This window comes from Hibiscus syriacus, unplaced genomic scaffold (assembly GCF_006381635.1).
Source record: "Hibiscus syriacus cultivar Baekdansim isolate YM2019G1 unplaced genomic scaffold, ASM638163v2 tig00110020_pilon, whole genome shotgun sequence".
NCBI classification, from domain to species: Eukaryota; Viridiplantae; Streptophyta; class Magnoliopsida; order Malvales; family Malvaceae; genus Hibiscus; species Hibiscus syriacus.
In genome coordinates, this window is record NW_024062568.1 from 15,459 (window position 1) to 82,260 (window position 66,802).

The window sequence follows — 66,802 nt, forward strand, 5'->3', positions numbered from 1 at the left end:
GTATCACTAACTTAAGATTCCTAATAAAATGATCTAATACACGATCATTCCCTAAAATAAATAATTACAAAAATTAATTCTTAATCTAATAATCATGCATTAAATAAATCAACTAATTATTACTAATAATTTAAATTAAATTAAAACGTTAAAATGTTACCATATCAGCAAAGTGTCGAGATATATGATTTACATCCAAGCTAAGTAGATTGTCTTCCATTATATTTGCAAAAAATTATATTAGTAAAATATTAAATAAAGTAAAATACTTAACTAAATTAAATACATAATATTAAAAATATTATAAAATATACCTTAAACAGAGAGAGTATTTGAGAGAAATTAAGAAAATTTGAGAGAATTTGGTGTGATGAAAGTAATTGAGGATGAGCTATTTATAGGGAAGATGGAGGTGTGAACGAGTGGGTAATTAAAGATATAACGCGCCTCCTGATCCGCGTTATACCCCTACGTGGCGTATAACGTGGATCAGGGGCGCTATACCCCACGTGACGCCAAATTAACATATAGCGCAGGACAGGAGACGCGTTTTACTGCTACCAGTGTTAGATAAAAAAATATAATTTAATCAATATTAGATCGATAAATATACCGATCACTAGTAATTTTTCGGAAAAAAACGCCGGAAAATATTATTAAACCACTGTTCTTGTTGAAACTGAGTCGTCTTGCTCCCATCTTTTCATCGTCGCTAAGCCCACTCGCCAAAATAGAAAAAAAGAATTCAAAGGAAAGACCCAATTCAAATACTATTCTCTCGCTTTCTTCTCAAGTCTTCTTCATTCCATTATCATCTTTGATTCATCTGATCCAAAAGAAAGAAGAAGGAAATAAATAATTTGATCTTTAATTTACTGATCAATTTCATGGCGTCGGAGCAATTGATGTTGGGAGATGGGCCCCGCTACTACCAGATGCAATCGGATCCGCTAACCTCCAGGACCTCATCAGCCGTCTCCTCCACTGAGTCAACTCGGATTTTCGATGAGTTACCTAAAGCTACCATCGTCTCCGTCTCTAGACCCGATGCCGGCGATATCAGCCCCGTGCTCTTATCTTACACCATCGAATTCCGATACAAACAAGCAAGTTCCCTTTCTAAATTAACTTCGATAGTTTAAATTCAAATTATATGTTTTGATCTCTAACTTATTTCTTTCCTATTCGTACTAATTTCTTCATTTTTGATTCTTCAGTTTAAGTGGCGGTTAATAAAGAAGGCTTCACAGGTTTTCTACTTGCACTTTGCTTTGAAGAGGCGATTGTTTATTGAAGAAATTCACGAGAAGCAAGAGCAGGTGTGTACATAACAAAACGACTATGTTTGTTTGTGTTTTGCCAATTAATAGCTCTTTGCTTCGGAAAAGGTTTAGTATTTGGATATGGTTTTCACGCTGAATATTATTATATTAAAGGTTAAAGAATGGCTTCAAAATCTAGGGATAGGAGAACATTCGCCAGTTGTGCAAGATGATGATGAACAGGATGATGATGCTCTTCCTTTACATCAAGATGATAGTACTAAAAAAAGGTATTTGGTGTCACAAAATTTCCAAGAAAATAAAAGAAAATTTAACTCCCAACACTTACAAGTGCCTTTTCTTTTATATATACACTCAGGGATGTTCCATCAAGTGCTGCTCTTCCGGTTATTAGACCAGCCTTGGGAAGGCAGTCTTCTGTGTCTGACAGAGGAAAGGTTGCCATGCACGAATATTTGAATCATTTTCTTGGAAATATGGATATCGTGAACTCTCCAGAGGTACAAATTTCCAAACACGGTTATAAACTGATGCATTTGTGGAATCATTTATTCCTTCTACATTTATCTTCTTAATAGGGTTTAGAGATTCCTTTAATAGTTTCTATTATTCCTAGAAAATAGACCATGTATCTTGTGCTTGTGTTGATAATAGAACACCAAATTCAACGAAGCTTTTTTTTTCCGCATGCAACGATCATGAAGTAGATGAAGCCGGGGGGATATAAATATTAATAAAATGAGGGTTAATGTCTGATTATCAAGCCATCAATTAAAATTTGGAGGGTTAGGGTCTAATTTGCCTAATTTAAACCAAAAAATGGAGGTCAAGCATAATTTGCTTACTTTCAAAATAAACAGGGACCTAAGAAGTATTTAAACTGGAAAAAATGGGAGTTGGGGCTTTATTTTTCTAGTTTCAAAACTGAGAGGGACGTTAAAAGTAGTTGGACCCCCCTCTTTATTTATTATTTTTTGGGGGATATATTATAATAAAAAGAAGTTTATGTCTGATTCTTAAGTCATCAATTTAAAATTTAAAATTTGGAGTTCGAAAATGAAAAAGATCTAAGAAGTATTTAGACCAAAAAATGTAGGTCAAGCTTAATTTGCCTGATTTCAAAATAAATAGGGACCTAAGTAGTATTTAAACCAGAAAAATGAGGGTCAATGCTTAATTTTTCTAGTTTCAAAACTAAGAGGGACCTTAAAAGTATTTGGACCCAAAAAATTTGTTGTGGGTGCAGGGCTTGATTGTCTTAGTTTCAAAAGAGGGACCTAGAAAGTAATTTGAACAAAAATTTGGTACAGGTAGCTCCGTCCTTGAATGTGATTGATAAATATTGTGTGTTGAATTGAGTTTCATTGTTCTATTTATGTGTTGTTAAGGTCAAGGTGTGGTCTAGCCACTAGAACGATTATATTTCTTAAGACCCAGGGCACAAAAAATGTGCTTGCCTGAGTAAAATAAGATGCAATATGTGCATGCCTACATGTGTGTGTGCATATATCTAAAGATAAGCTTAAACATATATTTCTGGTATATACTTTAAAGAGCTGAACATACAAGATTTCTTTTTAATTTGTTGGATAATGCATGATTCCTATGGTATCATGTATGTTCTTGAATATTCAAACATTTAAAATGTAAGGAGTTCGTATTTTCCCTTTATATACTATTACAGGAACAACTAATGAACAATAAAAAAATTGAAGTTGTTTGAGATTTGAGAGAGCTTAAATCAGAGAACATTGTTTTGGCCTGTTGCCTTACAGAAAAGCATGCCTAGGTGTGTCATCTGTGTGCTGATCCAATGTATCTCTCCTGAAGGGCCTTAGGCACTTTTGTGTGCTAAGGCACAACACATAGGCACACTCTCTCTATACCCCTCTTTTATTGTTTGTTTTTGTATCTCTGTCAATTTTCTTGCAGGTTTGCAAGTTTTTGGAGGCTTCAAAGTTGTCATTTTCTTCTGAGTACGGCCCTAAGCTGAAGGAAGACTATGTAATGGTGAAACATCTACCCAAACTTGCAAAGAATGATGATGACTCTGATAGATGCTGTGCATGTCACTGGTTCAATTGCTGTAATGACAACTGGCAGAAGGTAATGCAGTCTCATTTTTCAGATCTTGGCTTATAAATGCACTTGTTTCAAAATGTGTTGCACGCAGCAGATATTAATTTCCTTTCCTCTGTCAAAATATTCCTTTGATAGGAGGTAAACTGGAATGTCAGTGTTAAAGTTTTGTGCTTCATCTAGAGATATCACTTGGTCCTCTGTGCTTACTGCTTATATGTATAGGGATATCCTACTATCGTTTAATGGGAGTGATGGGTTGAATGAAATAAGATAATAAGATTTGAGAAGAGGGTTTTCATATGGGTTAATTGTTGTCATATATTGATTCTATGCTTCTGAGCGTTGGCATTGTTGTATATTACCTTGCTAAAGTATTTCAGATTTGTACCTTAATCATGCCTTATAATAACTCTCAGGTTGGACCATAAAGTTGCACTCCTTTGCTATCATTTTGGCATTTTCAAATTTTACCTTATTCAATTGACCCATGTTTCCTCGGGCATTACGTCTGATAACTATTTACAGGTGTGGGCTGTGCTGAAACCTGGATTCTTGGCCTTGCTGGCTGATCCGCTGGATACCAAACCCTTAGATATAATTGTTTTTGATGTATTACCTGCCTTGGCTGGTAACACTGAGGGCCGGGCATCATTAGCAGTTGAAGTAAAGGAACATAATCCTTTACGCCATGCTTTTAAGGTCAGTAGAGTACTTTCTGTTCACCCTGGAGAATTTTTCCTGCTGATGGGCATTTCATTCGATTTAACATTTTAGTAGTTATGTTCACATTTAAGACATTGTTTTTCATAATCAATGACCATTTATTGTTACTTGCATTTTCTTGTGGTTTGGATAAGATCCCTAACAAAATTTTCTTCCATTAGAAAACCTATTGCGCTGTTCTGCCATCCAAAGCAATACTTAATCCTAGAAATGCTGATAATTAACCTTTACCGACATCACATTAGGGATCAAACATTTAGAATTGAGATAAATTTGTAGGTTTTTCCCATTGAAGAATTTTTTGAGGGTGCAAGTTTTCTCTCTACACATTAAAAGCAAACTATTTATCTCCATAATGGTGGGTTAAGGTGTATCTATGATGAATATATCTATAGAAATCACTTTCTAACAGATAATTGGGAACTTCAAAAGGTCACATGTGGAATTCGGAGCATAAGGTTAAGAACTAAAAGTAGTGCTAAAGCTAAAGATTGGGTTGCTGCAATTAATGATGCTGGGCTTCGGCCCCCTGAGGGATGGTGTCATCCTCATCGCTTTGGCTCTTTTGCTCCTCCACGGGGTTTGACAGAAGATGGTAGTCAGGCTCAATGGTTTGTGGATGGTAGGGCAGCTTTTGATGCAATAGCTTCATCAATTGAAAATGCTAAATCAGAGGTTTGTCCTTTTCACTCTTGCAGGTTGGCATGAGTTGTCAAATCGATTTCTTTAGTGTACAAAACCTATTGCATGATCCTAAAATTTATGCAGATATTTTATTTGTGGCTGGTGGCTTTGCCCAGAATTGTACCTACGCCGTCCTTTTCCTGAGCAGGCATCCTCCAGGCTTGATGCTTTGCTGGAAGCCAAAGCTAAGCAGGGGGTTCAGGTATTGTAATTTATCAAAAGGTCTTTTATTGCTAAGATGTCAATATATAAACCCATTTTTGTTTTATATTGGACATTATCTTGATGGCTGTATCTGAATTACAGCCACTTTATCTAGTTGTACATCTGTTAAACATGTATTACTTCTTTTCTTCCATTTACTTTTGTTTGTCAGTGAGCTCATTCACTGCTTGATGGTTGAAGAATTTTGGTTTGATTTAGAGCCCCTTAAAATTTTACAAAGCTGATTTAATTGTTAAATACGTGTTCAATTTGTTCTTTGAAAACAAAATTAGTATCTGCTTGTACTATATAGGTCTATGGACAATCCAAATATTAGAATCTTGAATTAGCTTATTGCTTATTTTAATTATAACTTAATAATAAAAATTAGCTGACCCTTATTCCCATATGTAATGGGGTAAGGGGGAGGTAGGATAGTAGGCTGCCCCCAACGCCAGGTTGAGAGCAGCTTCCGTAGGAGACCTCCGAATTATGAAATGCCTTCCGTGGGACTCGATCCCACGACCCCAAGGTTAAGAACCTTATGCTCTACCAACTGAGTTGGATGGTCATTTCAATTATAACTTAATAATGATGTGAATATTTCTATGGCTGCAGATATATATCCTTCTCTACAAAGAACTTGCTTTGGCTTTGAAAATCAATAGCGTCTATAGCAAGAGAAAGCTTCTTAGCATTCATGAGAATGTGAGGGTATTGCGTTATCCGGATCACTTCTCTACTGGTGTCTATCTGTGGTATGAATTACTTGGAAAACTGAGTGTGCACGTGCATTCAAGTTGTAGAACATATTAATATATTGAATCTCTTTAGACACTGATATTATTTCTTTTACCTACAGGTCTCACCATGAAAAACTTGTGATTGTTGATTACCAAATTTGTTTTATTGGTGGACTTGATTTATGCTTTGGTCGCTATGACACATTTGAACACAAGGTGGGTGATAATCCTCCCTCAGTATGGCCCGGAAAAGACTACTACAATCCAAGGTAAGCTTTTAGTTTAAGCAAAGATTCTCATTTGAATGTTTGATTTATTATTTTAAGAAAATTGTTGAAATTCCTTGGCCATTTGTTTTTCTCACTTTTGAGTATCAGTTATTATTAGTTATTTTATACTTTATTTATACACCATTCTGTTGTGCTGTTATACCATGAAAGACATCATTACAAAAATATGGTTGGATGTTTTTGGCTGATTTTTCACACTATCATAACTTTGACAGTGGCTACTTGCTTCTGCTTAAAGTTTCTACCACTTGCAAGGTTTTTAGCTTGTGCCTCCTCAATGGATGTTCCCCAATAGTGTGTTGCATTTTATTGGTTCCAATGGGGTTAAGTTCAAAGTTTGTTTAAATAGATCATGACTTCCAAAATCTCCACAATTTGCGACTGGCAGTTGTACCCCCTCCCCCTTTCCTGATAATATTCTTTGATAGGATAAAGGTTAAATATTAATGGTAATGAGTAACTATGGGCTGGTTTGTAGCTGTTTCAGTCTGACCAATTTTGGATTCCATTTTCTTCAGGGAATCTGAACCAAATTCATGGGAAGATATGGTAAAGGATGAGTTGGATCGAGAGAAATATCCTCGCATGCCTTGGCATGATGTACATTGTGCATTATGGGGACCACCTTGTCGAGATATAGCACGTCATTTTGTTCAGCGGTGGAACTATGCCAAGGTCCTGTTTATTTAGAATTAGTGCAGTGAACAATAAAAATTGCAATAACTTTGTTACTTAACAACAGTATGCTGAAATTTTTTACTTATGTACAGAGAAATAAAGCACCATATGAGGAAGCAATTCCACTACTTATGCCTCAACAACATATGGTGATTCCACATTATATGGGAAGAAGCAAGGAAAATGAGTTTGATAGCAAGAATGTTGAGGAAAATAAGATAGGTTCCAAAAGACGGGACTCCTTTTCTTCAGGATCATATTTTCAAGATATTCCTCTACTTTTGCATCAAGAAGCCAAGGAGTTGGATAATTGCAGTGTGTTTTCAAAATCAAATGGGTTGGATACTACTGCCAGTAAAAGTCTTTCTTTTGCTTTCAGAAAGTCTAAAATAGAACCAGCAGTTGCAGACACTCCTATGAAAGGCTTTGTTGATGACCTTGGCTCCTTGGATCTTTATAACGAAAGATCTTCAGATGTAAAAAAACAGCCTGAAGCTGAACTTCCAGACTCAGAGTGGTGGGAGATACAAGAACGGGCTGCTCAAGGTGTTTTTCTAGATGAGGCTGGACAGGTTGGACCACGAACATCATGCCAGTGTCAGGTTGGTTGTACTTTGATCAAGACTTATAAAAAGTTTAGCATCTGCCTCATAGTATTTGTTTATTTTCTACATATTGATATCTCAATTTCTTATTCTTATTTGCTAATGCACATAATATTTCACTGATTTTCTTGTCATATACTTTAACAAACAGCAGATTATCATTAATGAGAGGAAAAGAGTGATTCTTTTTTATTTGAAGAGGGGCTTTATGCTATGAATAGTATTTAATCAGTGTTGATCTATAATTTTCAGATTATAAGGAGTGTCAGTCAGTGGTCTGCTGGAACCAGCCAAATAGAAGAGAGTATTCACTGTGCTTACTGCTCCCTCATTGAGAAAGCAGAACACTTTGTTTATATAGAGGTATATCCTGATTTTTTAAATCTTTTAATGCATTAAGTTCACTAAGAATCAAAATTAGATGGCTTAATCTCTTCACTGTTTCATCCTTGCACAACCTTTCCCAGAACCAATTCTTCATATCAGGTCTCTCTGGAGATGAAATTATTCGGAATCGTGTGTTAGAAGCATTATATCGGCGTATAATGCGAGCATACAATGAAAATAAGTGTTTTAGGGTTATCATTGTCATACCACTGCTTCCTGGCTTTCAGGTTTTCATTTTTGGCCAAGACTCTTTTATTTGAAGATCAGATAACTGCATTTTGTTTTAACTCTTTTTTAAGCTTAACAGGGGGGTGTTGATGATGCTGGTGCTGCATCTGTGAGAGCCATAATGCATTGGCAGTATCGAACCATTTGCAGAGGACAAAGTTCAATCCTGCATAATCTTTATGATCTTATTGGTCCTAAAACTCATGATTACATTTCTTTCTATGGTCTTAGAGCACACGGTAAACTTTTTGATGGCGGTCCCGTGGCTACCAGTCCGGTATGTCTTTGCAACGGCATTTATCTTCATCTATCATTTGCTGGTTCTGCTTAATGTTCTTTACTGACATTAATGTCATGGCAACTTAACAATAAAAGTCTAGATGTAGCATACCATGTTTGACGATTTATTTGTCCCCTTCCTTTTCTTCAGGTCTATGTGCATAGTAAAGTCATGATTATTGATGATTGTGCAGCCTTAATTGGATCTGCTAATATTAACGATAGAAGTTTACTCGGCTCAAGAGATTCAGAGGTATCTTCAGTCCATTCTGGATTGCTTTCTAGATGTCTGAAAACTTAAAGATAGTCGGGGTGGTTAAAATGCTAATGGAGATAAATGAAAAAAATACACTGGCACTAAGATACAAATTGCTTGAAATTTGTTATAACATATTTAAAGGGGGGCTGTAATAGATTTGATTGGTAAGATACTGAGATTTAAAACCCACTATTAGGGTTTGACATTTCTCCATTTGGTATGAAGATGGAAAAACTTGAGGATGGAATTTTTGTTAATCTAATGATTAAGCTTCAGAGGTTATGAATTTAGCCATTTGATTAAGAAAACTCCCATCCTCCTCGTTTCCAATCCTTCATAACAAGCAGAGCTTTAATATGATCAAAAGAGTTTGTTGATGGTTTCAAGGAAATGGAACACTTAAACGTATCTTTGTCCCTCACTAGGATCCAACATATCTTTACCACTTCAACAAGATTAATGTGATGTTTAATATTTCAGATTGGTGTACTTCTTGAAGACAAAGAATTCGTTGATTCATGGATGGGAGGAAAGCATTGGAAGGCCGGGAAATTTGCTTTGAGTCTTCGCCTCTCATTGTGGTCTGAACATCTTGGTCTTCGTCGAGGAGAGGTTTGTGAGCCATCATCAATTGTTTAATTATTTTGCATTCAAGAGTATGCTCATTGAACTAGACTTTTGGATACCAGTTATAATATTTTACATTTCCTATATCATTCAGTTGATATACGTGTTTTTCCTTTTCATTTTCTTGCTCCTCAGATAAATCAAATAATGGACCCCATTACCGATTCGAGTTATAAAGATATATGGGTTGGTACTGCGAAGGTAGGAACTGGAATTACATTTTTGTTTAATATCTTCGCATTTTATATTCTGAAATGCTTCAATTAAAAGGAATGAGAGAATTTCGGGTGGTAATGAAGTTTAACGGGACTAGATGATTCGCATTGTTTAATACGGATTACAATCTGCAACTCTTTTAACTCTTGAGTAACAAATATCGAATGATTTATGTCACAGATGAACACGACGATCTACCAGGATGTGTTTTCCTGTGTCCCAAATGATCTTATACATTCCCGGTACGACTACATCCCTTTCTTGTAAAACCTTCATTCTTTTTTCCTTTTCGATTATCATATTATGATACGAACTCCATGTACGATAAAACGCAGGCTTGCACTCCGACAAAGCAGTGCATTTTGGAAAGAAAGACTCGGTCACACTACGATCGATTTAGGAATAGCCCCTGCGAAGTTAGAATCATACCAGAACGGAGAGATGAAACAGGTGGATCCGGTGGAAGGATTAAAATCGGTAAGAGGACATCTGGTTTCTTTCCCCTTGGATTTCATGAGCAAAGAAGATTTAAGACCCGTGTTCAATGAGAGTGAATATTATGCATCTCCCCAAGTTTTTCATTGAGGAAGGGAGATTGCTAAAGTCTCATTCATGTATCTCAATCATTCTTTGTATGAATATATCATAGATACTAAACAAACCCAAATTTAACCAAACTTACTATGGATCTCTCTTCAGCAACCAAACCAATGATATTTCAGTCCTTTTCGAACCTGCTTATGGCTGCTGTCAAGGAAATACATCACGTACGCAATTGTTTGACACAAAGATAAATGAATTAATTAAAAAATATCTAAATTATATCATTTGTTTATTTTAGATGTTTAAAAGTTTTTTTTTTATCAAATTAGATGTTAATGCCTCTTTCATTACCATTTAAGAGTTCCATTATGTTACCATTTTAGGTCATTTTGTCATTGACATAAAAAAGTTTGTCAACATATTATTTTTTCAAAAAAGAAAACATTGAACTTTTAAAAAAAAAACAAATTTTCTAATTTCTTAAAACTCTAAATTCCTAAATCTCCCTGAAGATAAAAAATCAGATTACAATAGTGGGTGACTATGTTTTGGTTCAGGCGTCGATGTAGTCTCACCAACAATGATAGATAATGATTGAGGAAAATTATTTTCTACGATGAGGTTTAGAGACTGTAATTTCGAATGACATGCGACGCTAAGAGGGGTGATCGATTGATGGGAATTCAACGATAGAAAAGGTGATGATCGATGATGTTCGATATGATGATGATATATGTGATTTAGAGATTTGAAGTTGAGAATTTTAGAAATTGGGGATTTTGAATAATAGGGATTTTATGGGGTTTTTTAAAATAAAATTTAAAAAGTTCAAATAATATGTTATGTGTCAGGTTTTGATTAAATAATGTATTTTTTAACAATTGTTAACGACCAAATACCTTTTGAAAACACTGTATTTACTTTGACCGAAAAAAATTGTAAACACCTAAAATAAACGAGAGTTATAATTTGAGCACTTGTTTTTCAGTTAAGTTAAAATGAGACTTCATCTTCAAGAACCCTTCGGGTTCTAATCCAACACTTGAGATTTCGGTTACGAAAGAACAAGAAGGTCACCGTCGTTAGCTAACGATAGGAAATGTTAATGTGGAGTCTTCTTTCACAAAAAAAATCTAATTTTCTAAATTGAGGAAAAATTTCATTTGACATAATATAGTTTAAGTTGATATAATGGTTAACAGTGGTGAATTAAAAAGTTTTAAATCTTAATTTCTATGGGAACATTGTCTCCTTTCGTTGTCATTTTTATTGATAGACTTTTCGATCGAAAAGATGACAAAATTACTCTTTCTTTCTCGTTAAAAAACATTTCAATCTCTTCAATTGCCAAGCAAATTCTAATAAAAAAATAAAAGTTATTTTTTATATCACTTTCAACCGTCGAACCGGGTTAAAATTAAACTATGTTGATTTTTAACAAAACAAATTCATAGTTGAGATCAATCAACTACCGCTTTATTCATCGAAATGGCAGAGCATATAAAAATTTGTAACCTTTGGATTGTTCTGGAAGAAGAAAAAAAGACTCAGTATTTTTATAATGGTAATTATCAGAAGAGACCATAACAGAAGTTCGGTGATTAAAACGTAAGCTTTAGAAGTTCGGTGATTAAAACGTAAGCTTTAGAAGTTCGGTGATTAAAACGTAAGCTTTAGAAGTTCGGTGATTAAAACGTAAGCTTTAGAAGTTCGGTGATTAAAACGTAAGCTTTAGAAGTTCGGTGATTAAAACGTAAGCTTTAGAAGTTCGGTGATTAAAACGTAAGCTTTAGAAGTTCGGTGATTAAAACGTAAGCTTTAGAAGTTCGGTGATTAAAACGTAAGCTTTAGAAGTTCGGTGACATACTCAAAACTTAATGCGGAGCATGAATGTTTTCTTTTGCTTTGAAGTTTAGTACTGTTTCAATGAAGAAAGGTAAGAATGACAGTATCAGATAACATTTGAAATTAGTTAGGTGAGCCCCAGCCTAGAGGGCTTGGGCTTCCAAAAATTGACGGGCAAGCTCAACCGAAGTAGGGAGGAACTCACTCGCCTTGTAAAGGTGTGTTCGATGTACCAGGTGTTGGCACGACCCGCCGTCTCTATTCGATCATTGACGAGCCATCCTCCACCCTGACAGGACGGGTTCATTTTCCATTTGCTAAATCCCATCCCCATTTTATACACTCGAATTTACCCTTTATTCCAAAAGAACCGATGTGGGATATCAACTTTTCACATGTCAAATTAAATTACAATGCATATCCTGCAACCATCTGTTATAAATGTAGGGTCATGATAGACGAAAATTGCATAAATATTATTTTATCAATAATTTATATAATATTTTTTTTAATTTTTTCCATCTAAATGTATTATTTTTCACATTAAATATATTAATATTTTTATTAATCTTCACATCGGTTGATTATTAGTTCTATATAATATTTTTAAATTCATTTTTATTAAGTCATTGAAAATAAAGATCATATGAAAATAATAGGGTAAAGTACATAAATAGTCTCATGGCTATTAAAAGTTATAAAAGAGTCCCACGATTATAGGATGTTAGTTGTTGAGTCCTTCAACTATTAAAAGTTACAAAATGATCACTCAACTATTCATATAATCCAAACTCGTCTTTTTTCATTAAAAAATTGGTGATTGTATGAGATTGATGTTAACCTGTTGACTAGGGTACGATAAAATATGATTCCATCGTTTTAGTTGTATTTGTACATCAAATCTCCGTTTATATTATATCGTCGAGTCAGTTCTTGAAATATTATGCTGGCGAGTCAATGCTTGAAAGCAATGACGGTGCCGAGAGTCATCATTAAGATATGATAAAATTATGTCTCAATCAGCAAGTTAACACCTAGCTCAGACGAACATCACTTTTTTAAATAAAAAAGGATGATTTTGGAACATATGAATAATTAAGTTACTACTTTGTAACTTTTAATAATAAATGACTAAATCAATGAAGTTCACATTGTAAAAATAAATGAGTATTGCATCACATGTCCCTAAACCATAAGCCTCATTTTAAATTAGTCCTTAAAATTTTAAATATTTCAAATTAATCCTTAAACTATGACTACTATTCTAAATTAGTCCTCAAAATTTTGAACATTTCAATTTCATCCCCAAACTATGACCTTCATTCTAAATTGGTACATAAACTTTTTTGAACATTCCAATTTTATCCCAAACTATACATAAATACTAATCACATCCCTTGTAAATAAAATAGTTAGGCCATGTTATATTATTATATGTTTGAAAAAAAAAACAAAATTTAGATTAAACTATGGTTGAAACTAATTACATATTTGGATGAATTTGAGGATGAAATTGGAAGATTCAAAAATTTAGGGACCAATTTAGAAAGAGGGTCATAATTTAGGGATGAAATTAGAATATTCACAAGTTTAAGGACTAATTTAAAATGAGAGACATAGTTTGGAGATGAAATTAGAATATTCAAAAGTTTAAGGAATAATTTAAAGTGAGGGTTATAGTTTGGGGCATATGATACAATTAACTCAAAATAAATTAAGTCAAAGTCATTTGAAATGAAAAAAGAAAAAGGGATTGTCTCCAGAAAGACAGACTAATATACGGCTAATATACGACGTTACCAGATACATTAAAAGATATTTGATAAATTCGGTTTAGCGCTACCGGAAATATCGAGTAATAATAATGTAATAGGTGGAAATCATGAAGAAATATTAAAAATTTTGGCAACCGACAAATTTAGCTTGTCGGTTTGTGTCGATACTTTATAAAAAAATCCATAACAATATAACAAGTAAAAAAAATGACAAAACCGGTCTATAAATGACAAAACAGGTAAAGCGCTACCGGATATATTGAAAGTGTCGATACTTTATAAAAATGTATCTATCCATAACAATATAACATGTAAAAAAATGACAAAACCGGTCTATAAATGACAAAACAGGTAAAGCATTACCGAATATATTGAAAGTGTCTATACTTTATAAAAATGTATCGATCCATAACAATATAACAGGTAAAAAAATGACAAAACCGGTCTATAAATGACAAAACAGGTAAAGCGCTACCGGATATGTTGATAGTGTCGATACTTTATAAAAATGTATCGATCCATAACAATAAAACAAGTAAAAAAAATGACAAAACCGGTCTATAAATGACAAAACAGGTAAAGTGTAACCGGATATGTTGATAGTGTCGATACTTTATTATAAGTATCGACACTTTTGGAATTTAAAAGAGAATACGTTATAGCGCTAATAAAGTGTCGATACTTTATAAAAATGTATCGATCCATAACAATATAACAGGTAAAAATATGACAAAACCGGTCTCGAAATGATAAAACCGGTAAAGAGCTACCGGATATGTTGATAGTGTCGATACTTTATTATAAGTATCGACACTTTTGAAATTTAAAAGAAAAGAATATATAGCGCCAATAAAGTGTCGATACTTTATAAAAATGTATCGATCCATAACAATATAATAAGTAAAAATATGAAAAAATCGATATCGAAATGACAAAACCGGTAGTAAAAAAGTGTGCTTGTATGATCATTTTTATTTCATAATTTTCATTTTTAATACAAAAAGTTGGATATTTTAAGTAAAACCGAGTAAGAAAATAACAAAAACTTTGCAGTAACAAAAGAATAACATTGGGAAACCCACCATGTTATCAGTTTCTCAAAAAACAAAAACCCAGAAACAAACATCTCTCAACGCAAACTTATGATATACTCTTATTATCTCTATAGGATAAAGTTTGGCCAGTTTTAGTTTCTTAAAGAATAAACTTATGATTGAAGAACTCAAACTGGTGCACGCATAAGTGTCGATGCATTTATGAAAAGTATCGATTCAAAAAACATCGAAATCGATAATTATTATGTAATAAGTAAATTTACAATGTAACCGGTAAAAATATACTGATTAATTAGCAAATAGGTTTACATTATGTATCGACACTCTTTAAATATGTGTCGATACTTTTTTCCCAAAATGAAAGCATAACGAGGTGCACGCATAAAGTGTCGATACATTTAAAATTGTATCAATCCCAAAAACATCAAAACCGATAATTATAATATAATAGGTAAATTTGTAATGTTACCGGTTTAAATATACCTGTTTAGTTAGAAAATAGGTCCATATAAGCGCTACCTATTATATTATATAAGCGCTACCTAATATATTATCGTACTTGATAATATTTCTAGTTAAATAATATAACATAATCGATCTAAATTTTAACCGATCACTTATTTAACATGTCACGTCAATTTTTAACTATTTTTTAGACGCCGCACATTGGAACACCCAAAGAAAAAGGGAAAAAAGAATCTCACACGTTTGAGAAACTCGAGCAGATGCAGTGTCAAAGTGAGACACGTGGTCACTAACCGACAAAATATGGGTCCGTCAGTACCTTTTATCATTATCCACTTAACATGCAAATCAAAAAGTTATAATCGTCTGCATCACAGTCCATTGAAGTTTGTTCATTGAATGTAGGCACATTAAATGCTAGGCTGCTGTAACTGACCGATGTACTTAGTAATAGGAAAATATAATTGGCATGTATTCAGGAAACTAGGTGGAAAGGGGCTTGTGCCAGAGAGTGTAATGGGTACAAGCTGTGGTATTCAGGCGTAGATAACGCTAGAAATGAGGTGGGTATCTTTGTATCCTCTAGGCTCAAGGAAAATGTAGTTGAAGTTTATAGATATCGGGATAGGATTATGATGATTAAGGTTATTATAGAAGCGGAAGTGGTGAATGTCCTTTCAGTGTACGCCCCACACGTTGGCCTAGGGGAGGGGGAGAAACATTGCTTATGGAATCAGTTAGATGATGTCCTTAGGAGCATTCCGGAGGACCAAAGAGTTTTCATAGGGGGAGACTTCAATGGCCATGTAGGTAGGGGAACCGACGGGTATGACGGTGTTCATGGGGGTTTCGGGTTTGGTAGTAGGAACGAGGAGGGGCGTACGTTGCTAGAATTTGCAACTGCACACGATATGGTGGTCACAAACTCCTTCTTTAACAAGAGAGATGTGAATTTGATTACGTTCCATAGTGGTGGACATTGTACCCAAATCGACTACATCCTGGTTCGAAATCGGGATCGATGGGCTTGCACTGACTGTAAGGTGTTCCCTGAAGAGGCATGCGCGTCACAACACAGATTGTTGGTTTTGGTGTTCCGCGTTCTCCACGGGCAGAGCACTCATAGGAGGGCTAAGCTTGGTAAACCTAGGATCTTTTGGAAGAACTTACATGGAGCCACAACTGATGACTTTAGGAGTAAGGTTTTGTCTAATACAAGTTTTGAAACTTCAAACTCAAAAAATGCAGATTTTTTATGGAAAAATATGGCAGATTCCATCAGAGAGGTAGGCAAAACACCCTTGGGTTGTCGACAGGGAAGGTCAAGGAACATAAAGAATCGTGGTGGTGGAACGACGAAGTCCAAACTAAGGTGAAGACAAAGCAAACTTGCTTCAAGGAGTTGTTACAATGCACTGACGACGAAGAAAGATCGAAAGCTAAACAAAGATACAAGGAGGCAAAGCGGGAAGCCAAGAAAATGGAGGCTAAAGCAAAGGATAAGGCATACGAGGAAATGTACAAGAGATTAGACACTAAGGAAGGTCAAAACGGCATCTTCAGGCTTGCAAAATCCAGGGAGAATAGGAAAAAGGATCTAGGTAGCATTAGGTTTATTAAGGACAACAATGGTGTCCTCTTAGTGAAAGATCATGATATTAAGAGGGTTTGGGGTAGTTACTTCTTTGGCTTATTTAATGACGGTGCCTCTCCCTGTAGAGATAGTACCGTTGATGGGTCAGCCGACCATCATATAACAGTCATTGACTGCCCTACAAGTAAGATTGGGTTTGAGGAAGTCAAAATGGCTCTTAGAAAGATGGGAAGGGACAAAGCTATCGGTCCAGATCAAATTCATATCACTGTGTGGTTGGCACTAGGAGAAGAGGGAGTTAAGTGGTTGACCAACATCTTTAATATTATTCTAGAGACTGCCAAGATGCCAGAGGAGTGGAGAGAGTCTACGGTGATACCAATCTATAAGAATAAAGGCGTTCCCCAACGTTGTGGCAACTACAGAGGTATTAAACTACTCAGCCATACCATGAAGCTATGGGAAATGGTGATAGAGGCTAGGTTGAGACAGATTACTAGGGTTTCAGAAAACCAATTTAGCTTTATGCCAGGCAGGTCTACTACGGAGGCGATTCATCTACTTCGACGGCTTATGGAGAAATATAGGGAAAAAAATAGAGATCTTCACATGGCGTTCATTGACCTTGAGAATGCGTATGATAGCGTTCCCCACTATACGATCTGGAAGACATTGGAAACGAGACGGATCCCAAATGCTTATATCCGCGCGATTCGTGATATGTACTATAGATCTACTACCTATGTCAGGACTACAGTTGATGACACCGAGGCATTCCTGGTGGAAATCGGACTCCACCAAGGGTCAGCTCTTAGCCCTTATATCTTCACTTTGATTATGGACGACATCTATTGTGCGACACCAGACGGTGTGCCATGGTGTATGCTTTTCACTGACGACATTGTCTTAGTGGTTGAAACTAAAACTGAGTTGAATAGTAGACTGTATACTTGGAAAACAGCTTTGGAAGAAAAAGGTCTAAGGATCAATATTGAAAAGACAGAGTATTTATGTTCAAACTTCAGTGGGAACCAAAACGATGAAGATGTAGAAATATGCATAGAAGGACACGTTCTCCCCTCAAAGGATTGTTTCAAGTACCTAGGGTCTATGATACGTAAAGATGGGGGTGTAGATGAAGACGTTTCTCACCGTATAAAGGCGGGATGGCTAAAGTGGAGGGCTGCTACTGGAGTTTTGTGTGACAAGAAGGTACCTCTAAAACATAAGGGAAAATTTTATAGAATGGCAATAAGACCAGCGCTGCTGTATGGATCAGAATGTTGGGCTATCAAGAAGGATCACGTAAGGAAGATGAAGGCTGCAGAAATGAGAATGCTTCGATGGGTATGTGGTAGAACACTGTGGGACATGACACCAAACTCTGCTATTAGGATGTCCTTGGGGGTGGTGCCTGTATCCGAAAAATTGAGGGAGGGAAGACTACGGTGGTTTGGGCATGTCCAAAGACGACAACCATCGGATGCGGTTAGGAGGGTAGAGTCGATTACAGTCGACGGTACCAGAAGGAGAGGTAGACCAAGGCGGAAATGGAAAGACTGCTTGAGATCTGATTTGAAGGATTTAGCCCTTACCGAGGACATGACCTCTGATAGGAAATTATGGCGACTAAAGACCAAGGTAACCGAGTAGGGTGAGTCACATCCGTGTATCATCTTTGTCTTCTTTTAATGTCTTTGTAGTAATTTCATTACTTATACTTTTTATACGTTTCTGTCATTGGAATTTATGAAGGCCTAGAACTAAGGTAGTAGAGTAGTGTTGCCTTAGTTTAGGTTCTAACCCATTTGACTTTATCCCTTCTCGAAGCCTGCTATCATTGAATTTTGTGTATACTGCTCAACATGTTTCCTCTTTATAATTTTAGCCGGGTCTTACGTTTCTGTCTATATGCAGATATTTTTATGCAGGGATTTATTTGCAGGGATTACTTACCATTACAGACGTACATATGAGGACTGCATATGAAGATTGTTCAACTACGTATTTTATTTATTTATTTAAGTATGCATTGTATTTTATCTTTATTTTTAATTTTTTGACTGCCGGAGGTCTTCCACGGAAGCTGCTCTCAACCTGGCGTTAGGAGACAGCCTACTATCCTACATCCCCTTATCCCATTAGATATAAGAATAAGGTTTTGTTGTTGTTGTCGTCGTCGTCTGCATCACAATCCATTCAACAACGTCCAGAAAACTTTTAATTTATACCCACGTGATCACCAAAATCCCATTCTCACTCAATTACAAACCGATTCTACGAAGACCCGTTTGTACACAGAAATGGCTCGAAAATCAGCATAACCTCACGTGCTTATTGATTCAGAAAATTCATAGGACAACGAGCTTATCAAGAATATTGATAAGTAAATTACTTATCGAGAGATAGGTTGTTAAACTTAGATACCCTCCAAAAACGCATTGAAGAAGGGAAAATAATTTCTCTTTCTTCTCTCAACTGTAGTTCGTTGAACGCCAAGCATGAAATGGAACCACCGTTAACCGTTCCAACCAGTCCCATTTCCCACCTTAAAAATTACCAGCCGCCAACTTCCTACACGCGCCGTCGTTTCAATCACCTATTTCCCTTTCAATTCGTCCTCTTTCCCTCTATTTTTCTTTTTCTTTAAATCAAAAGCCAAAACCCCTAGTTTCTTATACCTCAATTGATTAAGATTTTCTTTAAAGGAATTTAAGAAGAAAAGTCGACTCACAGTCTCATAGAGATATAGTGTTTTTGATTCTCCAGTTCCTTGAAGAAGAAAAATTTAAAGACACCGTCCACAGGTAAGCTGTTAAATTCACCTTCATTTTTGTTTTGTTTCTGTCGTCATTTTGAAGGGAGTTTGTTTCGTTTTGTGGTGGACCTCACAGGTTAGAGCAAGAATCGGGATTCTTCTTCAACATGAAATATTTCGAAGAGAAAACTCTCGCCGGAGACTGGGACGAAGTTGAGAAATACCTTTCTGGGTTCACTAAAGTTGATGATAACGGATATTCAACGAGGATTTTTTTTTTGAGATCAGAAAGCAGCAGTATCTAGAAGCTTTGTACCGGTAATCTTTGTTTTTTCCCCTTTTTTGCTTAGGTAAGGTCAAATATCTTGGATTTGTTGTTATTATATATAATTTTTTTGTTGGTTTTTGTTTTGTTTCAGTAATGAAAGAGCTAAAGCTGCAGAGATTTTAGTGAAGGATTTGAAAGTTTTTTCCACTTCTAATGAAGACCTTAACAACGAAATTTCCCAGCTTTCAATACTGGGAATTGGGAACTTTAAGTAATGAAGACTGTGGGATTTGAAGGTTGGTTTTGGATGTTGAATTATAGTTTAAGAGTTTTGACTTGTTTTATTTTTAATATAATGTAGGGAAAATGAGCAGTTATCAAATTATAGTGATACTAAATCATCCTGGAGCATAATGTCGGTTCAGGTCAAGAAACTAATAGAGGCAAATCCCTTGACCAATGAAAAGCTTTTCTTCCCTACGTTGATGCCAGCTCGATTGCGAACTTTGATTAATCAAAGCTGATTTTTGCATCTTGTTACATGACAATTTTTTGTCGTAATTACGGAGTGGACGTTGTTGAATCTGATTGATTGTCTATTTGCAGTTTGATTTGGCAACACCAGCAGTGTGAGAATCCAAGGCCTAATCCGGATGTAAAATCCATGTTCACTGATCATCGTTGTTCGTCCCCTTAACGCTTATGCTCCACTTGGAGTGCATGGTAGAGTATGATCCAAATCTTTACTTTAATGCTTTTTTTCCCCTTAACGTATGTTTCTCAGGCTGACCAATTTAATGATTTTTGTCTCCTGTTATGGTATGCAGTCTTTTCCGCCTAATCCTACTGCTTTAGCATGCTGGATGGTAAATGCCAATCCTTCCTCAGCAATCAAACCTTCTATTATTCCTGCTTTTGCTTCACCCTTGCCTGTTCCTCAAAATCAAGGTAAAATTAATGAACTTCCTTCAAGGATGGATACCTCTCAGTTCTATCTTTTTCCTTCATATATCTTATTCATGTGAGTAAATTTTTCTGGAACGTGTATTATATCTGTTCTTTGTGTTTTCTGCCATCTTTTTGTTTGTTCCCCTGTTAGTAAAAATGTGGGAATAATGACTCAAGGACATTGGTCTTATAATCCTTGAAATTGATTTAAGTTTAATTTGAGGAGAGTCATTTTTTATTAATTCCTTAGGTCATAATCTTCTTTGGTTATCAATTTTCCCTCAGTTCTACATTTGAAACGTCCGAGAACACAGTCAAATACACTGTCAAAGAAACGGTTGCGGTCTGCACAATCTGTTGGTGAGGTAAATTTGTTGTTGATGAGATGCTTCCTACATATTTAGCTATTGTGCTGTAACGTATGATATCAATTAATTGGATTCTTAATTGATGTTTCCAGGTCACATATCCTGCTCCTGCTCATCAAGCTTCATGGTCAATTGATGACCTACCCAAATCTGTTGCTTGTACCATTCACCAGGGATCCAACGCGACAAGCATGGATTTCCATCCTTCTCATCATTCGTTACTCACTGGTAAGATCGCATAGAACTTTACAAAACCATCTTACCTATATTTTTTTAGATCAACATTCATTCCTTTAGTTTTGTTGCAATAGGTTGTATTTTCTTATTTTTCTTTGCATCTTTCTTAATAGTTGGTTGTAGCAATGGTGAAATTTCCTTGTGGGAACTTGGCAAGCGCGAGAGGTAACTGACAGAACCATTCAAGATATGGGATATGGCTGCTTGTTCAGGTCTTTTTAAGGTTGATATTGCATCTTTGAACCCCAAAAAAAAATCTTGTTATTACTGAAAGCAGTAGGAATATTGCATTTGACTGAGATAAATATGTCTGAATATTTGACAAGTTAATCTCCTGTGTCCATAAATGCTTGTTACTTCACTAATTATAGCACTCGTATTGTTTCTGTTACTGAAGACTTGGCCCATCTCCTTTTTAAATTACTTCTCCTCTTCAAAACTCTACTTTAAGGACAAACCATGTCCTCGTAACTCAATCGACTGTGTGTGTGTGTCTCTTTTTTATCTCCTCATTCTCTTCCATCTTAAAATTTTCTTGCAACAGGATAAGGTTTATTCATTTGCTTGCTACTTCTTGAATGCTGGAATTTTGGTAATATACATCTCTTAGGATTATAATTGAGATCTTTTGCAGGCTAAAATTGATAAAGATTCATCCATATCTGTAAACCGTGTAGCATAGAGCTCACATGGAAATTTGATTGGTACGTGCAGTAAAAGTGATTTTCCTTTAATAAATCCAGTTTTGGGCTGCTTCATTGAAATTTTCTTGTTACAGGAATTGCATTTAAGGAACATCTTGTTCATTTGCATGCATATCAAGTGTCTAATGATCTTTGTCCACGTCTAGAGGTATTTATCTAATTCATTTTCTTATTTCTTTCTTAAGGAAGTATTACTCTTAACTGTAAACTGATACCTTTCTGATTTCTGATAGATTGATCCTCATGTGGGTGGTGTCAACGATATAGCTTTCTCTTTACCAAACAAAAAACTATGTGTTGTTACTTGTGGAGATGATAAGCTAATAAAGGTGAGGAAAGTGAATAGAATGAACTGTTTGTTCATTTTCTGTTTGAACTTCATTTGTTCTCAGTTTCAATAACAATCTGTAGGTGTGGGGTTTGAATGGAAGCAAACTTTGTAATTTTGAAGGCCATGAGGCACCTGTGTATTCTGTTTGTCCTCATCAGAAGGAAAATCTTCCGGTAAGAGGTTTCTTTTAATGAAGTGTGGAAGATATTTTATGCATTAAGGGAAGGTACTTTATTGTGGATAAGATGACATTTTGATGTAGAAGTACCTTGTGTCTGCTGCAATTGACTATTACATGTTGCCCGTGTAACCATGTGATGCAATTTTATTGTATTCTAATCTGTAAGATGAAACAAGACAGCTTTTTGTATCAGAAATACTTACAACTACTAAACCTGTGACATCACATATCAGTTATATGTATTACTACATAATAGATGATAAATTGTACTGTTCTTTTTACTTTGTATACTGGAACTTCATCTCTTCAGAAGGTCAGAAGGCAGTGGTGTCAGTGCATATTTTGTCATATCCCTTCTATAAGCCTTGGAAAATGTTTGCATCTGTATTATTGCCTTACATTTTATCAGTTTCATGTTTTATTAATCAGCTTTTACCAGATCAGGACTTGATAAACGTGTTCCTCAATTGTAATTGTTTGTGCATTAAGCTATTGCATGAACTTCTATCATATTGTTACAGTTTATATTTTTAACTTCCATTGATGGAAAAATCAAGGTTTGGCTATATGACAATCCGATCCCGAGTATTAACAATGATGCTCCTGGAAAATGGTGTGGCAGAATGCTCTATAGTGCTGATGGTAGTAGGTAAGTAGATGAAAATATAAGTAGTACCTGAAATGGTTGGTCTTTTCCTCTCAACTGATGCTATATGTCTCATTAGCTATACAAGAGAAGCAACTAATGAACTGTCCTCCCTCTAATTCAGGTTATTCTCTTGTGGGACAAGTAAAGATGGGGATTCATTTTTGGCTGAATGGGATGACAGTGAGGGAAAAATAAAGAGGAAATATTCTGGTTTTAGCAAGAACACTAGTGGTGTAGTACAATTTGACACAACAAAGAATCACTTTTTGGCAGTTGGTGGATATGGACTATACGGATATTCTCACCAGCACAGAAGCTTGGGGGGGGGGGGGAACTGCCGGTTAGCATCTCAATTTTCATTTGAGCTTCCTTTTTTTGCATCTATTTGAATGTAAATACTTTGATTTCAAATTGGTAATCTGGATTTGGATGTATAGAGTTGTTATAATATTGGAACGATAATTATCGGCAAACAAATAAACACGATCGAAAAGGAAAAACAAGAACACCAGGATTTATGTAAAAAACCCAAAGGGAAAAATCACGGGTAGAGGAGAATAATTTTACTAATATGAAGGAAGAAAATACAAGATGATTTTGATGAAAGGAAAAAACTTAATTTCTAACCATGACCTTTAGTATCTATTTATAGTGATAGATACTTAATTACGAAGTAAAATTAAATAAAGTAGAAATATACTTTAATAAAGTTTTATACTTTTAATCAAATTGGGTTTCCTATTTTTCTAATATTTATATTTTAATTAATTTGTGCCACTTTGAATTTGAGTCAAATTCTAACAAATCTCCACCTTGACACGAATTCTGAAAGTGCAAAGGTTTCGAGACAACACCAAAATTTGACGTGACAACCAAACTCAACAAAAATAATTTTTCACTTCAACGAACAGGTTCTCCACCTCTTCCACTCTTGTTATAATATGAAAGTGGAAAAATAATCAAAGCAATATCAACATAAAATAAGACATGCACAAGAGACGAGATTTAACGTGGTTCGACCTTGCCTACCTCCACGGGCGAGATGAACAAGAATTCACTACAAATGTAGAGAACACGAAGAGTACAAGTACATTATATCATATGTATCCCAAAACCCGATGTAACCCGAAATTCTCTCAATCTCTACAAAACTATCTCTGTAACATAAACCCCAAAAGTTACAGAAATCTCGGAAAGATTACATCTCTTCAAAAAAAATTATCTTTCACTAATTAAGCTAAGACATTCTCTATTTATAAAGTCAAATACTTTATCAACAATAATTCTTGCCTAAAACAATTACAATAAAATCCAACTTAATTACCAATTATAATTTGGGTAAAATATAACAAATTTGTTAGAGTTTGGCTCGAATTCAAAGTGACACAAATTAATTAATATATAAATATTGGGAAAGTAGTAAACTGAGTTTGATTAAAATTAGAAAACTGTATTAAAGTAGTTTTCTACTTTATTTAGTTTTTCTTTGTAATCAAGTATTTATTCCTATAAATAGATACTAAGGGTCATGGTTAGAAATCAAGTTCTTTTCTTTCATCAAAATCCTCTTGTATTTTTATTCCTTCATATTAGTAAAATTCTTCTCCTCTGCCTGTGGTTTTTCTCATTGGGTTTTCCACGTAAATCCTTGTGTTCTTTGTTTTTCCTTTTCAATTATGTTTATTTATTTGTCGATAATCATCGTTCCGATGTTATAGCAAACTGGTATAAGAGCTTCGGGTTCAAGATTATGGCAACAATGAAGTATGATATTCCGCTGTTGGATCGAAACACCTGGTTCTCGCTATGGCAGGTGAAAATTCGGGATATTCTTGTACAGTTAGATCTCGATGATGCAATAAAAAGATTTGATGAGAAGTCAGTAACACAATGGACGAATGAGGAAAAGCGTAAGGATCGTAAAACTCTTTCTCAGGTTCTTTTACACTTATCAAATCAAATTTTACAGGATGTGTTGAAAGAAAAAACAGTTGCATCTTTGTGGACAAAATTGGAGCAATTTTGCATGCAGAAATCATTAACCAACAAGTAGCACCTAAAGCAGCGTCTTTATTCGCTCAAGTTGGCGGAAGGTTCGTCTCTTGAATAGTACCTGACCGCATTCAATGTAATTGTCTCTGATCTAGAAAGTTTAGAAGTGAAAGTATGATCAAGAAGACTTAGGACTGATCCTCCTATGTTTGCTGTCTCCTTCTTACTCGTCTTTCAGAGATACAATCTTGTACAATCACTAAACACTCATTCTTGAAGAAGTTTACAATGGTCTGCACTCGTTTGACAGGATGAAATATCTTGTATATGGTTTCGAGCCCTAGGCAGATGGTCTCGTGATGCATGAATCGACTAGCTCAGACAGTGGGAGAAAAGGTGAGCGTTCTTCTAATAATATTGGAAGGGGTAGAACAAAATCTTCCAACCAAGGTAAAAATTGTCTTATTGTAAAAAGATATGTCATGTTAAATCGGAGTGTTACAAGTTACAAAATAAAATCAAAAGAGAAGCTGGAGAGCATAACTCTGAGAAATCTGGTGAGATCGGTATAGTAGAGGAGTACGATAACAGAAAACTCCTAGTTACGGCTGACGACAACTTTATAACAAGTAATGGTTGAATACTTGACTCTGGTAGTAGTTTTCATATGAGACCTAATCGTGACTGGTTTGCGACGTATGAAGTTGTTTATACAGGTGATGTATTTTTGGAAAATAATGTCCCTTGTAAATTCATAGGTATTGGCACAATCAAGATTAAGATGTTCGATGGGATTGTTCGAACAATGTGAGACATGTTCTAGATTTGAGTAGAAATCTAATTTTGTTAGGTACTATAGATTCAAAAGGGTACAAATTCTCTAGTGAAGGCGGAGCTATGAAAATTTGCAAGGACTCTCTTGTTGTGTCGAAAGGGCAGAGAAAGACTACCAAGTTTTATGTTCTACAAGGTTCAACAGTTTTAGATAATATAATTGGTGTTTCATCCACCGTGACAAATAACATTATTGAATAAAATAACCCTGGTCAGAACGGTTATGTGAAGCAGAAAAGAATTCAATTTCGTGAACATAATGAATTTGAAGATGAACTATCATTGATGATCGAGATCGTGCTATGCATGATATTGCTCAGGTGAAACATTTGTGAGCAAAGTTGGTACTTATGATAACCAAGTCGATGTGAAGACTAAATCCAAGCCTAGAAAAAGCTTGGATCCGTCAATGTCCATTACAGAAGATTACCCCTTTGAGGGGGAAACCACGTATGGTGTTCTTTATTTTTCCTTTTCGATCGTGTTTATTTGTTTGCCGACAATCATCGTTACGATATTATAACAAGAGTCTTCCCTGATTGAGATTCAACAAGGAAATTTGCTTGTTGTTACTACAGCAGACAATGGATTAAAGGTTCTTGCAAATGTCAATGGTCTTATGGCATTAAGGGCAATGGAGGCTCGATCTTATGAAGCATCTAGAATACCTCTTGAGATAAAGGTTTTATCTTGCATCACAATGCTAACTTGCTTTGCATTTGCTTGTACTGAGCTTCTTTTGACAACTTTTTCTTGGTAATGGATCATGTATCCGGCTCTGCAGTTTAGTTTTCTTGTCTTCAGATGCAATTCTACAATATTTTAAACTAGAATCTAATTCTAATCACAATTTCTTATAGGATGGAGTTGAGAGAATGAGTAGAGGCACTGAAAAGCCAAGAAATTTGGAGGATGCGTCTGATAAGACCAAACCTTGGGAACTAACAGAGATTGTTGACCCTACTGAATGTCCAACAGTCACCTTGCCACACAATTCGGATACTGCTAGCAAGGTTTCTTTTGTCCATTCTCTCTTTTTCTTCTTCCCACACAAATATATAATAAATATATGTAATTATTCAGGGGGTTGTCTTTTTCAGTTTATTGCTTCTGTGATTTTTAAATTGCCTGTATGTCAAGGTTGCTAGACTTCTTTACACAAATTCTGGCGTCGGGATTCTTGCTCTTTGCTCAAATGGAGTCCGAAATGGTGTCGAAGCGAACAAAATGCTAGCGGGAAGGTGGTTTATACTTTGAAGACATACAATTCTAAATGCAAAACTATATATGAAGGTTCATGTGATGTTTTCTACATATGATTGGTAGAAAACTGTGTAATTTTTTTTATGTGGTTTTGTAGGCCACTGCTAGCATTATTCCACAACTCTGGAACCAAACACTGGTCTTGTTATGAGTATTCATGTCCCATATTTTCCCCAATATGTAGTTCCATGCCTAGCGCTGTCAAAAAATGACTCCTATATAATGTCTGCGTCTGGTGGACTGATTTCATTGTTTAATACCATGACATTCAAGGTAACTAATATTTACTTTGATTTCTACATGTAATGCCTGCATTTGGTGGAAGGGTTTCATTGTTTAATATGATGACATTCGAGGTAACTAATATTTTTATGTTTAATATGATCCCATCAATAGTGTTTTTTTGCTTGATATGATATTGCCTTGATTTGTAGGTAATTACAATTTTAATCTTTGCCACTTCTTCGACCTTCATGGCTTTTCATCCTCAAGATAATAATATGATAGTAATTGGAATGGAAGACTTAGTCATCCATATATACTGTTGTGTCAAAGAGAAAAAGATAGATGATTTAAGTATATATTTGAATATTTTTACAGATTTTATATTCAATATGAAAAGAGGTACTTTTTCCCTTTAGGTCATAACAGGATTGAATGGTCACCAAAACCGGATCACTGGTTTAGCATTTTCAATCAGTCATAACTTCTTGGTTTCTTCGGGTGCTGACCCTCGGGTATTCTTAAACCATTGAATCACTCTGTCTGGTTGTGCATATATCTGCATATCGTTATTTCTAATGAAGACATGGGAAAGAGATCAAATATACTTGTTTCTGCATTTGCTTTGGTTTGGTTGCCTATATAATAAGAGTAATTTTACTACGTCGGATTCTGAAAATTAGGGGTGTATATGAATCAGATATAAGGTTGTATTCGTATTCGTTTATTTATTTTTTAATATGTTCATATTCGTTTATTTATTATTGTCAAAAATGTTTGTTTGGTGTTAGTAAACATGCTCGTTTATATATTCGGAAATGGTGAAATTACACCATTGGTCCTTTAACTCCTTAGATTTCATAGTTTGAACTCTAAAGTTTATTCTGTGTTCAATTTAGTCCATATCTTCATTAATATTTAAAATATAAAAAAATAAAATGAAAAGAAGAACCAGGTAAATAAGTTTATAAATGAGTTTATAAACGAGCTTGTTTATGAACATAAACGAACCGAACACACCTTTGTATTGTTCGGGTCCATTCGATTATTAAATGAACATAAAATTTTGTTCATACTTGTTTATTTAGCTTAACAAATGAACATTATACGAACAGTTCACCCTACTGAAAATGAGATCATTGTATCTAATACCTTACGAAATGTTTCCCATGCTTATTTTCTTGCTCAAAGACAAAAATTAATTTCTGTTGCCTGAAACAAACTTTTCTCATTCTCTTGCATTATGCCCTAATCTTTTCTAATGCTTTGTATTTTCTCTTCTAGTTGGTAGATATATATGACCAGTGATCCTTATTGTTCTTTATTACAATTAGTGTTATGTGCTTCCTTCTTTTGCAGCTTTTCTTTTGGAACACTGGCAACTGGAAGAAGATAAATTCAGTTTCCCTTCAACTGCCAGCTAGAGAGGCCCCTCAGGGTCCCACTGGTGTGGAATTTCACTCTGATCAGGTTCGCCTATTAGTGTGTCATGAAACAGTACTTGCAGTATATGATACTAACAAGATGGAATGCATTCGACAGGTAAAAGGCCTACAGCCTAGATAATGAATTTGAATATATGTGGTGAACAAATTTTAATGCTCTTTTATATTGCAGTGGATGCCCCAAGATGTACTTTCTTCACCTATATCAAGTGCAGCATATTCCTGCAACAGCCAGCTAGTTTATACTACTTTTACTGATGGCAACATTTGAGTGTTCGATGCCGATAGTCTAAAGCTCCAATGTCGTATTGCACCATCCGCCTATATCTATCCTTCATGTTGAGGTTAGCTAGTCGTATTTGAAAGATTGTATCTGAAGACAACACTGTTCTTTCACATTGAGGAAGTTTAATTGCCTGGAGATAATTTGATGTTGAAAACAACACTCCTCATTCACGTTGAAGAGATCTGGTCGCTTTAAATGATTTGCTCGATGTCAAACCTGACGATGACATTATTCTTTCGCGTCGAGGAGGTCTAATCAGTGGACGACATTGTTCCTTCGTGCTGAGGACGTATAGTCGTATATGGATGAGTGTATATGAAGAAACACTGTTCTGCTTTTTTAGTTAAATGTTCTACTGTTACAGTAAAACCATACACGCATTTGTAGTCGCGACACACCCAGAGGAAGTCAATCAGTTAGCTGTGGGACTGACAGATGGGTCCATTAAAGTCATAGAACCCTCAGAGACAGAGAGCTGGGGACTGCCTGTGCCTGTGGATAATGGAACGAGAATGGCGGGACAGCAGCAGCATCCACCCCTAACATTTCTGAGCAGTTGCAGAGATGAAACCTCCCTTCTGCTTTGTAATTTGAAAGTCATCCATGTATATCCTAGTCTTTTTTCCCCAATTATATGTCTGATATACGTGTTTGAACATGGGGAAAAATGTTAGATCACATGAACAAAGATATATACTAGTGTCTGTATATTGGATGCTAACCTCTTTGGTAAATGTGCCATTTAGTAGCTCTTGACTTCATTTTTTTCTAAAAGCAAATGTATGAGAAAAAAATTAATCATAGATTTATTCAGTTTGAGGTTAAAAAAAGTAAGGAAGTTGAGAAAGTTATGAATGCTAATGGCCCTTATGAAGATATGACAAAAAAATTATTGATCATTTTGTTAAAAAGTTCAATAACATGAAACACCAGGTTAGAGATATATTTTATCAATACAAATATTATTATTTTTCCTTTTTAAGGGACAAAAAGGATTAACCTTTTCTTAGTCAAATAGGCAATAATTGATAAGAAAAGCAAGATATGGTGATATGGGAATGGATAGGAACACGCTTTCATTTAATTAACATATGATATTACTGGTCCAAGATATCAATACTCTGCCAGATCATGCTCATCGGTAGCTTACATTTATTTCTTGCAGTTGACATTGTATTGGTAGCTTTTAACTTTCAAGACAGAATTCAATCATTTATCTAAATTTCAACACACCCCACATGCAAAACTAAATGAATGGTTAATGAACTTCAGATGAGAACCTGTCTTAGAAAAAAAGGCCAATGAACAATAAAGCATTGAGTGAACAAAGAATTAAATGGAAAAACAAAGGCCAATGAATATTGGAGTCCTGGATTGTATTTCTATTCAGTGTTAATGTTAAAACTGTGCAATGCCAGTTCCAATTCTACAGTGTTTCTATTACTTTCATTACTGATTCGTTGTATACAAAACAAGAAGACAGATGATGTCTTATACATTTTTCACTAGAAGATGCTTCTGTCTTGTAGGGTTAAAAACAATATCTTTGCTGCTTGAATTCCAATGTCGGATAGGAGTATGCGTTTTTTACAGATATATTCAATTTACATGTCCCCCCCCATATATTTAGGTCCACTGAGGATTGTATCTTAAACCCATTTTCAGATATGCGTTGAAAATGAGTATTAAACAAGAATGGTTAAAAAAAAATCTATATTTCCCCACCTGTTATGTATTCGTAAACAATTTTGACTGCGTCATGGTACAACATCCCATGAAATGAACAAATTGGTATTTTGAAATGATGTTGGGTTCACCTTCTTCATTATCGTGTTTTAATATGAAATGAAGTCCCAACATGTCATGTTCATCAGTGGGGACAAACAATTCATTCCACATCCAATCCATCAGTCATACAAAATCCAGTCAACAAATATACGTGCGCTTTCCTATGGATTTGAATTTGATACAATGTAAATCAGATTAGATCCTATGGTTTCCAGCTACTAACCCTGTAGCTTTTTTAAGATTTGAAGATCTCAAAGCATACGCTTTACCATATCACGTCTCTGATTTACTTTTCATATAGTTAGTTAAGAGGTTAGAGCCTAATTGTAAATTTTAGGATAGATTATACAAATGATATCTAATATTTGAATGACTTTTCGTTTTCTCTATTAAAATTTCAAAAGTAACAAATCAGTTCACCCACTAAAGTATTCAGATAGCATACCCTAAATTTTATTTTATTTCTTAAACTTGAAGTATTTAGTAAGAATATATTCAATTGTTTTTACTGGGTCAAATATAAATATTGAATAACAAATATTAGAAGAAAAACGAATAGTTAAGAAATCTTAGCCATAATTTGGTATCATCCTTGGATTTTGAGATTGCTGCTTCCAAACTCTCCCAAAGCTCGAGGGACTGTTTAGGCTATTTTCACATGGTTCCTTTTCCTTTTGAGCGTTCTACCGGTAGTCTAGCTGTTGAGTGCACCCTCTTTAATTGATGATGTATCATCTTTGATCGAGGGAGATGTGTTACATGATTTAGGGAGATGAATCATTCATATTCATATCTGTTAGTATCTTAAAGATTCATTAATTTATGGCAAATTTCATCTAGAAGCTTTGAATGAATTTTTGGTTATCCAATTACTCTACTATTGGGAATGTTAGTATATATAACAAGAAAGTAAGGGAAAACAAGAGATTGAATAGTAGAAAACACATTCACATGAAAATTCCACTAAGAGAGAGATTTTGCTTCTATAAATTTTTAAAAAAATAAAATTAAAAAGTGATGAAAGAAGTAAGAAAAGTTGTCTGCTAGATTTTATTATTCTGTAATAATGGGTTGGGGGATGAAACTTTAGGTGACAAACTGAGAAACAATTCAAAAGGTTTGTAATCAGAGTGAATAGTGAAGATTTATTCATGGGGTTTTGTAGCAGTCCAAATCAAGCTGAGAAAGTGGTCCCCAAAAAGGTGTTCATAACAGAAGTATCCTAAGGAACCGACAACCAATGACTCAATGCTTAATTTCCCTTTTTCGCATTATTACATGTATCAAAATTTTAGGCTTTTTTATTCTTATATCACCCTTCTCTAATATCCTATTAAAAATACTATTTGAAAGTTATTTATTAATATGATATTTATTTATACCATGTAAAATTATATGTATTGCATTATTTATATTTTTTTAAAAATAAACAATTAAGTAGACCCATTTTTATCATACGTAACATCAAATAAATAAAATAAGTGAAAAGCGCATTAGACAAAGTATGTCTTTCAGAAAATTGTTTACGTTCGATTTTTATTTTACGTTAATGATTTTTAGAGTTTTTTAGATAATAAACTTTTTAAGTTTTTTTCTTCTAGGATTTTGATTATTTCGAAATTGAAATTTTATGTTAGGGAATATTTAAGGGAAAAATTAGGGTAAACTACATAAACATCACCAACTTTCTTCTCACTCCTATTTTGATCATTCAAGTTTCAATTATTTCAATTTAATAATTAATCTTTATACATTAAACTTTTTTAACTACTTTGTCAATTTATCAACAAAGTGATAACATGGCATTTTAACTCAAAATTTTCCTAGTTATTTGACTTTCCAACGGAGGTTCATTGAACCAAAGCACTCACTACTCCAAACACCATCAAAGCAACGATATCCACCAAAAACCACCACTGCAATCCTCACCTTATGCTGCCTTATAAAAGTAGCAGCCAATAGTGGAATCATCGCACCAACGGAAAAAGCCAAAGTCGATGCCACCGCAGCTTGTATGAGATTCAGTTGTTTCTTATCATTGTGGATGTTGTTCGAGCGAGCCAACACCATGAAGTTTCGCTGCCATGGATACACGTGTCTTCACTTCAGAAAACTCTTTGTAAGGTCAGGATAAGATCCAACAACGCCTCCAAATGCAGCAAATGGGTGGTAAAGAGTGGCATAGAGTTAGGGAGAAAACGATAGTGTGATAAAAAGTTCAATGTTCAAAGCCGAGCAATTAAATTAAAATCTTTTAAAGTATAATGAATAAAATATGAGTGATAAGAAAGTTTAGTGATGATATACATAGTTTACCCTTAAAACTATTTGAAATTATTATATATAAATATATGTTAAGAACAATTTTATTTAAAAATAGTATTAAAAATATAAAATATAAATGATTAAAGTCAATGATTATTGTTCATTATTATGAGATGCTAAAATGTTGACTATCTTAAGATAAATTATATTGTTCACTCTAAATTTTAAAGTCAACACTAGATAATTGATTCGAGCTATAGATGGATTAATTAGTATATGTAACTTGAGTTTTTGAAGAAAATATAAGCCTAATCGAATTGGACTTGATCTTATTAAAGGGACCTTTGAAATTAGGATGAATGATGAGGGACTGAAAATATAATTAAAAACTCATAGCACCCGATCTCGAAACTTGTGAAGATGTTGAAAAGACAGTGGTTAGTGTTCCTTCTTATCCTCTGACCAGGTCAACTACCCCCCAAAGAAATAATGCAATTAATGAGGTTCATAAATTTTTATTCTGTTCTATGTGCCCCAATTGCACAAAAATCAAACTTTGATTCCTATATGAACTTCCCACTTTGTCCCTCCCATTCAATTTCCATGACATACATCAATGATGACCTGTAATTATTCCCATATAATATATACTCAAATGGCAGTATGAAAACTTCATAATAATATATGTACATTCTCGTTTTGACACAGCTCAGGCTGACCATCAAATTTTGCCAAAATCTTGATTCCTTTCTAATTTAATAAATTAGATATTAATAATTAAAAGATTAAAATTATTATTTATTTTTTAAAAATATTTTTCCATATGACGGACGCTCAAAAAATATTTTTATTCTATTGAATTTAAAAGGGTAAAGTATATAAATGATATTCGATTATAAGGTATTATTTTATTAAGTCTCTCAACTATTAATAATTATAATATAATTATTTGACTATATGGCTTTATTTTGTTGAGTTATCTGACAATTTATATGTTATAAACTCATATTTTTTCATTAAAATAATTGATGGTCGTCTGAATTGTACGTTAACCTATTGATTAAGATATGATAAAATCATATTTTAATATTACATGCTGGCACTGTGATTGCTTTCAAGCAATGTTCGAAGATATAATGTTTAAAATACTATCTCATTAACATAACATAAACATAGACTCAATATAAAATACAACTCAAATGGTTCTGATATCATATTTTATCATATCTCAATAAACATATTAATGTCAAACTCAAACAATCACTAAATTTTTAATAAAAAATCGAATTTAAAATATATTAATAATCAAAATACTTAGTAAAATATATACTGTACTTTATCAATTTAAAAAAAATGATCATTTATTCATTTGTTGAAGTGCTGTGTTGTGACTTCCCGTACTGTCAAGTGATTGAGTCCAGGCTTGCATTTCCTCAATGATTGAACAAGGGACCTACTTTACCCCTCTTCCCTGTCATCCCACATGCTCTCTCCTCTCCTACCCCGCGTTTCACCCCTTTTGCCTGCTACCCCCATACGTGTCACTCTGGGTCTTCTTCCCCCACAAAACCTACCTCTTAAACCTTCAAATTTTCTCAAAATTAAACCCACCAATCACTTACTCTCTCCCACTAATCTTCTCTTAACCGAGCCGTTTAAAAACAAATTTGTCGGCGACAGACGTTTTTCAATCATGTTATTAGTGGCCATTACTGCTAATTTATTACAATTATTATCTTTGATTACACTGCTCATATCGATGAATATTGAAACAAATAAAATAAATAAAAGCTGTCATTTCTTCCAAATAGAAGTAGGAAAAAAAGTGTTATTTTTGTGTCTTTTATATATGATTAATGCTCATAATCCACATGCCTACAGAAAGCACCCCTGTTTTTGCGGTTCTTATTTTCTTCTTCCTCTCCTCTTTTTTTATTTTATTTTTATTTCTACAGTTTGTTTCTTTGTTAAGTATTTGAAACTATATCAAATTTTCTTTTTTCACTGCTTTCTCTATCTCTCAGTTTTTCTGTGGCCGTTGACGTGTGAAAGATGCCAGTAAGTACGTTTCTTTTGGCTTGTATTTGATTCTTCTTCTCTCTTTTTTTCTTTGGATTTGCCAAATCAATAAGTACTGAAGCTTCGATCTTATGTATTTGCTGAATTGTTTCTGGGATTTTTTGCTAACTGGATTTGCCCATCATTGTACCCTGTTCTTGAGTTTGTGAAATTTCAGTTCATTATACAACCCTTTGTTATCACATTTTTAGTTTCATTAGATTTGAAAACTTCCAACTTGTTCATCTTCCTTGACTTTGGAGTTATCTTTGACATTGGAATTTATAACGGTTCAATAGTTGTTGTTTTTTTGCAGTTTATGTATTTGCTTTAATGTCTACTTAATTTCCTGGTAAATTCCCTTTGATTTTGACAATCACCCATCATGATTAATTCATCAGATTTGTATAATATGTCCAAAGTTTGTTTTCTTCTTTGTTTAGACAAATTTGTTAGCAGTTTTCTCTTTTGGCCTCACTACCTTAGGAGGCGAATCTACTTTTGCTGCTACCATTTGTGTTGTATTTTAGATGTTTTTACATAGTTTTGATACTGTCTACCACTTATCAGTTCGATATGTTTTCGAGCTTTTTTAAGGTGAATGTGGGTTTGATTCTCTTTTGTTATTGTCTTGTTTATTTGATGTGAAATTCTTGAACTTTTTTTAATTGCATATTATTGTTTTCTTTTCGAATCATCTATCTCCATTAGTGTCAGAATATCGACGGTTCGCCGTTTTTCCATTCAACTTGTGATGTAGGTGGCATTGCTGTTGCTGCTGGCATTGTGCAATGCTATCGGAGTTAATGGAGAAGTGAGAAACGGACAATGTGATCTTAAGTCGACATTGAACTCGAGACCGCATAGTGTATCAATTTTGGAATTTGGTGCTGTCGGCGATGGCAAAACGTTGAATACCATCGCCTTTCAGAATGCCATTTTCTATCTCAAGTCTTTTACAGACAAGGGTGGCGCCCAACTATATGTGCCGCCTGGAAGATGGCTTACGGGAAGTTTCAATCTTACGAGCCATCTCACTCTCTTCATGGAAAAGGGTGCAGTCATTCTTGGATCTCAGGTATTTGTTTTCCTATATTTTTAGGCATGAATTTCCAATACAAACATATTACTAGGAACCATTTTTGACCTTGATTTTGTTTCATACTTTGTTAAGGATCCATCTCACTGGGACATTGTTGAACCTTTACCCTCGTATGGTCGAGGAACCGAACTTCCCGGAAAAAGATACCGGAGTTTGATAAATGGGTACATGTTGCATGATGTTGTAATAACCGGTAAGATTGGTCTCCACCATGTTCATTAAAATCTTGATTGAATCTCAGATAAACTCACATGCTTTTTGCACTAGGTGATAATGGAACCATAGACGGACAGGGTTCGGTTTGGTGGGAATGGTTCACATCTCATTCTTTAAACTATACCCGCCCTCACCTCGTGGAATTTGTGTCTTCCGTATATGTGCTTGTTTCAAACATTACTTTTCTTAACGCCCCTGCATACAACATTCATCCAGTATATTGCAGGTTTGTTTGTATACCTTTCTGATTGCTTTTAAACTTCTATCCGATCCGTTGACCGTTCCAGAAAGTTAAATTATATCTACTTGGATGTTATGCAGCAATGTGCACATTCATGACATATCGGTCTATGCTCCACCAGGATCACCATATACTGTTGGCATAGTCCCAGGTTCGTGACGACTAATATCTATTTGTTTGTATTGAGAACCCAAACTAAAAAAAATTAGCTGACCTTATTCCCATATGTAATGGGGTAAGGGGAGGTAGGATAGTAGGCTGCCCCCAACGCCAGGTTGAGAGCAGCCCCCAACGCCAGGTTGAGAGCAGCTTCCGTAGGAGACCTTCAGCAGTTAGAATTATGAATTGCCCACTGTGAGACTCGATCCCACGACCACAAGGTTAAGAGCCTTGCGCTCTCTCTCTGAAAAAAAATGGTAACTAAAAGAGTTGTTTAGGTTAATTTTTCTGTCAAACCTTTCACGAAAAATTGAATGTTTAACTATTACTTGGTGCACGGAAAATTAGTACTTAGTGAGTGGTCATATTTCATATTAAAATTTACTAATGTTTTCTTATGTTTATTAGAGCTGAAGTCTTTGTTTTATACCTCAAGTGTTTGTCCAATCTTTATCTTTCATTGTGTTTTTAAGGATGGTTGTGCAGCAAAATGATTTCTGAATCGTTCTTAACATTCTGTGTTTAGATTCGTCGGATAAGGTTTGCATCGAGGACTGCAGCATTAGAATGGGTCACGATGCGATTGCTCTCAAAAGTGGCTGGGATGAGTATGGCATTGCTTTTGGAAGACCTACAACAAATGTCCACATCAGAAGGGTCCAACTTCAATCATCCTCAGGCTCTTCTCTTGCTTTCGGTAGTGAAATGTCTGGTGGCATTTCGGACGTCCAAGTGCAGCAGCTTCACCTCCATGGCTTGTTGACTGGTATCGAGTTTAGAACAACAAAGGGCAGGGGTGGTTATATTAAAGAGATTATCATATCAGATGCTGAAGTGCTAAATGTTGGAACAGCTTTTAGTGCCATCGGCAATTGCGGATCCCATCCAGATGACAAGTTCGATCCTGATGCTCTTCCAGTATTGGAGAAAATAACCTTACAGAATATCATTGGCACAAACATAAATATGGCTGGAAACTTCGTTGGGATCCAAGAATCTCCGTTTACTTCTACATGCCTTTCAAATATCTCCTTATCAATCGATTCTGCCTCGTCCTATTCTTGGCAATGCTCATACGTTTCAGGCTTTTCGGAGTCCGTCTCCCCCAAACCATGTCCGGAACTAGAGAACTTCAACGCATCTTCATCATGTTTTTCCCTCGTGAAGCCAAATGGAAAAGCTGCAATATTATGATGCCATCTTTCCGTACTAGAAAAACACAAAATTCTCGGAGATTCTTTCAAATAAAACAAATGCCTAGAATACCTATTTATTCGTGGATTCATGTTGTCATTTTGGGCATGTTGTGCAAGCCTGCAGATTGTTTGTACAGCTCAATTTCTTCATTCTTGTGTAAGCAAATTTTTGGTAGCACTGGTACAAAAAGCAAAAAAAAAAAAAAAAGTTATTGGGGGTACTTGATAGTATTGTTGATTGAATTATTTTCCATGTTTATAGCATTGTTCCAGGTAAAATTCGCATTGTAAAATCTTTATATCACTTGGTTTGAACTGTCGAAGGAAATGGTAGATAAACAGATGCCAAAAAGGGTTCATTTTGTTTGAATAAGTTGTTTTTAGTCATTACATTGAATGAATAAATTGTTTTTAGTCATTACATTGGAAATAGCTTTGATGTATTATTACCTCAAGATGTGCGGGCATTATTACTAATTAAACAAATATTATCTTATAATTATTCGAGAAAAAATAACAACACATGTGGAAGGTGTATTCCTCCAAGTAGACAACAAAGATAAATGCAAAAGGTTATGTGAGCTAATTTATCAGTTTTTCTCTTTTAATTCCATATAAGACGAGATAAAATTAAGAGAAACCAGCCATGATTTTCCTTAATACCATAATTATCTTTTTTAATATTTTCCTTTTTAATTTTAACTCAAAATCTCATTTCTATGGCCATTGGAAACAATTCTCTCCCGATTACTCATATCTTTTTAACGAATCTAATCATAGATATCTTAGGTTAGCTTTCATATGTTGACTCTAAAATTCGCGTCCTTACACATATAATTTCAGTTCGGGTCAATTTTTGAATTTGGCAATTTCATATTCATGTTATTAACTTTTCATGATCAAATCGAATCAATTTTGAATTCAAATTAATCTGATCTGGTTTGATTTAAAGTTGACATATCTATCATTTTTTATTTAATAGGGAGCGACCAAAATAGAATTAATAAAAGACATTAGCAACAAAATTAAAACTTTTATAGTTTGGCGACATAACAAAATATGCCGATAGTTGGGTGATTATCGTAATAGTTTACCTTGTATTTCACATTTTATTATTGTTTTTGAATAGTTCGAGAGTGATTATAAGGTAGTATCTGTTCAGAAATTTTTTAAGCCATTAATAACATACATTCACCTTGCAGACGCAACTACTCGAACTCAAATTCTCTAGAAATAAAAATATTTCCTTTCACCACGGATATCATTCCATGAATTTCACATATTAAAATATATGTAATGGACCATAAGCCCAATATGTTTTGGCACGCGGCAAACAGAATTGGGCCTTTGGATAACTTAAAAAGTAATGAACCCAAGAGATAAACTTTGTGTGGATTCTAAATAAATCAACTTGAAACTGGGGTCAAAAGTACTCTATAATATAAAACTTTAGTGTGCACATATATAATAATATAAAATCTAATAAGTTTTATATTTAAGCTTAATTCTTCTCCACATCTTAAATTTTAAGAAGACATGTTAATATAATTAGTTTGGTTTACATCTTAATATTGTGAACTTTTATTTTACTTTTAAATAATAATATATAGCACCATACACATATTGACTAAAAAAATGCATGGATTGATCTTCAAGTTGTATTTTCATAATTTCATGCAAAAAGAGAAGTTTTAGTAAGCTTGCTGTATGTAGGAGGAGCGTGGATGTGATGCTCGATTGCTGTATGTAGGAGAAGTTTTAATCTGAAGAAAACAAATATGAAAGTGATGAATTACATTTTCAATTTGTTTCTCCTTTTTCAAATAATTTCATTAGGCTCTGCAGATGTTATCGCTGTACAACCTTTTAAAACTAGGAAAGAGTCGATTTTGAAGTATTTGTCATTACATAACATTAACTTAGATCTTCCAGCTTAAATAAAAATTATCAATTTTGATTTGATAAGGACCATGATTGAAGCTTAAATATTAAATAATACCGACCGTATGATGTAGGCGATTTAAAAACATCTTCAAAAATCTTATATAGATCTACAAGAACAAACGGTAATCCTGAAAGTGTGGATTGCAAGTCTTTTTATAAAATTAAATAGCCTTTGGTTAAAGGACAATGCTTTTTTATTGGATATTTCGTAGCACTCATTACTTAAATTTAAATGCGGTTCACATCCTAATAGAAAAACATTATTCACCACAATTTTACGTGCACCAAGTTGATCTCTGCATGTATGTCAAAATAAAACATCTAGGCCTGTAAACGAACCGAACGCACACGAACGAATGTATGTTCATGTTCGTTCATTTAATAAATAAACGAACATAAACGAACACGAACATAAACGAACAAATTTTTTTTTTGTTCATGTTCGTTTATTAAGGAATATAACTTGTTCATGTTCGTTCATTTAATAAATAAACGAACATAAACGAACACGAACATAAACGAACACGAACATAAATGAACACGAACATAAACGTTGGAGACCCTACATTCCATTGTTCTTTCATGAAAAATAGTCGACAATGCAAATCAACCAAATCTACAGTGATAAATAGCTTAAGAGCTTATTAGCAGTGATGAATTGTTTGAAGATATCAAATATTTCGATCGATCTTTTAAAGATTGTAAGGTATGTCTCATAAATATACCGGTAAAGAGGACAGGGGATGGAGCAGAGTGAGCGAAGCGAACGCAGCGAACATCAACTATCCTTACAAAGAAAGTCTCGTAGAGGGGGTTACGATTATGTGGGTTGTGGGTGCGGGGGCTGCGCCCTTGCGGTACGGTACAGGGTTAATTTTGGAATTATGTACCAGGGTTTTCTATTATAAATAGAGATGTAACCTAAACCTATTATCATTGAATAAAAATTTTCTAGCGCCGCCTAGGCACCGAGGACGTAAGCACATTGCCGAACCTCGTTAAAATTCTTGTGTTCTTTCGTTTACTTTGCCCGATTTATAAACAAAGATATTAAATGATTCACATGACTTTAATTTAACGCTATAACATTTATCTTAGTGTTCCATGATTACAAATGAACAATCATTTTCCGCTATTACACTCTTTTTTCAGAAATTGCATAGAAACCTTTGTTTTGTTTTTTGGCAAATTCTATATATTTTTCTTTTTACTGATGCTCATATACTTCCGATTTTTACCTTTATCTTCCCATCTATTTCTAGAAAGAAGTATTATGTTTTCTTGAGTTTTAGATGTGAAGATACCCACAATAACTTTACATATCAACTATTAAGTCAAATAAAATAGAGAAAGAGATGAAAACAGACCTGTAAAACTTTATATTGCACTATAATATAACTTGTTTTTATAACTTGTTTTGAATCTTTCAGAGATCGTCTCCACTCTCCAGTGAACAATAAGGTTTGGTAAAAAAAAGGGGGGAAATGAATATAAGTGCGAGGTGCCTCACAGGTTAACATATTGGATTTAATCTTCAAATAAAATTGGGTTAATTATGGAGTTGGTCATCAGAATATCAGATTAATATTTTAAAGATACTTACAAATTGGTCACCAAAATTGATTTAAGAAGATTGTGTTAAACATAAAAGAATGAACATAAACGAACATAATCGAACGAACATAAACGAACATAACCGAACGTTCACGAACGTAAATGAACGAACGAGACCTATGTTCATGTTTGTTCATTTAATTAAACGAACAAAAAATCTTGTTCATGTTCGTTCATTTAATAAATAAACGCACATAAACGAACTTCCCGCCGCACGGTTCATGAACGGTTCGTTGAACGTTCAGTTCATTTACAAGCCTAAAAACATTTGTCGTACCTAATGAAACAGTTTGAAAAAGGAGAAACAATTAAAATCATCGTTTTCATATTTGTTTTCTTCAAATAAAAGAGTGTAAAATTGATTGTTATATTTATTTTGAACTAATATTTATATAGGTTATCGACTCTTTCGGTTTTGATTACTTAATAAGTTTATAATTAATTTTAAGTTAATTGCTTTCATTAAGTGTTAAATGTTTCAATATTCGGTTTTAACGTATAATCCTTCCAGGCGCTCGGGAAATACCGTCGCAGATCATCTTGCCAAACTTGCGTGGTTAGACAGTTTGGATATTGTGACTTATAGTCAGCCTCCTCAAGGAGTTCATGAGCTGCTGCAGTCGGACAATACGAATGGAGAAATTATTGGTTGAATCCTTGTGGTTCATGGGGTTTAGCTCGACTCTTTAAGCTTTGTTTTAGTCTTATTTTTGTTGTTGTTGCCGTTCTATTTTGGCATGTTTGTTTTCGCTGTAGAGGTATTCTCGTCTTTATTTTTGTAATGCTATCAAATGTACTCTTTTCCTTTGATTAAGTTTACAAGATTTTGAATGAAACCTTTGGCAGCATCCCCTCTTTAAACAAAAAAAAAATGGTATAATCCTTCCATATTTACTTAAGTTACTAGATAATGCAACTTAAAAACTCATTACTCAATAACGATAAATGACTTTAATTTCTTCTATTTACCGAGTTTGTCAATGCCATTATTCCATAATTTTAAACTCATGTATCTTCATTTATCCATAATAATTTTATAGTTGTCGTTTTAGTTTAAGAGGCCCTCTACCCAATCCCTATCACCACGCGATCCAATCAGCCTTATCGCCCAAAAAAAACGTAACCCTCTGAAGCTGCTTCACGTGATGGTTTGGTCCTCATGCCAACAATTTGGTCTGAACTAGAAGAATGTGAATGGAACCAAGTTTAATTTAGCATCGACTGAAATACTAATTTATATCGTTATATTTAGTTTGAGTATGAAAAAAATCAAATTAGAATATAAGCAAATTACACTCCACACTACAAAGTATTGAAAAGAAAAAGTTGTAAAAAATGATTTGAAAAAAAATTAAAATCAAATTTAAATATGTTGTCGCTTGGTCTATTATTTTAGAAATAAATCTATCTTGATTGATGTAAATCTTGAAACGAACATCGTCTTTCGAGATTAACATAGTATTTTAATATTCGTATCCCCGAATATCGAAATAAAAGTGAATTGATATTGCTTTTTTCGAAAAGATAGAATTGAGGCTGAAAATATTTTTGATTATAATATGTCGATCGAAAAGATATTCTAAAAGCAAAAAAAATGTGTAAGAAATAAGAGAAATTATCGCGATAAATGCATATTTTATAGGCTCAAATTGAAGGCAAAAATGATAAAAAAGAATGCATGCAATATTAATGGGTTGTTGAAAAATGTTTAAAATCCATATTATAAATACTCCAAAACAATCGAAATTAGGCCTTTTAAACGAGAAATTATAAAAAAAACGGGTCAGAAAATTAAGAGTCAGAATAGTTTTTGTTTGACTGTAATTGGTTTTTTGGAAAATAAATTACTGAAATTTAAATTCTGGAAAATGAATTACATTTCTGGAAAATAAATTACATTTCTGGAAAATAAATTACATTTTTTAAAAACATATGAAAAAAGTTTTATGATGTTTCGAAGATGTTATTTAAACATTTTTCCACTAGTTGAAGAGTTTTTTTAAAAATTATTTATTAAAATTATTAAATATAATAAATAATATTATTTATCATAAAACTTAATATTATTATTTTAAAATATTAAAATAATTTATTTATTATTAAATATTATTTTTATAATTTTATTAATAAAAATATTAATATTGGTATATTTTAGTGAAATAAAATATAATAAATTATATTAATTATTTATTAAAGTAATAGTGTTATATTATATTTTAAAAATATTAATTAGTATATTTTAAATATCTTTACTAAAATATTATTTAAATATATAAATAATATTATTCATTATTAAATATATAAAAAATTATTATATATTATTAAAATAAAAATATAATATCTTATATTATTATAATATAATTGATTATTTTATATAATATTAAAAATATAATATTATATTATTATAAATATTAATAAATATATTTTAAATATTTTAATAATTAATATTTTGACGAAAATGATATTAAAATATTTTATTAATATTAAATTCATAAAATAAAATTATTTTGAATATTTTTTGCTTTGAAGTTAAAAGTTCGGAAAATGACTTACGGAAAATGAATTCGTAAGTCATTTTACAAAAAACACAAAAGAAATTCTGTTACTAGAAAAATGAATTACATTCCGGAAAATGAATTACGTAAAACAAACACGAAAAACATTTTCCGGAAAACAAATTACGTGAAATAAACACGAGAAAACATTTTACAGAAAACGAATTACATGAAACAAACACGAGATTTCAAAAAAAATCAATTCCGTAATTGATTTTACGGCAAACAAACACACCCGTTTTAACAGTTTGAAATGGTCTAAAGATATTTAAATTTTGATAATAGCCCTTTCAAATTGTTTGAAAGGTCCAAAAAGCAAGGTTTTTTTTGTTGTTGTAAATATTAGATCTTTATGTGAGATCAATATTTCTCACATCTTTAAAATATGATATTATTAACTCCAACACACATGGATTAAGTCATGCAAGTATTTTCATATTAAAAAAAAAGTCATGCAAGTAACAACAATGTATATGTAAGAAACTTGTTTTCTACTTCTCAATAAAGTAAATAATAAAAGACTATTAAAAAGTATTTTCCTATCCAATGGGTTCGATATTCTTTACCTTACAAACAAACTTCCGTCGATCGTTGTTATGATGGAATTTTTATTTTCAAAAATAATTTATGATTTTCCTAAAAGATTGGAGTAAAACAAAATCAATATTGAGACTGTGCAAACATTAAGGAAGTGAATAAATTACACCCAAAATCGTTTCATGCAAGGAACTGCTTAGTAGGATTCTTGGTTGATGTAAGAATATGAAAGAATGCTACTATCAACGAATCAAGTTCATCTTGTAACCAAGAATATCTGATAAGGAAAATATGTTGGTGTAAGGTTTAGCTATGGCTAAGTAGAATTCTTTTCATATAGGCTTTGCTGCTCTGCTATGATTTATAACTGCTAATTGCGGGCAACTGTTGAGAATAATACGTATTACTCTCTACTATTACATATGCGTAAAATATATGGTTTACATTTGTTCTGTTATCGATCAAGAGCATGCTCAAGTAAATACAAAAGCCCACCAGAAAATAATTCTCTCAACTTTTTAACAAATTGAGTTTCATAAAAGTAAATTACGACTTCGGCTTTGTTTTGGGGTCCATTGAGGACTGTAGATTTGGTTGAGAAAGGCCACCATGCAAATGTGTGTTTGGAATCTACAGAGGTTGAAATTAATCAAAGGATATGAAACGGGAATAATGAAAAGTATTCGACTTTCTGCAGCTTTCTTTACGAAACGAATTGAAACACAAAACACATGGAGTATATAATAAAATCTAAAGCTGCATTAATTTCAACAAATTGTAGGGGGAGCAGAGGGAGTCCTCCAGCAAGAAGCGCCTGATCCACAGGAAATGAACCCTCTCAGTCGGGTGGAATGGGTCAAAGAAGACGATGGTTTGTCTATCCATGCAGGGAACTCCACCTTTAGCACATGCTCCTGTGCCATTCCCAGCTGAATCGGGACAGCAAATACCTCTGACATTCCTGAAACCTGCATTGCAAACAACATATTATTCACGTTATTTTGTTAAATTGAGAAAAGGGGAATTCATTTCTCACCATATGCAGCCGGCTGGGCATAAATATCTTCAAAAAAAACCACAAAAGTGGAGCCTTCAACTCGGCTTCCAAGTTTTTCAAAGTGTAGCGAAGGACTCCATTGTAAGAAGATACCCTTTGGTTGATATCTTCCACACGACAGGTTTTGGGCTTGTTAGTGTTGAGATTGAAAGGCCAGCACCCCAATGGAGAGACATTATTTACCAGGAACTTCCTTGCTCCCAGTTTATACATTCTCTGCGTTATAATCAAATATTTTTAAACCTGAATATCCAATTGTAACTGTAATGAAGAATATGAAACTGTAATTTACCTCCAATCCATCAGACAGCTTCTTTGATAACCTCAGAAGATATTTGGTTGCATTCTTATGTCGTTTTCCAAGCTTCCAATATGCGCCCAGGTCATTGCTCCCTATATGGATGAAGAACAATGACTTGGACATATAAAGATCAAAGCTCTCGATGCTGGAAAACCCTCTCTTTATGCTTCTGGCTGTCTCATTGAATAAATTTATTTGTTCCTTAAACCTCAGAACATGTCCCTGTGGATTGAAAGTAAAAAAAAAATAATTAAATTTAACTTGTAATCTCAAGCTCACATAGTAGAGTGGTAAAAGAAAGCACTGACGAAAACTCACAAATATGCGTGCAGCAGCATGAGGCGGAGCTTGGATCCCACTAGAACCAGATGTTGGGGAAAACGGGTTATTTCCCACACGAACGTAGTTTTAAAATTGACCTAAAATGTCAAGATTAAAACCACCAAAGGTTGCACAGCGGATAAACCTGTTGTAGACACCCATTTTTGTCCGGGTCTTTTTTAAATTATTATTATTAATTATTATTTTTATATTTATATTATTATTTTATTAATATTATATTTTTACATATTTTGGCAGGCCAAAGCCCATTACAACCGGCCCAAACAGTTGACCCAACATTGCTAGGGTTTCACCCTATCTCCCCAGCCGCCTCCAACATCTACCGTCAGATCTGGAGGATAATGAACGGCCCAGATCGCCCCAGGTTAGGGTTTTAAACCCTAAAAATATCAAAGCCACCGCCGCTTGGTCTCCCAGCCGCCGCAGCTTGACTTTTCAGCTTCCACCGACATATCAGCCATCGCTTGAGCCGAGTTTCCCCTCGCCGACGCCGAGCATTCCTTGAGCAGTACCAACAGTGACAGAGGTCATCAATCAAAACAAATCACAGTAAAAAAATATATAAAAAATGGGAACAAATCTCATCAAATCCAAGAGTTATCAGCATTAATATAGGGATATCATTCCCTACGAACTCAGCCATCCATCAGTCACCAATCACAAAGATCAACATAAAAGAAAAGAGAAAGAGATGATGAGGGGACCATTCGGGTTTCCAGAAAAGAGGAGAAAAAAAAACAAAAAAAAACAAAAACCACAACCGAAAAAATAAGAGAGAGTAGAGAGATTTACCTAGGTTCGAAGCCGGGGAGCCCCAAAGTCACCGTGGAATCCGAGAGGTCGTCAGAGTCTCGGTGTTTCGAAGGTAATCTATCCTAAATCTAAAGGTTTAGGTTTGGTTTTAGGCTAGGAGGGGTTGTTTTTCGGGTTGGGGTTGAGTGAGGGAGTCTTTTGGGACCTTTTTTTCCGGACACCATGGGCTCCGCCGTGAGCCGCCGTGGCCACCACCGGTGTAGGGCGATTATTCCTTCCCTGATGAGGGAAGGGCGAGAGAGTTCTCTGCTCTCTCTCTCTCTCCCTATTTTGTTGAGATGAGCCAAATGAGAAATGGGGAAGGAAATAAGCCGGTTTTGGGCTTATATATCCAAACCGAAACGGCAACGTTTAACAGGGGGGAGGAATTCCGTGTTTTCGTGATATGGGTAAACTACTCTGTAGGTCCTTGAGCTTTGTAATCTCACGATTTAGCCATTGAATGAAGTTTCATTTTATTTGACTTTGAGCCTTTATCTTTTCACTGTTACATATTAGTCACTATCCATGCTTTATGGCATTTTTGTCTATATTTGATAATGGTTTTAATAAATTAAAAATATTTCAATTTAATCACTGATTCCATGTATTTTATATTATTTGCGTTATTAGAATTTGGTCACCATATTTGTAATAATTTTATTTTAGTCACTTATCTTACATGTTTCTGTGATTGCTTGAATATGGTCATGATATTTTTAATTCTTCCATTTTAGTCACTGTGCTAGTGTATTGTTCATTTTCATTGACATCTTAATTTGGCCATGACATTTGTAAAGTCTTTATTTTAGTCACTGTTAGTATTTGGTTTAATTTCTATTTGGCCCTTTAAGTTTCTATTTTTCCATTTTAGTCCTCTAACTTTCTGTTTTAGCTTTTTAGTTCTTTATGTTTCTGTTTTATTATTTTGGTCCTGTAACTTTTTTATTTATTTACTATTCAGTCCTTTGAATTTCTGTTAATCATATTTTAATCCCTTAATTACTTATTTTTGGTATCTTATTTTGGTTTGTAATGTTATTTATTTTTTATTTTTAGTCATTTATGTATGGATGTGTATTTTACTCATTAGTTAATTATTTGTATTGTGTAAATAATGTGTTTAATTTAATTTAATGTAAATCTTTGTATTTCTAATTACATTTATTTTCATTATATTTTTATATATGTATGAAATATTCGATTATATTTTCAAGAACACGTATGCGTAGATTGGGCGTGGAAAGTACTACTTGGTCGAAGTGGTACGATCCGATACGGCATTTTAACGACATAGGAACTACAACAAGTCGAGTATATTTTACTAATTAATTTATTAAAATGATGCAATGTGTGGTATTTTAAGTGACACTCACTTTATTTTGTGTGAATGTAAATTTTAAATTTTCATTTTGTATTCGATTCACGTTTTTAAATATTAATTAGGAGGGAATATTCTTTAACTGATAAGAAATATTTGAGTTAGCTTTCCCGATGGAGGATTACTAATTTTGATATTTCTTTTCGAGTTAAAGAATTTTCTCTAGTTATTTAATTCGAAGCAAATTAATCAATGTTCGATAAATAGATCATTTTTAACTTTATATACGATTTATAATTTCTATCATTTACGACGGTGTGTAAGCGACACAGTACCAATTTTGGGCGTTGTAGGGGTGTTTATCCTTCCCCACACGTAACCGACTCCCGAACCTGTTTTAAATGAATCTTTGGTAACGTAGATCAATTTTTTGTCTTATAAAACTATTTTTCTTAAAATTGTTTTTAAAAGACGTTTTTAGGTATTCGACCTACCTAACCCAAAGGTCGATGGCGACTCATTTTCAATTTAATTTTAATTAATCCATAATCACCAAATTTTTTTTAATTAAAGTCATAATCGTTTTTAAAATAATATTTAATTGTTTTACAAAAAAAGCTATTATAACAGCTTGACGACTCTGCTGGGGACCTTTTTTAGAGAGTCAAGCTGTAGGTCGCTTACACATTGTCGTCTTAGTGGAAATTATAAGTTTGAGTACATAGTTAACTTATGATCCGTTTATTGAAATTTTTAATTGCTTCGTTTTTTGTCATACTAACATTTATTTTTGGCTTTCAGCTTTGTCAAGATTTTATCATTTTTTTCCTTGTTTTGTTTTCCTTTTGGGTCGAAGGTAGGTATGTTCCTCCTCACACACATCACTCGCATTAGCATAACATAAGCTCTAGACACGAGCTTCGATCCAAATTAGTCGGGGTGAATGCTTTACTCTCGTAAGAATTTATTCTTCGTATGAGTTTTAGCAAATAACCCATGGGATACATACCTTATACCTTCGTAGGGATTTATTCCTCGTACGGGTATAAGGCAATGAATCCCCTCGAATTGAACTCGTTCCGTTCGAAACCTATAATGGGTGAGGATAGAGGGTTTGGCAGCCCAATGGGGCACCGACATCAAGGACAATTCGAGTCCATTTTTCCCGTTAGAGCCAAAACCATGCATATAGTGAACCGTAGAACGGTCACCCTAGGTATAGCTATATCGAACCTATGTCCGTCAGTAGGTACCCAAACTAAGTGTACACCAAGGAGGAGCGTTTCTAAACCCTTATCTTTTGCTAAGTTCGTAGAATTTATTTTCTTTTCGAATAAAAGTATGCGAACTAGATATCATGCGGTTAGGACTAATTTCTTGAAAATAGATAATTGTGGGTAGAAAGCATGTCCGGGTAGGATTGCTATCTATTGAAGGCATGTTCGGGTAGATATCATGACGGGGTAGGTGTTATATTTATCTCTGAATAACATTTTTATCCGTATCAATTATTTTACATGTACTAACTAATTTTTTTTCTTTTATTTGCGTGCACTAACTTATCTATTTTCTGCTGTTTGTGTTTTTTTTCATTCTTCTTTGCATTGCATCATCATAACATAATGCGAAAATGTTGATCAGCAAGGGGATATTCGAGAGAAAATTTTCACAAGAAGAGATGAAAGTTTTCAATCAAGTAGTCGCATATACAGACATGCATTGAGGGCTAAAAGAAGTCCAGAATACAAGAATAAGACTCGCTCGAAGATAGTGCAGCATCCGAGACTGAAATGATGATCAATTGAGCCAAAGAATACTCCAGTAGTAGATTTTCATTTACAATCATTTCATCTCTAGTCATCAAGGATTGACGCACTGACTTCCGCATCGTCGGGGCATTAACAGAGTCATATTACAGAAACGCTTGAGGGGCATCGTTTTCGAAGACGAAGATCCGAGACGAAGCAGCGATCTATTTCAGACTCAGCATCTAAGCGAATGCATGTCTGTAAAGTGGATTGTCTTGTGATGTGAAGGCTTTCATCACTGGTGAAAATTATTCTAAGATATTCATCGTTGGGATCAACATTTATGCATTTGCATTTGCATCATTTCATTTTGCACAAACATTCATTTAAGCAGGTTTACATGCATTAATCGTACCTTGCTGGAAACTTTGAGGAAGCACTTCTTACTGTGCAATTGCATTCACACAGTACTGAGAATGGATGCAAAATTTGAGGAATTAAAGAAAGAGTTGAACGAGAGTTTGCAAAAGATGCAAGTTGAGTGGGAGGTTAAAATGGAGCAGATGCAAAAGACCACTGTGGATCGTATCCTGCAAAATCAAAAAGACCTAGTTGGCCAAATGGTAACAAAAATGGCTGAGCTCAACCAAGGAAGAAGCAAAGAGAAGATTTCCTCGACCGGAGGAACCTCCGAATGTGTGATAGCCCACGCTAGTCCCCAAATAATTATTTCACCCCATAAGCTTCCAAGCCGCCAAATGAAAAGAGTCAATAACGAGATCCCGGAGAATCTGAAACAGTGGTGCAGAAAGACATTCCAGGGAATGAGAGGACAAAACTCTCACAACGGGATGGATGCAATAGAACTAGTGCTAGTTCCTGACCTAGTGCTCCCGCCCAAATTCAAGATGCCTGAGTTTGAAAAGTACGATGGAACCAGTTGCCCTAATGTCCATCTCACGATGTTTATTCGAAGGATGACTGGATACACTAAAAATGATTGGATGTTGATCCACTGCTTCCAAAACAGTCTGACTGGACCTGCTTCTAGGTGGTATAACCAACTGAGTCGTGCTCAAGTCCGCTCTTGGAAAGATTTGGCTAGTACCTTTCTGAACCAATACAAGCACATGATTGATATGATCCCTGATCGAATAATGCTGCAGAATATGGAGATGAGGAGTGATGAGAGTTTCCGACAATATGCTCAACGATGGAGGGATGTCGCATCTCAAGTGCATCCACCAATGACTGAAAGAGAGTTCATCACTCTATTCATAGATACATTACAGTCTCCTTATATTGATTACATGATAGGGGTTGCCACTAAGAGTTTCTCTGACATCGTCATGTGTGGAGAAATGATTAAAAGAGCTATCAAGAATGGCCAGATATGTGGTACTAGCCATATTGACATTGAGGAAAGATCTGAGGTCAGTCTAGTGGATTTAGCTAGTATGGGGACCGTGTCTCATAATGTTTTTCGTAAAAAGACATGCATCAATCCAATTCCGATGGCATATGAGGAATTGCTCCCAGTGCTAATTGAGAACAACCTGGTGATTCCAGTTCAATCCAAACCAAGAACTGACCCATATCTTGAAGGCCATGATATTAACGCCATATGCAGCTACCACATTGGGATCTCAGGACATACCACTGAGAATTGTAGGGCGTTGAAGCACAAGGTCCAAGATCTGATTGATTCAGGGGGCATTGACGTTCAATGTATGACGAGACATTCTGATCGGGAGTCGGCTGGGGGCATCCATCAGTAGATTTTGTTGCATTCTCATGCATGACATCTTGTTTGAATTTGTTTTTCTTTTGTTCTTCTTATGTTTAAATGTTTGTAAATCACTTGACTTTTGAACAATTTCAATAAAATGCTTCCTTCTTAGGAAATGAACAATGAGCAAATTTTAATCTTGAATTCTTTGAATATCATTTTAATTAAAAGCATTTTAATAATTGAGGTTGTAAATCTTTGACAAATGACAAGATTGAACCCTTGAAAAATAAAGACCCTTTGATCCTAATCAATCATACATCAAAGCAAATCCCCTTCCCTTGAAGGAACCAATCTAACCATCTCCTCGCATGAACAATCAACGATCTTGGCATTCAGGTATGTGTTAGGAGCGGACAAAATGGGGCAACTAGCACATGAAATTGCAAAGCAAATTAGTTTTTACTTCTGTTAGTGACGTTCAATGATGATCATGATCTTCTCAGATGGAATGGTCAAGTAGGTGAATCTAGTTTAGGTCAGTTGCTTGGGAATTGAAATCTAACGATGAGATTTTCTGACCTTCAACAAACACCGAGACTATAACAGGTTTCCTCAGTGAGCTTAAGAAATGGAATCCGTAAACAAAAAAAAACATATTTATGTATACAATAAAGCTGAGCTATTCCGCTAAAGCAATTGGTTATAGAGGAAACTCGAAAACCCTGGCTTTATGAATAGATTACATTCAAACCATGACATTGATCGGGTACTTGGCAATCCGGTGTATGCTCCACTGTGGTTGTCAAGTCGAAGACTTTGTGACAACATGAATAATTCAGCTAGCCGAACAAAGGCAATTATAAAATATATATGTACAGTAAAGCTGAATTCAGCTGGCCAAACAATGGTAAATCAAATCAAATTTACTAAAATAAGTAGTTTCGGTGAATATGGACTAAGGGAGTTGAGGAACACCTGTTATAGTCGAACTCACACGAGCACTCAGGAATCTTATTTTTAGACCGATATTTCTGCACTACCTTGACTAGGTGAACCTACGAAGCCTGAACAAATGAAAGATTTTAGAGAACTGAAATAGAAGTTTTCTAAAGAGTCTAGCATTTGATTATGCTAGTTGTGTCATTTTGTTCGCCTCTGATCAAAATGTCAAACCACAAAAAAGGACATGCCACGATCTTCACGATGACCAAATAGAGGAAACACACCTTAGAATTTAGGTAGCCAACCTCTGAACCCACCTGTCAATCTTGGTATTTGTCAAAGATTTGTAACTATCAATGATTAAAATAGTATTTGATTCTTTTGATATCCAATGAATTCCTGTTTTATGATTTGCTTCAATTGTGAAAATTAGGAGGTAATATTTTTCAAAATTTTGAAAATTCAAAAAAACATTTTCAAACAAGATAAGTTATCCGGAAATATCTTGGAATTCAACAAATATATCTCCGAAGCTCAGAATCGAAGCTGGACAAGAGAAGTTATTTTGGGGCAAAATTTGATGGGGCAAAGAAAACAAATTGTCTCGGGTCAAGGTTTGAAAGAGTACACCCTGGTGGAAATGAAGACAAACCGAATCAAAGATAGAGTGAAGACTGCTCTCGCAACCATTCTCCTTACAGATTGAGAAACATACATCAACTCATACATACATATAGACATACATCAACACATACATGCATGTTACATGATTTTGCATAGTTGCATTAAACATTTATCATCAGGTACATTAAAGACATTTTTCTCTTGAGGACAACTTCAATAAAAAATCAAATAAATTTCATCTTGACATCCATCGTAACATCCAATATAGTCAGTCAAAAATGCATCATTTTGATCTCTTAGGAAATCAAAGCTCGAAAATGACCATATGTCTCTAACTGGAAGAAACAATGACATCCACAGATGTGACTTCCTGAAGTCAACAATTAGGACATTTCATCCGCCAGCAGGAACAAACAGACTATCAGTATCCTTTGATATTGTTTCTATCGAAACAAAATGTTGTCTCACTATAGGCAATTTCTTTTGTAAAACAAATTTTGTCTAGCTTGAGACAGTTTTTTAAAAACAAATTTTGTCTCGCTTGAGATAATTTCTTCAAAAAAAAACAAATTTCGTCTCGCTTGAGACCTTTTCCCTTGGATATACAAATTTCGAATTTGTTTCACATTAAGCAAAGTTAATATCACTTGAGATTGTTGTTTCTTTTAAAACAAACTTCGTCTCGCTTGAGATATTTTTCCTTTGAGATACAAATTTCAAATTTGCTTCACATGAAACAAAATTAATCTCACTTGAGATTGTTGTTTATTTCGAAACAAATTTCATTTCGCTTGAGACATTTTTTTCTCTGGGATACAAATTTAAATTTGTTGTACTTGAAACAAAATTAATATCACTTGAGTTTTTCAAAATCGATTCGTCTCGCGTGAAACAGTTTCCCCTTTAAAAATAAACACCTTTGAGATTGTTTCCCTAGAAACAATATCGACAATCTTTGAATCTTTTTCTCTTAAAACGAATTTTGTCTCTCTTGAGACAGTTTCTCTTGAGATAAATCTTTGAGTCTGTTCCTTTTGAATAAAAATCTTTGAGTTGTTTCTTTTGAAACAAATATCTTTGAGTCTATTTCTGTTAAAACAAAGTTTTGTCTCTCTGGAGACAATTTCGTAAAAAAAAAATATTTGAGTCTATTTATTTTGAAACAAAGTTTGTCTCTCTTGAGACAATTTCGTGAAAAAAATCTTTGAGTTGTTTCTTTTGAAAAAAAAATCTTTGAGTCTGTTTCCTTGGAAACAAAATTTTGTCTCTCTTGGGACAATTTCTTTTGAAAATCATCTTTGAGTATATTTCTTTAAAAACAAATTTTGCCTCTCTTGAGATAGTTTCTAATGAAAAAATAACCTTTGGGATTGTTTCCTTTGAAACAAATTTCGTCTCACTTAAGACGTAATCCATCTTTGAGCATGTTTCTTTGGAAACAAAATTTTGTCTCTCGAGACAACTTCTTTTGAAAATACCCACCTTTGAGATCGTTTCTATTAAAACAAATTTTATCTCGCATGAGACAGTTTCCTTTCAATGTCATCTTTGAGTCGTTTCCCTTGAAACGAATTTTGTCTCTTGAAACATTTTCTCTTAAAACAAGATCATCTTTGAGTTTGTTTCTCTGGAAACAAGGTTTTATCCCTTAAAACAGTTTCTTTTGAAGAAAAATATGAGTCTGTTTCTTTGGAAACAAAATTTTGTCTCACTAAGATATAATTTTCTGAAAAACAAAGTTTTGTCTCTTATGACAATGTCTTTAAAAAAAATCATTGAATCTCTTTCTTTGGAAACAAAATTTTGTTTCTCTCGAGACAGTTTCTTTGAGAAAAATCTTTGAGTTTGTTTATTTGGAAAACAAAATTTACCATCTTTGAATTTGTTTCCCTTGAAACAAAACAAACATCTTTGAGATCGTTTCCCTTGAAATGAATTTTGTCTCATTTGAGACAGTTTCCCATGAAACACCGATATTTGAGAACGTTTCCCTTAAAAACAAATTTTATCTCGCTTGAGACAATTCCCTTTAAACGTCATCTTTTGAGTGGTTTCATTTGAAACGAATTTTGTCTCTTTCGAGACAGTTGCTTTTGAAACACATTATCTTTGAGCTTGTTTTTCTTGAAACAAATCTTTGAGTCTGTTTCTTTTGAAACAAATCTTTGAATCGGTTTCTCTTGAAATCATAACTCCTAAAGATGGCCAGCCGTCCTCATCACGTAGGAACCGTGTCATCATTCGACCTGATCTCTTCATCACGTATAAGCCGTGTCAACCATAGATAACCAGCCGTCCTCATCAAGTAGGAACCGAGTTATCACCCTTAGATGGCCAAAAACTCTTCATCACGTATGAGCAGTGTCATCCCCTGACCAGATTTCCTCATCACGTAGGAACCGAGTCACCCTTAGATGGCCAAAAAAAAACTCTTCATCACGTATGAGCAGTGTCATCCCCTGACCAGATTTCCTCATCACGTAGGAACCGAGTCACCCTTAGATGGCCAAAAAAACTCTTCATCACATATGAGCAGTGTCATACCCTGACCAGATTTCCTCATCACGTAGGAACCGAGTCACCCTTAGATGGCCAAAAAAACTCTTCATCACGTATGAGCAGTGTCGTCCCCACCAACACACATATCCAATTTATAGGCAAAAGAAAGAGAATCAGACAAAAACGTGTTGTCTTGTCATCTTTGCCCTATTCTTGTTAATACAAGAATGCGCAAAGAGGGGCAGCTGTAGACACCCATTTTTGTCCGGGTCTTTTTTAAATTATTATTATTAATTATTATTTTTATATTTATATTATTATTTTATTAATATTATATTTTTACATATTTTGGTAGGCCAAAGCCCATTACAACTGGCCCAAACAGTTGACCCAACATTGCTAGGGTTTCACCCTATCTCCCCAGCCGCCTCCAACATCTACCGTCAGATCTGGAGGATAATGAATGGCCCAGATCGCCCCAGGTTAGGGTTTTAAACCCTAAAAATATCAAAGCCACCGCCGCTTGGTCTCCCAGCCACCGCAGCTTGACTTTTCAGCTTCCACCGACATATCAGCCATCGCTTGAGCCGAGTTTCCCCTCGCCGACGCCGAGCATTCCTTGAGCAGTACCAACAGTGACAGAGGTCATCAATCAAAAAAAAATCACAGTAAAAAATATATAAAAATGGGAACAAATCTCATCAAATCCAAGAGTTATCAGCATTAATATAGGGATATCATTCCCTACGAACTCAGCTATCCATCAGTCACCAATCACAAAGATCAACATAAAAGAAAAGAGAAAGAGATGATGAGGGGACCATTCGGGTTTCCAGAAAAGAGGAGAAAAAAAAAAGAAAAAAAAAACAAAAACCACAACCGAAAAAATAAGAGAGTGGAGAGATTTACCTAGGTTCGAAGCCGGGGAGCCCCAAAGTCACCGTGGAATCCGAGAGGTCGTCAGAGTCTCGGTGTTTCGAAGGTAATATATCCTAAATCTAAAGGTTTAGGTTTGGTTTTAGGCTAGGAGGGGTTGTTTTTCGGGTTGGGGTTGAGTGAGGGAGTCTTTTGGGACCTTTTTTTTCCGGACACCATGGGCTCCGCCGTGAGCTGCCGTGGCCACCACCGGTTTAGGGCGGTTGTTCCTTCCCTGATGAGGGAAGGGCGAGAGAGTTCTCTGCTCTCTCTCTCTCTCCCTATTTTGTTGAGATGAGCCAAATGAGAAATGGGGAAGGAAATAAGCCGGTTTTGGGCTTATATATCCAAACCGAAACGACGACGTTTAACAGGGGGAGGAATTCCGTGTTTTCGTGATATGGGTAAACTACTCTGTAGGTCCTTGAGCTTTGTAATCTCACGATTTAGCCATTGAATGAAGTTTCATTTTATTTGACTTTGAGCCTTTATATTTTCACTGTTACATATTAGTCACTATCCATGCTTTATGGCATTTTTGTCTATATTTGATAATGGTTTTAATAAATTAAAAATATTTCAATTTAATCACTGATTCCATGTATTTTATATTATTTGCGTTATTAGAATTTGGTCACCATATTTGTAATAATTTTATTTTAGTCACTTATCTTACATGTTTATGTGATTGCTTGAATATGGTCATGATATTTTTAATTCTTCCATTTTAGTCACTGTGCTAGTGTATTGTTCATTTTCATTGACATCCTAATTTGGCCATGACATTTGTAAAGTCTTTATTTTAGTCACTGTTAGTATTTGGTTTAATTTCTATTTGGCCCTTTAAGTTTCTGTTTTTCCATTTTAGTCCTCTAACTTTCTGTTTTAGCTTTTTAGTTCTTTATGTTTCTGTTTTATTATTTTGGTCCTGTAACTTTTTTATTTATTTACTATTCAGTCCTTTGAATTTCTGTTAATCATATTTTAATCCCTTAATTACTTATTTTTGGTATCTTATTTTGGTTTGTAATGTTATTTATTTTTTATTTTTAGTCATTTATGTATGGATGTGTATTTTACTCATTAGTTAATTATTTGTATTGTGTAAATAATGTGTTTAATTTAATTTAATGTAAATCTTTGTATTTCTAATTACATTTATTTTCATTATATTTTTATATATGTATGAAATATTCGATTATATTTTCAAGAACACGTATGCGTAGATTGGGCGTGGAAAGTACTACTTGGTCGAAGTGGTACGATCCGATACGGCATTTTAACGACATAGGAACTACAACAAGTCGAGTATATTTTACTAATTAATTTATTAAAATGATGCAATGTGTGGTATTTAAGTGACACTCACTTTATTTTGTGTGAATGTAAATTTTAAATTTTCATTTTGTATTCGATTCACGTTTTTAAATATTAATTAGGAGGGAATATTCTTTAACTGATAAGAAATATTTGAGTTAGCTTTCCCGATGGAGGATTACTAATTTTGATATTTCTTTTCGAGTTAAAGAATTTTCTCTAGTTATTTAATTCGAAGCAAATTAATCAATGTTCGATAAATAGATCATTTTTAACTTTATATACGATTTATAATTTCCATCATTTACGACGGTGTGTAAGCGACACAGTACCAATTTTGGGCGTTGTAGGGGTGTTTATCCTTCCCCACACGTAACCGACTCCCGAACCTGTTTTAAATGAATCTTTGGTAACGTAGATCAAATTTTTGTCTTATAAAACTATTTTTCTTAAAATTGTTTTTAAAAGACGTTTTTAGGTATTCGACCTACCTAACCCAAAGGTCGATGGCGACTCATTTTCAATTTAATTTTAATTAATCCATAATCACCAATTTTTTTTTAATTAAAGTCATAATCGTTTTTAAAATAATATTTAATTGTTTTACAAAAAAATGGTTATAACACCTGTCAAACTATTGAATATTAAAACACAATGGAAAAAAACCAAATAAAAAACAATAAAGGAGAGAACACACCAAATTTACGAGGTTCGACGAGAATATCGTCTACTCCTCGGGCACCACACCGGATGATAACTTCACTATATCGCCAATATTACAACAAATGGAATTCTTTGGAATTCCCAAAGTGGGAGAATGAAGAATACAAGAGGAAGAGAGAACTTGTTTTTGGGATGATTTCTAATGGAAATACTTAGGCCTATTTATAGTTGAGTTTCAAGAACAATATACTCAAAGTTTGGCCACCTACCAAAGAATTTTCCAATGTGTACAAGTTAGCCACCAAATATGAAATTCACATGTTCAAAGTTTAGCCACCAACCAAGATGAAATTTCCAATAAGTTGGCCACCAACCAAGATGAAATTTCCAACTTGTCAACTTAATTTCTAGACAAATCTAATAAATCTCCACCTTGGCTTGAAATTACCAAGCCTACTCAACTTCTTCAACTCCCCAAATTTGTAGTGCCTCTAATTGCGCTCACAAGCGCCACACACCCGTAGGTGTTCATACTTTCAGGATGTTAATCAAGTTCAAACAATGATTGAACTTGATTACTGTTACCACCTTGGTCATCATATCTGCAGGATTTTCTGATGTCGCAATTTTCTGAAGTAGAATCTTTCATTCTTCAAAGATCTCCCGCACAAAGTGATACCTCACGTCGATATGCTTAGTCCTTGAATGGTATACTTGATTTTTTGCTAAGTGAATAGCGCTCTGACTGTCACAATAGAGACTAATGTGACTTTGAACAACTCCCAAGTCTTCCATCAACCCGTTAAGTCAAATTGCTTCCTTTACGGCCTCTGAAACTGCCATGTATTCTGCCTCTGTAGTAGAAAAGGCCACCGTAGATTGCAATGTAGACTTCCAACATACTGGGGCTTTAGCAAGAGTAAACAAATACCCAGTAGTTGATCGACGCTTATCCAAATCACCAGCATAATCAGAATCAGCATATCCAACCATACACTGACCAAGTGCTTCATCCTGTTCAAAAACTAAACCAACATCTACGGTTTGTTGGAGATACCGTAGAATCCATTTCACAGCTTGCCAATGTCCTTCTCCAGGATCATGCATGTACCTGCTCACAACTCCAACTGCTTGTGAAATGCCAGGACGCGTACACACCATTGCATACATCAAGCTCCCAAATGTTTGGTATTTTCATTCATGCCAAAACATTGTAATACCTTTCTCAGATACTGCTTTTGTGTTAAACAAAGTTTCCCTCTCTGTCTATCTCTGCTTATCTCCATACCAAGAATCTTCTTGGCCTCACCTAGATCTTTCATCTCAAACTCTTGATTCAACTGAGCCTTTAATTTGTCTATCTCCTTTTGACTCTTCGAAGCGATCAACATATCATCAACGTACAAGAGAAGATAAATGAAAGATCCATCTTTGAGCTTTTGCAAATACACACAATGATCATATTTGCTTCTAGTATACTTTTGCCTCCTCATAAAGCTATCAAATCGCTTGTACCACTGCCTCGGAGATTGCTTCAATCCATATAGCGATTTGTTCAGCTTACAAACCCATTTCTCACAACCACCATCTTTGTATCCTTCTGGCTGTGTCATATAGATCTCCTCTTCTAAATCACCGTGCAAGAAAGCCGTCTTTACATCAAGTTGAGCTAGCTCCAAATTCAACTGTGCTACCAAGGCCAACAATATTATAATGGAGGAATGCTTCACAACAGGGGAAAATACTTCATTGTAGTCGATTCCCTCCTTTTGAGCGTAGCCTTTAGCTACCAACCATGCCTTGTAGCGAACATCTTTCTTGTTATGAGATCCATCTTTCTTTACAAATACCCACTTGCATCCAATGGCTCTTTTACCTTTCGGTAATTGTGCCATTTTTCAAGTGTCATTCTTTTGGAGAGATTGCATTTCTTCATCCATGGCACTTTTCCACTTATCACTTTCCAAGCTTTGTATTGCTTCTTGGTAAGTGATAGGGATATCATCATCAACAACTGGAAGAGCATAGGCCACCATATCAACAAATCGAGCAGGTCTACGAATTTCTCTCCTTGGCCTTGTAACTGCAAGTGTTTCTGGTGTCTCCAATGGTTCTTGGGTTTGAACCTCTTCATCTTCTGATTCTTCTATTGGAGTTGAAAAATCAACTGCATCAACTTCTAGGATCATCGTCTGCTGAAACTCCACCTGTTTTGGAGTATGCTCCACCTGCTGTGGAGTACTACTTGTCTGGACAGCTTCACTTATTACCTTCTTTACTAGGGCAGATTCATCAAAGGTAACATCTCTACTACAAATTATCTTCTTGGTGTCTAAACACCAAAGGCGGAATCTCTTCACTCTATGGGTGATTCCCATAAAGAGAGCCTTCTTTGCTCTCGGATCAAGCTTGGATTCATTCACATGATAATAAGCAGTGGATCCAAATATATGTAAGTAATCATAATCAGTAGCAGGTTTTCCAGACCATACCTCCAATGGTGTTTTTCCTCCTATCGCTGATCACGGCAGACGATTAATGAGATGGCCAGCATATGTCACAGCCTCAGCCCAAAATGCATTGCCTAACCCAGTATTAGACAACATACATCGAACTTTCTCCAATAGTGTTCGATTCATACGCTCTGCCACCCCATTCTGTTGTGGTGTATGTCTAACAGTGAAGTGTCGAACAATACCATACTCATGACAAACGTCAAAGAATGGGTCACTTTTATATTCCCCTCCATTGTCCGTCCTAAGACGTTTGATCTTTCTACCAGTCTGGTTCTCGATCATATTTTTCCATTTCAGGAAAATTTGAAGCACTTCATCTTTAGACTTCATCGGATACACCCAAACTCTTCTGGAAAAGTCATCTACAAAAGTTACAAAATAATGGTTTCCTCCCAAAGACGATGTTTTTGAAGGACCCCATACATCTGAGTGAATATAATCTACAATACCTTTTGTATTATGTATAGTGGTGCCAAACTTCACTCTCTTCTGCTTTCCCAGAACACAATGTTCGCAAAAGTTCAATTTGCAAGCCTTTGCACCTTTCAACAATCCTTTCTTTGCCAGAATGTGCAAGGATTTCTCTCCAGCATGTCCCAACCGCATATGCCACAACTGGGTTGCGTCCAAATCATCACCTCCGGAAGCTGCTGCAACTGCTCCAATAATTGTACTACCTTGGTAGTAATACAAATTATTTTTCCTGATGCCCTTCATCATCACAAGTGCGCCATATGTGACTTTTAAAACTCCATCTCTCATAGTGACTACTGAGCCTTTGGATTCTAAGGCTCCCAACGAGATGAGATTTTTCTTCAAACTGGGCACGTATCGGACATCCGTCAGAACTCTGGTTGATCCATCTTGATTCTTCAATCGAATTGAACCTATCCCAACAGTTTTACAGGCATTGTTATTGCCCATATAAACAACTCCCGCATTTAGTTCCACTAAATCGGAGAACCACTCCCGATTAGGGGACATATGATAGGTGCAACCCGAATCTAATATCCACTCATCAGAATGGAATGTTGTTGATGAAGCAACCAATGATATGTCAGAGTCATGTGCATCATGCTCTGCAACACATGCATCTGGAGCAGCTTTTCCTTTATTCTTCAGCTTCGGACAATCTTTCTTCCAATGGCCTTTCTCATGACAAAAGGCACATTCATCTTTTCCCAGTCTGGACTTCGACTTTGATCTCTCTCTCCACTTTGGCTTTTGACTTTTCGAGCGACCTCTTGCCACCATGGCCTCTGCTGCTTCGTACTTGCTCTCCTTCTTGGTTTTCTTCATGAGTTCATAATTATACAAAGCAGCAGTTACATCTTTAAGGGTAACATTATCCTTACCATGAAGTAACGTTGTCTCAAGGTGCTCAAATTCATCTGGAAGAGATGACAACAACATCAAATCCAAATCTTCATCTTTGAAGGTTTCATCCATGCCCAATAAGTCTTCCACTAGCTCATTGAACGCAGTGATGTGTTCATTCATACTGGTGCCTGGTTGATAATAAAATCTGAATAATCTTTTCTTCATGTGGAGACGATTCTGAGAGCTTTTCTTCAGGAATTTTTCCTCCAAAGCTTTCCACATCTTACTTGCAGAAATCTCGTTCTTGTAGCCATACTTCTGCTCCCTGGAAAGACAAGATCGAATCATGCTGCACGCCAAACGATTGATTGTTCCCCATTCTTTCTCCTCCATATATTCGGGCTTTTCTTCATCAATGACGATGTCTAGACCTTGTTGGAATAAAGCGTCAAACACCTCGCCTTGCCAAATGCCAAAATGACCGGATCCATCGAACAACTCCACCGAGAAATTTGCATTTGACATCACCCTCCTCACCGGTCCAGATGAAGAGCTTGATGTCTCAACTGATCCGTATTTTGACATTTTAATTCTAATGAACAATATTCAATATCACGAACTGTATCTTTTCAGCAACGGAACCACCAGGATAACCTCAACCGAAGCTCTGATGCCAATTGTTGGGGAAAACGAGTTATTTCCCACACGAACGTAGTTTTAAAATTAACCTAAAATGTCAAGATTAAAACCACCAAAGGTTGCACAGCGGATAAACCTGTCAAACTATTGAATATTGAAACACAATGGAAAAGAACCGAATAAAAAACAATAAAGGAGAGAACACACCAAATTTACGAGGTTCGACGAGAATATCGTCTACTCCTCGGGCACCACACCGGATGATAACTTCACTATATCGCCAATATTACAACAAATGGAATTCTTTGGAATTCCCAAAGTGGGAGAATGAAGAATACAAGAGGAAGAGAGAACTTGTTTTTGGGATGATTTCTAAAGGAAATACTTGGGCCTATTTATAGTTGAGTTTCAAGAACAATATGTTCAAAGTTTGGCCACCTACCAAAGAATTTTCCAATGTGTACAAGTTAGCCACCAAATATGAAATTCACATGTTCAAAGTTTGGCCACCAACCAAGATGAAATTTCCAATAAGTTGGCCACCAACCAAGATGAAATTTCCAACTTGTCAACTTAATTTCTAGACAAATCTAACACCAGAGCCGTAATTGACTCCGGTGAGAGTATTCTCCTTTTCGGCTGCAGACATCCCTAGTATAGGGGGAGGAAATGGCAGCCCAGCCAGTTGTACTGTTTCATTTAAAGGTAAAGAGAAATTTGAAGTAGAACACCAAACAGATTTAATGTAATGGACATTATTAGAATGAAACACAACACTGATTATATGAATGAAACAGAAGACTTTACCAACAAAATCAGCAGCGGTTCTCCCATCGGTGGTACAACCAGTTGGTAAAATCAATGCCATAAGGAAGGTAGTTGGCTTTGGCGATTGTTTTTAAGTAATTGTTGTTTCCGGCGTCTATATAAGAGTCGACGAAAACATAAACAGTAGGGAGATTGATGAAGTTGTTCAGCCCAAAGTATTTCAGAAGGTCGGGTTGTGATATGTTGAAGGGGGGAAGCAAAGGAGTGGGTTCACAATGAACAAAGCACAGGAGAAATATTGAGAGGAAGACGAGGCGGTGAAGGAAAAGGAAAGCCATTGGAGTTTCTGTTTTGCGAGGAAGAAGAAGATGATATTTTCTGGGTAATGAAAGAGATGAACAAGTTTTTTTTTATAGAGAAGAAGAGTGATGGAGGTGGGTTTGTGTCATCGTCAGGTTTTTTATGGTTTTTTTTTATAGAGAAGAAGAGATGAACAAGTTTTTTTTATGGGTAATGAAACATTAAGGCTGCCGCACGCGGCATTTTCGGGTGGAGGTTGGTTTGTGTCATCGTCATGGTTTTTAATGGAACCAAACTTAGCCAACTTAGTTTTCCAGTTTTACGCCATCACTCTAATTTAGTTTCTTAAATCGAACACAAAATACATATAAAATGACATTTTATTGTTAAAACAAAAATATTTACATTTAATCTCTGAATTTCCATTTTGATCATTTATAGCTGTTTATTGGTTGTTTATTCTGATTATTTTGACCTTTGGTTTGAATTATTGGCTCCATTGCCTATACATACAAGTTTATTTCCAAGTGTTTAATCAATTTAAAGTTAATGTTGTGAGAGTTTGGCATCTATTTTTTTACTTGTGATGTATATTATTTTTTGATTGAAAAATTCATGTATTATTCTAGAAATACATTACATGACGTATAATATAAATAATTAAAAATTTCAAGAAAAATTAAGTGATTAAAACGTAATATAACAATTAATTTAGTTTCAATGAGATTGACAAAATTTGAAAAGATTCCAACGCAATGCCAACGCGATGAGCGAAGACCGGAAAAAAGCTAATCGAGGCCATTAATGGCTGAGGAATTGTATGGAAGTTTATGTGAAGCAATCCTAAAGTAGAATAAGAACCCAATATGGCATTCGTCTAATATATGTCCATTCATTAAAATTGTATCCCTAGGTTTACTTTCATATCAATCTCACACTATCTTGAGCTATTTAAACTGTGGTTTGAATCTTTAATATGGAGGAAATAATCCATTATATGATTTGTATGATTGTACATATATTTTAGTCTTCATAATGTAATTGTTTATTGATTTTTTATTGTGATTACTTTTACTTTTTGTTAGAATTACTGGTCCGTTAGTTTTGATATATACTATACCAATACCATGCTTTGTTAATATGTTATATTTATATGATACGGTTTGGTTCCCCTAAGGGGCCATTTGGTTCGGGTATCTCACATTACCGGGAGAAATGGAATGTGATTCCCCCGTTTGGTTCGTAAACATTTCCAACCCCTGGTAATAAGTTATTCCCAACAGTGGTATTTTGGGAGTATATTACTGTGAATGTGATTCCCCCTTCCTTTAGGTATTGTCACATTCTCGGTGTTTTGGACTAAAATACCCTTAATTTTTTTTTCTTTTCAAAAATATCCTTTTCTTTCATTGAATAAAAAAAATTCTATGAAGGTTAAATTACAAATTATCCTTAAACTATTTTTAGATTTACAATAAAAGTTCATAATTAGAATCTCATATGAAGTTTAGGGATTTTTTACCCTTTCATTAAACCTATTTATCTTTTCAATTTTGTAAAACAATTATATAAATTAATTATAGTAAAATTATAGTAGAATTCAACTTGTTAAAAAAACAAATATATAATAAGGACAATTTGATAAAATATACATTCCAATAATCTTTTATTCTTTTAACCAAACACTATAATCTTACATTCCTGTTAAACGAACCAAATACAACAATGCAACATTCCCAATAATCTTATTCCCACCGGTAATTTTACATTCCGTGAACCAAACGCACCTTAAATGGAAACATAAAAAAAGAATATATATAAAATGATGAATATTTTATTATTAAAATAAAAATACTCACATTTAACCTCCGAGTCATGCCAAATAGCCACTAAATTTCCATTTTTGTCATGTTTAATTTCATATTGGTTGTTTTATTTTTTAATGAGAAGAATAAAAAATTTTGTCTCGGTAAATATAATTTTATTAAGGATTTACAAATCCCAAAATCAAAGTTTTATGCCTCGTTAAAAACCTCTTTAAACTTATATGGAGAAAAATAATATCACACAACTCGATAAAAACTACAACTTTTGTTAATACTTATCTTAAATCTTTTGTTGAATTTCTTCCCCCTGGTATTTCTGACCATTGCATGTCTATTGTGTGGCTTTCTAAAGAGGCTCCTACTAATCACCCTAAACCTTTCAAGTTCTTTAACTTCTGGACCCTCCACCCTAGTTTCTTGGATAATGTTGCTCAATCCTAGCAGATCCCTACTA

General features: G+C 34.6%; 2 protein-coding genes and 1 pseudogene across 3 annotated transcripts; all 3 read left to right on the top strand.

The window, feature by feature from the left end:
* Positions 1-737: 737 nt before the first annotated feature.
* On the top strand, positions 738-9,899 carry LOC120213065 (phospholipase D zeta 1-like). Its single transcript, XM_039211199.1, has 20 exons — positions 738-1,106; positions 1,218-1,319; positions 1,437-1,552; positions 1,642-1,783; positions 3,216-3,389; positions 3,891-4,064; positions 4,521-4,786; positions 4,857-4,974; positions 5,595-5,734; positions 5,839-5,988; positions 6,528-6,684; positions 6,780-7,289; positions 7,545-7,655; positions 7,760-7,906; positions 7,987-8,184; positions 8,338-8,439; positions 8,926-9,057; positions 9,208-9,273; positions 9,469-9,530; positions 9,624-9,899. Exons 1-20 carry the CDS (start codon positions 888-890, stop codon positions 9,871-9,873), a joined length of 3,336 nt encoding a protein of 1,111 aa, XP_039067130.1. The 5' UTR covers positions 738-887; the 3' UTR covers positions 9,874-9,899.
* An 8,288-nt stretch (positions 9,900-18,187) lies between these two features.
* LOC120213358 lies at positions 18,188-29,619 on the top strand (annotated as a pseudogene).
* A 5,521-nt stretch (positions 29,620-35,140) lies between these two features.
* Positions 35,141-38,268, top strand: LOC120213066 (probable polygalacturonase). Of its 2 annotated transcripts, none has more exons than XM_039211202.1 (6): positions 35,141-35,162; positions 35,923-36,240; positions 36,337-36,457; positions 36,532-36,706; positions 36,802-36,872; positions 37,407-38,268. In XM_039211202.1, exons 1-6 carry the CDS (start codon positions 35,157-35,159, stop codon positions 38,072-38,074), a joined length of 1,359 nt encoding a protein of 452 aa, XP_039067133.1. In that variant the 5' UTR covers positions 35,141-35,156; the 3' UTR covers positions 38,075-38,268. The 2 variants fall into 2 exon arrangements, with proteins under 2 accessions (XP_039067133.1, XP_039067132.1); XM_039211201.1 differs by lacking the exon at positions 35,141-35,162 and adding an exon at positions 35,724-35,759.
* Positions 38,269-66,802: the final 28,534 nt, after the last annotated feature.

Excerpts from the sequence above, each read along its gene's own strand:
- LOC120213065 (XM_039211199.1), top strand. The coding sequence starts at position 888 with ATGGCGTCGGAGCAATTGATGTTGGGAGATGGGCCCCGCTACTACCAG. Across the intron at positions 1,553-1,641 it reads GATGATAGTACTAAAAAAAG|GGATGTTCCATCAAGTGCTG; the intron begins GTATTTGGTGTC and ends ATATACACTCAG. Across the intron at positions 8,440-8,925 it reads TCGGCTCAAGAGATTCAGAG|ATTGGTGTACTTCTTGAAGA; the intron begins GTATCTTCAGTC and ends TTAATATTTCAG.
- LOC120213066 (XM_039211201.1), top strand. The coding sequence starts at position 35,739 with ATGTTTTCGAGCTTTTTTAAG. Across the intron at positions 35,760-35,922 it reads TGTTTTCGAGCTTTTTTAAG|GTGGCATTGCTGTTGCTGCT; the intron begins GTGAATGTGGGT and ends CTTGTGATGTAG. Across the intron at positions 36,241-36,336 it reads CAGTCATTCTTGGATCTCAG|GATCCATCTCACTGGGACAT; the intron begins GTATTTGTTTTC and ends TACTTTGTTAAG.